This window comes from Elgaria multicarinata, chromosome 4 (assembly GCF_023053635.1).
Source record: "Elgaria multicarinata webbii isolate HBS135686 ecotype San Diego chromosome 4, rElgMul1.1.pri, whole genome shotgun sequence".
Classification (NCBI taxonomy): Eukaryota; Metazoa; Chordata; class Lepidosauria; order Squamata; family Anguidae; genus Elgaria; species Elgaria multicarinata.
Window position 1 is genome coordinate 134798651 of NC_086174.1, and position 72089 is coordinate 134870739.

The 72089-nt window shown below is 41.4% G+C and overlaps 1 protein-coding gene across 1 annotated transcript; it reads right to left on the reverse strand.

Moving 5' to 3' along the window:
• Positions 1-3856: 3856 nt before the first annotated feature.
• APOB (apolipoprotein B) lies at positions 3857-59522 on the reverse strand. Its single transcript, XM_063125219.1, is given in 30 exon segments — positions 3857-5178; positions 5180-6798; positions 8521-8704; positions 10585-10699; positions 12228-19781; positions 22793-23166; positions 25045-25184; positions 26666-26853; positions 27410-27585; positions 29556-29766; positions 30269-30390; positions 32060-32242; positions 34038-34249; positions 35354-35521; positions 36179-36370; positions 38262-38438; positions 38825-39059; positions 39979-40190; positions 41534-41680; positions 41782-41899; positions 42780-43007; positions 43921-44143; positions 47061-47143; positions 47282-47406; positions 48559-48720; positions 48897-49047; positions 50190-50335; positions 51778-51893; positions 56619-56657; positions 59405-59522. Coding segments are annotated over 30 exon segments (13755 nt in total). The 5' UTR covers positions 59460-59522; the 3' UTR covers positions 3857-5078.
• Positions 59523-72089: the final 12567 nt, after the last annotated feature.

Here is a 72089-nt window from a genome sequence, read left to right on the forward strand (position 1 = left end):
TTTCCTGCACCTTTACCAGGGTTTCAGCTTCTGGATTCTTTGAAGAATTAAAAGCGGCTCCTTTACATGTGCTTACATGTGCTTTCCTTCAGGGGTTTCCTTTCTCTGCAAGTTCTATATATTTCATTATACAGCCACTAGATGATGCTGTGTTATAGCTGTGATATAGCGGGATTCCAGAAATTTAGCGTTTCAAAATGCGATTAACATTTATTGCTGCATTTTCCCCGTTAAGAAAAAAGTTGGGATAAAGGTTATAAAGCACAGGAGAAGCCCTGGAGGTTGACAATGTCATATAAATGATCCACAAATCTCTGTGAGTGAGCAATCATGAGCAGATGATAAAAGCTTCATGAAGAAGAAAACTCTAGCTCTAATGTTTGTTTTTATTTTCATTGGCTATATGGGGACCAAGTGAAAAATGCACCTGGGACCACTAGTGAGTGGGATTTCCTTTCCTTCCAAAAGAACACTATGGATTGGAGCCAATGTCCCTTCCATTCATAGAAGAGGCTGAGATCCAGTGGAGGCTCCAACTGGAGTAATTGGGGGGGGGGAGGCAATTTTCTCTGACTCCCCCCTTCTCCTTGTAGCCCCTCACACCATCTCTCATGCTATTTTGGAGAATACCCAACCCACCTCCAGAGCAGCTTTTCAGGGCAAAATGGGGGAGAAAGAGTTGGCAAAAATCAGCTCCATCCCCATTTCCGTCAGTATGAGCATAGAATCATAGAATCATAGAATAGCAGAGTTGGAAGGGGCCTACAAGGCCATCGAGTCCAACCCCCTGCTCAATGCAGGAATCCACCCTAAAGCATTCCTGACAGATGGTTGTCCAGCTGCCTCTTGAAGGCCTCTAGTGTGGGAGAGGCCACAACCTCACCAGGCAACTGATTCCATTGTCGTACTGCTCTAACAGTCAGGAAGTTTTTCCTGATGTCCAGCTGGAATCTGGCTTCCTTTAACTTGAGCCCGTTATTCCGTGTCCTGCACTCTGGGAGGATCGAGAAGAGATCCTGGCCGTCCTCTGTGTGACAACCTTTTAAGTATTTGAAGAGTGCTATCATGTCTCCCCTCAATCTTCTCTTCTCCAGGCTAAACATGCCCAGTTCTTTCAGTCTCTCTTCATAGGGCTTTGTTTCCAGACCCCTGATCATCCTGGTTGCCCTCCTCTGAACACGCTCCAGCTTGTCTGCGTCTTTCTTGAATTGTGGAGCCCAGAACTGGACGCAATACTCAGGGCCGAATACAGAGGAACCAGTACCTCACGTGATTTGGAAGCTATACTTCTATTAATGAGCAGACTTCTGTTCATGGGCACTCTGGATCCAACCCTAGAAATGAGTCTCAGAAATGGCAATAGGATAGAGTTGAGAAGATGCCCGTTCCTGTAATTATTTGTCTGTTCCTGAAATTATTCAGGTTATTCTGCCAAAATGTTTGCGTCGAATAATAATATTTTCCAAAGATGGGAGTCAGCATAGATGGAACATTGTTGAATATATTTGCAAAACTGCTTTGTAAAGAACCTCACCTATATCCAAATGCCAAAACAAAAGTTCTGTTGAAAGGGGAATAAGAAAAATGTGATACAAAGCAACCTAACAGCTGGGTTTGCATGTAATACAAAGCAAGGATTTAGAATTACATGCATGACCAGAAATGTCTGTGCGCGAAGTCCAGGATTCACACAAACTCTTCTCCTTCATGTAGCTGGGAGGAGGAACAAACCAGAATTTAGTTTCAGTTTAGCAGTTTCTTGGTTTGTCATTATGTGCAAACTAGGACTTGTGGTTTAAATAAACCAACCTCAAACCCTCATTGTCAGATTTATTTAAGGTACTAGTTTCTTTGAAACCATAACCCAGAATCTGTGAAAGCAAAACGAAATTCTGATTTACTAGTAAAGATAGGGGGGAGCGCACAACCTTGCCACTTCTCATGGCATCATGCCTGCTTGTGTACATAATAACCAAATTACGATTTAGCTTTAATCACACACCAGCCCTAATAGAACAAACCTCTATTTCTTAAATCAGTGGTTCCCAAAGTGGGCGGTATTGCCCCCTTGGGGGCGGTGGGATTGCATAGGGGGGCGTTAAGAGGCAAAGGGCTGGCAGGGGGGCTGGCAGGGGGCGCTAACAGGCAAAGGGGCAGCAGGGGGGCGCTCGACGTGGTCTCTCCAGAAGGTCCTAAACCCAGGGACCGAGCAGGAAGGAGCGGCAAATTCAGCTGCTCTCCCCACACTGCTCCTGCTCAGGAAGGACTTCCTCACTCAAGCAGACACTCTCTCCTCCTATCTCAAGCCCACAGCGGCCCCACCAGAAGTAGAGGGTGGGGGAAGCGCCCACAAGAGGCAGCAGAGCAGGAAACAGTGGTGAATTCAGCTGCTCTACCCACTCTTCTCCTGCCTAGGAGGGCCCAGGGCTTCTTTCCTGCTGGAGCCACCGCCACCCGCTCGCTCCCTCGGCCAGAGCTGCTCCCTCCTACAAGCTGTCCCGGCAGACCTCTCGTGATAGTTGCTGCACAAGGCAGGAGCAGCAGCCCTGTGGCGGAGAGGAAGGAGCACGTGGAGGACAGCGGGCGGCAGAGCAGCTGCCAAAAACAGCAGTCAGCCGGCAGGCTGGGTGGGGAGCAGGACTGCTTGTGCTGCTGCAAGGTATCACCAGGCTCCCTTCCCCTGTCAGGAGTTGCAGATTGGGGCCATCTCCCCTCTGAGCTGCTGCCCTCCTGTCCTAATCAGCCCAGCAGCTATTGTGAGGCTTGGGGGGAGGGGGGGTTGGAGAGAGAGAGAGAGAGAGAGAGAGAGAGAGAGAGAGAGAGAGATATGCTGTGTGTGTGTTCCCACCCCCCCAAAAATCTGGACTACAACAGGATTGGGATTGAAAAGAAAAGGGGGAGGGAGAGAGAATTGCAATTCCCCAGGTCCTTCCTGGCTAAAGAAGATTCAGCAGCACCTTTTTCCAGAATGCGTGCTGAAACCATTCCTATCTGCCCTTGCTTATTTCAGGGTGTCCAGCCCCCTTTTTTCAAGCGTTCTTTTGGTAAACATGGTATGTGTGTATCTTGTGTCACCATGAAAACAGAGCTGCAACACAATCCTAAGTATGTCTACTCAGAAGTAAGCCCCACTGAGATCAATAGAACTTACTCTGAGGTAAATGTGCATAAGATTCAGCCTGAAGATGAAGAGAGGGTGAAGAAAAGACAGGAGAAAATGAATTGTAGAAATAGAATAGCAAGGTAACTGTGGGATATTTAACCATACTTAAAAACAATAAGTACAGTAAAATTAGTGCCCCTCTACTTCAGTCCCACCCAGATTTTCCATAGGAAAATTCTGTACCAGCTGGCAGATAATTATTTTAAAATTTTAATTAAAATACATTATCCTTTCCTATAACAAAATGGTGCTTACTACTAAGTAAGTGTATTCCATTGAAGAAGGAAATCCTATTTGATTCCTGTATTCATGCTAGTGTGACATGATAAGTTAAAGGCATAATTTTATGCATGTTTAGACAACTCCTAGAATCGCCTCTAAATGGGAAGCACCCGCCCCAGGCTTGCTGAGGGAGGGAGGGAAAAGAGAGTGAATGCCTCTATTTGCAGCCAGCATGGCAGGGCACACCAATTGGATTTTGAATAAAGTATTCAATTAATTGTTACTGTTTTGAATTTTATTGTTATTATCTTTCTTGGTGGGTTGTTGAAAACCACTATTCTGAATAATGATTTTTATATAGTGTAGGGTAGGGGGCACTGGGCATGAGTTTGTGGAACCAAGGGGGCGGTGACCTGAAAAGGTTTGGGAACCACTGTCTTAAATGGACAAAGTAACAAATCATACAGAAACTCCTAGAATGAACAGTTTAATTAAGACACATACATACAACATTTCTATTGGTATTGCAAAAAAATGAGTTTATTCTGATAGCAGCAAGACAGGAAGGGGAGAGGGATGGGAGCCCACCAGAAGAAACTCTAATATGTACATAGCATTCTAACAGCAAGTTATAAAACCAAATAAATTATTAAGCCCAGATATTTTGCTTTCCGAAATTTTAAATTTCAACCTTCTGAATAATTTTTGTATGAGGCCTCCCATGGGGTGGTCCAAAGAGAAATCCTGCCTTTCTCAAAGCTGAGCAGCAGCAGAGAGCTCACTCCTGAAATACTGCATCTGCTGAGGTTTTCCCAGCTGTGTACTCCCTGTACAGTAAAGGCAGACAGCAGTGCAGGAGCTTGCTTCAGAACATGGGGCAGGCAACCGTGGATTAATTGGAAGCTTGCCTAAAACGGCGGCTGACCTTGGATTGGATCAAAAATGAAATGTTTCACAATTAAAATAGAAATATAAAAATAATGGTTGCAAAGTGCAGAAAATACTAGCTTGGTTGACAAGGAAAATGAAACTATTTGTACATGTGTAGTGCTTGACCCGTGACTGAGGACAGAAAAAGAAGCATCCTATTTTACTTGTAGACTGATTATTTTGATGCCTAGATCTTTGTTCTTTTCTTTTTCTGTTTTGTGTAGAATGCACAGATTTCAGCCCAAAACTTAACTCTCCATTTACTTTGCTCCCGCTTTATTACAGATATTTGTTTCCTAACCAATTGAAAATTATTTATAAATTACATTCTTTAGCTTAGGGTGACCTTTACCTTAGAAGCTGCTTCTAACTCCATACGGGTCTGAACATTCATTGAGACGATTTACAAAATATATTGCACTACAATGGGGCTGGCCCTATAAAACTCTGAAGTCAGTGTAAAGACTTGCATTAACCAAATGTGGATCACAATCTAGATCTTACAAGAAAACTAGTTTTAAGAAAGGACACTGAAATGTCTTCAGATTTCATTTATTGGCTTTTGCAGAGCATTAAACTAACCTGCAGATTATTCAGCTTTCGTTTACAAATACCAAAATTCAATTGAATAGCTTGCTGACGCTCCAAAAACAATGATTGCTGCTGGCTTTAAATATGGTACAATAAAAAACCACACAAGCTTTACTCTTGTTTGTCCTCTTGTTCAAGATTGTAGCCGCTTTGGCATATTTTGACCGCTGTGTTACATGATCAGTTGACCGGCACAAATCCGCTGAACAATAAAACTCTGTAGCTCTTCCCACTTCTTGGAGGTCTGATCAATGCCTTGCTGAATCAGTTCATTTCTTTTGGAGTTCTTCCTCACTTGACTGGGGCATTTGATAAATGGAGTTAATAGATGGCAAGTCAAATGGTTTTGGTATGTCTATTCTGAGCTCTCCTTGGCGAACAACCACGTAGGGCCTCAGGGTATCTGCTGTTGCTTTCTCAAGCCCATCAAGAAGCTCTTGCAGATACTGGAGGAATGCAGTATAATTTTCTATTGTCAGGTCAATCAATTTTTTGGTCTCTGTGATGAGCCTTGCGTAGGAACTTAAAAGGTATTCATTTGCCTCCTGTAGCTTAGCGTTGACCTGCTTCTTTTGTTCAGCAGCACTCTTCTTAACAGCTTCAGACCATTGCTGGATCTTTTCATGAGCCATTTTAGAGTACTCTGTGACTTCTCCATGGTCCCCCACAAATCCAAGGATTTTTCCTGTCAGATGTACAGCCGCATCAGAAGCAGCATTAACATATTGGGTGTGCCATTCTATTACAGCATTGACAAAGCTCTTCAGCCACTCTAGCATCTTCTCTTCCACTTCATAATATTTGACGGACCACCCAACTATGCTTGGGTCAAAATATTCCTGCCGCAGATCTTTCACAGTTTGCTGAAATTCTTCTAGCTTCCTGGAACTACTCTGCACAACATTTTGAAAGAGGTTTTCAACACGGGGAGCCAAGTGTTTTGCATCGTCTGCTAAGCTCTTCAGTGCTTGTAAGAGCTTTGTAAGCAATTGTTTAGCCTGGTCTTTTACATATTCATAGTTTTGGGCTTGTAAATTTCTAATCAGCTCTTCCACTTTTTGGAAGACTTGTTGAACTACTACTTTTAGCTCTCTTAAGTGTTGTGCAAAGTCAATCTCTTGGAGGCCAACAAATATCTGACTGACTTTCTTTTGTACATGTGTTATAAAAATTTTAATTTCATCCAGTATAGCACTACCTCTGATGATCTCGCTGGAAGCTGGAATTTTAACTTCTAGCTCACTGACAAATACAATCAAAGCATCAAAATATTCCTGCACTCTTATAATGCAGAGCGCTGCAACATTTGCTAACTTTTCAGTGGCCATCATATAAAGTTCTTCACCAGTGTGTTTTTCAGCAATTCCTGGCACCTGGAATCTTGTTACCTTCAAGAATTTAATGGTAGAGTCAATAAGATGCTTCAGCCTTTCATGGTAACCTACTATTATATCCATAGTGGCATCGTAAAACGTAGCTCTGATTTGATCATAGTTAAACTGATTGGCTTGGTCTGCAGCTTCATTGTACAGCTTTTTGGCTTGTCCCCTCATAATTTCATATTTCCGAGTGGCGTCACTGGTAACTTCATGAAGTTGCTGTTCCAGATCATTGATATTGTCTAAAGTGTTTCTGTAAGTTTTGTCCACATTGTCTCTCAATTTGTCCTTCAGCTTTATGGTAGCAGTTCTGATCTCCATCCCTGTATGCTCATGGTGGTACTTGTTGACAGCATTATACAAAGTGTCGGCCATTTTAGGCACCTTTTCTTTTAAGCCTCTGAGTAAGTCCATGGCACCATCCTCTTTCCAGTTGGCTTTGACTTGGATCAGCTCAGGATTTTTGAATGATATCTCACTTTTAAAGACATCGACATCTTTCTGAGGGTTAGACTGTAAATGTAAAGTACATTTAGGAAGGGTTATTCTCTGCTTTGTTATAAAAACAAGACATTCACTATTAAATTAAATAATTTGCCCTGATTTTACAGTCTACCAAAGGACTGTGAAATAAAAATAATAATGTGCAATCACTCACCAATAACTGGGCATTATTATTACTGCTGCCATTTCATTATTTTACACAGCATACTTAAAATTTCCATGTAGCTTTTGGCTAATGTCTACAAATGCTTATATATCAACCTGCTTGAAGGTCTTAGACCCAAACTAGACTAAATTTGCTTTATGTATCTTTCTCTTGTGCTCAAATCAAAGCTGTTGAGCCCTGTTTTCACATTAATGTGTGGAATAAAAATAAATAAATCCACATGAGCATCTAGAATGCATGGCTGTTGCTGCACATGTTGAAAATATGACCAGGAACTCCCCTGCAAGTGTGATATGATGGTGTGCCATCCACCCCAGCGGCATTGTACAGAAAATGAGTGTGGCTGGCAGCACTGTTCATTTATTATATTCTGAGACATTCTAATTGAGCTTGGGATTCAGCCTCATATCTTGTTGCTTTTCTACATATGATTGAAGTATTCCCTCAGAACAACGGAGTGGTACATTAGTCGGACAGGTGGAGCAAAAGTTATACTGATGGCTGCCACAACACCAGCTGCCTGACTGCAAGGTAATCACTTCCTTGAGTTCTGCTTTGCACAAGTGCTGGAAACCTACTGCCTATTCATGTGTCAATATCCTGGTTCACGGGATTAAGCCAATAATTGGATATTCATTCAATTAGTGTGTGAATGCTTTGTTATATATCTATGTGTCTTTATCTCTATCCATCCATCCATCTGCATTTTCTTAAAACATTGCGGCCCAATTCAGACAGCACACTAAACCAGCCTTCCTCAACCTGGGGCGCTCCAGATGTGTTGGACTGTATCTCCCAGAATGCCCCAGCCAGCTGGGGCATTCTGGGAGTTGTAGTCCAACACATCTGGAGCGCCCCAGGTTGAGGAAGGCTGCACTAAACCGTGTTGCTTAACCACAAAATGGTTAACGGAATGCATTCCATTAACCATTTTGTGGTTAAGCAGCATGGTTTAGTGTGTTGTCTGAACAGAGCCATTATGTTAATTTCCTTTTATCCAGTCAAGCCTTTTGAATAAAGTAGACCAAGTATTTCAAACAAATGATTGAGCTGGCGGCACACACAGGGGTGTCCTCGTCATTGGTATGCACAGCCCCTACTGGTAGTGATGTAGCATTTCCAGGGGGAAGTGCTGCAACGAGCAGGAATGCTCATTTCTGGAAGGGGGGGCAACCTGACCTTTCTGGAAACTAGTATTTCTGCTTGTTGCAATGCTACCCCACAGAAACGGTACATTATTGCCACTGATGGTAGGGACCATGTGCACATCAGAACTGGCAGTTCTTGCCACTAGCGGTAGGTCGTCATTGGCAAATGTTGTGGCAAAGGGAAAGGCCAACTCCGTAAGTTGGGCTTCTCCACCACAATGCTAGTAATAAACTCATGGTGTTGGATCTAGAGTAAGTTTGTTGAACTTAAGTCCTGCTGAACTCAATCAGACAAGCTGACTTGATCATGACTTAACTCCCATTGATTTCAATGGGAAGTAAGTTCAACTAACTTACTCTGGATCAAACCCATGATGTTTAAGCAAAGGTACATAGTCTAATTTTGGACTTCCCTACCTGAGTTCGGTAGAAAATCTTGCCCTTGAGAATATCGGGGTCCAGTTTGATAAGAAAGCCAAGGGTGCCAGCAGCAGAAGAAGATATTGATGTCACAACTTTTGAGCCATCTCCATGGAAACGCACTTGTACATCAGTGAAAGTTGGGCTGGTGATGTCCAGAGATGCTATTTGCTCAAAGTTTCTAAAGCAGCCACAAACAGATCAGAGAAGAGATAAATGAATTACTAATGGTTGCAATTTTAAACGGTAACTGCATTTAAATAACTGCATAACATGGACTTTTTAATGAAACTCATTTTCTTTGGAATGCCCTCCCCAGGTAGACTTGCCTGGCACTAAATGTGATGTTGGTTCAGCACCAGGCAAAGACCATTTTATTTGCCCAGGCCTTTTATGAACCTTTTAAATATTTTAATAGTTGTTTCTGTTTTTTCTTGGTTTTTAACATTGGCTGTTCTGCTGTTTTAATGTTATTGGGTTGTATCTAGTAGAAAGCAGTTCAGCTCACAGAAAATGAAGTACCCAACTTTTGTCAATCCCCTCTACTTATTGAAATTCTCTGTGCCAAATCCAATCCTGTTCCAGAGGGTCCTCTAATCCGTAGGAGCAGTTTTTCAGGGGGACATGGAAACTTCATTGCCAACTTGTGCAGAAATGCCTTCGGCTATCTCAAAGCCACCATTAAGTCTGATTGAGTTTATCTGATTGCTTTTATTAGTCACTTTGGGAAGACTTCTGCATGAAGTGCAGATTATACATTTCTGCATAAATAAACAACTATATTAATACTTTCCGAAAATATTAGTTAGCGTGACTGAGCTAAATTGCATCATGTTGAAACCTGGCTTATTAAAGAAGGACAGAAGGAAACACTCCATGTTTAATTTAAAACATTTACTAATTAAAATAAACTAAGTACGTTTGGGTGGCTTCCATCCACCCATATCCCAGTATCCTCTTATTGCAGCAGAAGGCATAATTGGGTTCCCCCCACCTCATTTAATCTGCATACTTCATTCATGCAGGGGTCAGCTTTTGATACATTTATTTAACTTTGGGTGCAGTCCTAAACACGTTTAGACCCATGTCTGGGAAATGCTGGGAGTTGTAGGACTTTTTTCTGTCTAAATTTATAGCCTGGTTTTGAAACAAAGTCTCCATAGGGGTTCACAACATAAATAATATTGTATGATTTATTTATTAATTTATTTATTTATTACATTTCTATACCGCCCAATAGCCAGAGCTCTCTGGGCGGTTCACAAAAATTAAAAACATTCAAAGTATAAAACAACAATATAAAACCATAATATAAAATACAATATAAAAGCTCAATGAGATATAAACAGCAGCAATGCAAAATTACAAATTTAAAACACCAAGTTAAAATTTATTTATAGACTGTTACAATGCTGGGAGAATAAAAAGGTCTTCACCACATTAGCTATGGTTGTTAAAGCATTTAAAAATGATCAATATAAGAGAGAAAAAGCAGGAGGCAGTAGTTAAAGGACCCATACCTAAAGGTCTATAATCCCCAAAACTGTAAAAAAAAAAAAAGTTTTGGCAGTTCTCCTAGAAGAAATGGCTGAGGCCTAATCTACACCAAGCAGGATATAGCACTATGAAACCCCTTCTTATGGGTTCCTGGTCAACAGAGTGTTGGCCACTGTGTGAACAGAGTGCTGGACTAGATGGACTCTTGGTCTGATCCAACATGGCTGTTCTTATGGCTCTTATCTGGTATACCTTCTTTGGGAGGAAAGCCCATGGTGGAGGGGCCACTACTAAAAAAGCCTATGGTCTCACTTTGGATGGTGCTGGAACCTACAAAGGGCCTTGTTTCTGAATCTCAAAGCCCAAGAGGTCCATATGGGTGGAACCAGCTCCTTCAGACATGACTCCCCTTGTCCACATTCATTGTGTGGCAGTGCTCAGGAGCATAGCAGGTGATATGGTAAGCACCCATTTTACAGCCTCGTTCAATCAATTAGGATTCTCCATATATGGCATACAGTACATCATTTGATTTACTGATATGTTGACCAAGGGAGTCTTTACCTGTATCTTTGTAAAGTAAAATCGTCTTTGAACTTTGCACTCAGGTCGCGATGGGCAAAGGAGCCTTCTGTATTTACTGTGAAGTGGCCATCTTCATAGATGTAGGTAGACTTACCTAGAATGGAAAGTTTTCACATAGGTGAAGTTAGAACGTAAGGAAATATTGCCACCATTGAGAGTGTAGGTGTCCGATACCATATACTCAAACTCTCACAGTGGGTTAAATATCCTTTGCACTGGAGCTGTGAGCATTTTTTGCCACTGATTTCTTAAATTTCAAAATATCTGCTGTAACTATCTTAGAGAGTCAGGCCACAGCTAGACCTAAGGTTTATACAGGGATCATCCAGGGTTTGCCCCTGCCTGAGCACTGGATCCCCTGTGTGTCACCTAGATGAACAGGTTTGACCCCTGGACAATCCAGGGATAAACCTTAGGTCTAGCTATGGCCTCAGTGTGGTATAGAGACTAAACTTTGAACCAGAAGACCCCATGCAAATCTCCCTTCAACCATATACTACCTGGATGGGCTATTTTTTTATCCTTAGTCTGTGCTCCCATGTCTCTCCCACCATGCCTCCCAATCAGCACTGTGTGATTAATAATGCTGACTACCTGATAGATGTATTCAGGCTTTCCGAAGAATGTGTGAGGGCACGCTGTCCAGAGCATGTGGCACTGCTTGTTCTGGCCCCACCTCCCAAGTCTCAATGCATGCCAACACTGTCTACTCCGCCCCTAAGTGCTGAAAGCACTCAGAAGCCTCTCCACAATCAGGCACCATGATAGCCCAGGAGATCATGGAGAGGACCCTTAAGTGCATCCAACCGAATGGGTTTAGAATCCCGTCATACTTTCATGCTCAATGTGCAAAGGTCGGGTGTGGAAGAGGAGGTACCAATTGAATGTCAGGGCACCTCACATAGCCCCACACATCCCTACACCATTTGTGGACTCATGCATTCTTTTTGGATGGCTAAACTGGACTTATGAGGTAGTTGTAAGGATTACTGAGACAACACAGGACCTATATTATGAGAGAAGGTCTTTGAAAGAATCACTGCATTATCCTAACTAGATAAAACAATATATTTTCTATTGCTTTAGTATAGCAGGTTCATATTTTACTGAAATACAGCAGTTTGGATCCAAGGAAGAAAAATGCCTTGATCCCTCATTCCTTTGCAGCTGCCTGCATGTTCCTTGGGTGGGGCGGGCTCATGAATGATGCAGAGGCTATTGGGGGAGAGGTAATAAGAGCTAGTGTGGAGAAGTGGCTAAAGTGTCCAACTGGGAGTCAGGAGATCCAGATTCTAGTCCCCACTCGGCCATGGAAACCCACTGGGTCACAGACTCTCAGCCCAACCCACCTCACAGGGTCATTGTTATGAGGATAAACATGGAGCGTTGAAGGATAAAGTATGCCACCTTGGGTTCCTTGGAGGAAGAAAGGTGGGATATAAATGTAAACATAAATAAATAAATATAAATAAATAATAACCACAAATTGGGCAGAAAATATTTCTGCTCAAGGCACTTTCCTTCCATGGACTTCCTTCCACTCATTTATTTTAGGATCCAGTGCACTATGTTCAACCCAAAACTGAAAGAACAACATGGGAGCGGAAAAATAATAATCTTACCATCTAGATCATACTCCAGAAATTGCAGGGGTGAATTTGCAGTAAAATCAATGGAATGTTCAAAAGAGTCCTCGTTGTTCTTCAGATCTGTTTTCCAAGTGGTGCTGTACAACGGGGAAGCGACCTTGAAAGAACCAGCCAAAGCTCCAAATTTCGGGAAGTAAATTCCAGCAGGCAAAGAGATGTTAAAAGCTGGGATTTCAATCTGCTGCTCAGGAATCGTTATTGTAGGCAGATCAAAGTCAGCTATCTTATTGGCCACAGCATTGAGATCCACAGTGATTTCACCGAAAGAAAGGGTCTTTGGAAGAGTAAATTGGGATACAGTTAACAGAAACTCAGGTACAGTCAGCTCAAGGTAGGGAATTTTATATTCTTCCACGTTAACGTAGCTGGTTACTATATTTAGTTGAGGAAACTGTATGTTTGGCAGTGAAGGCAGTCTGATGTCAAATGGCATTGTGGCCAATGTTTCGGGGACTTTGATCTCACGTGTGTCAAAGGTGTAAGATGGAACTTGCAAAGTTGTAAAAGGGACCCTAAACTCTGGAGTTGTAACAGGATTTTGTACTTTCAGTTCGATTTCAGGAATTGTGAATATAAATCCATCTTCCAGTTGGTTCACATTTAAGGGGATAAAGTACCCGTCCTTATTTTTCATGTATACTATGGATGTTGATGCATTTAGGAATTGTCTCTCTTCAGCATTAGTGGTGATATCCAACTTCAAGATATCCCATAGGCTCTTGTCATAAACTGGCAGCACAAGGTCATTGAGGAAAGACAAATGCCCTCCCAAAGATCCTGATAAGTCAAACTGAATTTTTGTTTTGTCATTTGCTAACTCCAAGTCATTTCCAATGAATAGAGAAAGGATTTGGCCTTCACTCTTCCAAACCATTTTCTGATTTCCATTATTGGAGGAAAGCAAAAGGGCATGGTTTACTGAAGTCTCACCAAGGAAATTATTTGGTTGGGCAGCTTGTATCTGAAGAACAACTGACTGACTACCTGGAGCAAGCTCCAAAGTTACTTTGCAGTTTTGATTTCCTTTACTTGCAACAATTGGATGATAATGTAAATTATTTTCTCCGCTGTGTTCCCAGACTGCATAAAGGCGACGGGTAGAAGCTTCAATGGCAACATTTTCTGCCACGCCAAAATTCCCAATTCTATCTATGTTAGAACTAGCTTCAAATTTCACTGAAGACCGAGCACCTTTAGCGTTTAGGTAGGCATTGGCTTCATGGTTCAGCTTTCCAGAAAATGGGTTTCTTCTGTGAAATACGCCATTGATGAAACCTTTGGTTGAAGTATCTACAGATATGTAAGAGACAATGCTTTCTAGAGATACCTTGTTAACAATTGCTCCGTTAGCACTGGCACCATAAGTATCCAAATCATAATTTAAATTAATATCTGAAGAGATGATTGGTTTTGATTTAGAATTTCCTTTAAGTTCCTGCCCAAAATTCACTTTTAAGCCTGGCACATTGATTTTTGCTGTGGTTGTCACTGAAGCGTCCATGTTTCTCTTTGTGAGACTGATAGTACTGTCATGTTTTCCTTCTATAAATTTATTGTTCAGGGATAATGCAGTTGCTAGCTTCAAACCCCTCTTCCTTGTGAGACTGGATGTTCCATCTAATTTATACTGCAGGGCATCAATCACAGAAGCGGAGGATGAACTCAACCGAGCAATGATATCAGATTGGTTAAAAAATCCAGCATTTGTGTTCAGGGTAATCACACTAGATTTAAATGAAAAGTCATAGGTCATATTTCCCAGTGCCGGAATATAGATTCTGTTTGATGGCATATGTGCTCGATAGGTGGGAAGCTTCAGTGTCCGCAGACCTCGAGGAACTTGAAGGACTGGTAGCTCCAACGATGGAAGGACTAATGTATATGATGGCACTGAAAATCCAACAAGTGGGACTGTGAAAGTTGGGGTGCTCATTTCTTTGGGGATCACATAGCCAAAAGCTGGGAGTTCCGCTGTAAAGGGAGAAACCTCAATGTTGACAACTGGGATGGTGTATCCTGGAATTCTGAAGATCTGTGGGGCTTGTTTGACAGAAGCATCTACTTTGTATTTGTCAAACTCAATTTTGGCTTGGTTATATGACTCTGTAAGGAAAGCTAAGGTGGCATCCCTCCCTCTTTCAAAACGCCTGTTGAAGATCACAATGTAGTTGTTGAGTGCTCTATGCACTCCATCTAAAGGAATTTCAAAAGAGTGTCTATCTTTGTTCTTCTTGTACTGAGCTTTTAGATTTAAATCAAATGATTGCCTTGTTGTCTTCAGTAAATTCTTCAGCCCTGTTTCCTCCCACAGAGAGTATTCTTGCAGCTGGGGTGTCTTGATGCCAATGTAGGGGACCGATTGTTGAGGAAATGAGAGAGGAATGTTCAGGAAGTCCAAGTTAGCATCACCATTCATGGATACAGAAGCTTCAATGCTGTTTACATTGTTACTAGCAGACATATTATGGGCATATTTGTATTGGTTAAATCTTCCCTCAGCTATCCAGCTAACTTCCTGAGTGAAAGGATTCAGCACCAGGCCATAGCTATTCATCATCTCAATTTTGCCAACAATTTTCAGTGGGAAGCTAACTTTTACATTCACATCATTATTTGTCGATGTTTTAATTTCAAAGGGCTGTACCAAGAAGGCCACATCATTGTTTATTGTGCCCGAGATACGTCCATTCAACTTAGCATTATGTGTGCCCTGTAGTATTATTTTCACCTCTGCAAGGTTCATTGTCCCTTGTAGATTTAAGGTACTACGTCCCACTAGTGGAGATTCAATTGCAGATTCAACCTGAAGCCTTGCGGAACTTGGCAAATTATATTCATATTCCAGTCTTTGGTTGACCTTCAAGTATTTATCGTTTATCCTGTTTTCTGCCATAAGAGAAGCTACGGAGCCCCCTACATTGAAACTGACAGTTGATGCGTGGGTCCCTTCATCAGAGTAATCACGAGTAGCCCATTTCCAGTCTCCTTTGCCAATGGAAGTAACTGCTATATGTCCTGCTTCCAGTGCTGTTTTTATTTCATTGCTTAATTCAGCTTGACTGGTGAACTGGGCCTTTGGAACATTTAGCTTGTGCGTGTATGTTGTCTTGCTCTCCATGGAAATCTTCTTCTGCACATTGACCATTAACCTATTGTGCAGGACCACAGCGTTCCGTGTAGTACGGAAGCTTGCAGTTGTTTCGACATTACCTTGAACAGAAGCCCTCAAAAATATGATTTCACCTGTATGATCAGCTTTGAGGTATAAATGGGAGAACTTCAGGGTCTCTCTTAGGACTAACCGCTGCATCTCAGGAGCCAAGAGGTGTGTATCAGCAGTCACAGTAAAAGCTAAGACGTTTATTTTTGATGTCGCTACAGCTGAAACAGAGGCCACAAATTCTGGGCTGAGGGCAGAAGCTGTTTCATTCTTAAAATCAACATTAGTAGTCAGCGTGAAGAGGGGAGAGGCAATTCTGAAAGCCCCAGACAGTTTTCCAAATGTAGGAACAGTCACAGAGTCTGGAATACGTGGCAGCTGGAATTCTGGCATATTGATACCTTCGAATTGGAATTCATTCAAATTGAGCTTTGGGATCAATAATTCAGGTATTTGTAGCTCTGGCAAATTCATTTCTGGGAAGGAAAAGTCAGACCAAGCCATATCTTGCATCCTTAGGTCTTGGAAATACACACCAGCTGCTGGCAGTTGAAAGTCACTTGTCATTATTTGATCTATTGTCTTCAAAATCCTCAATTTGATCTCATTAAAATCAATTGTAAAGGAGGGAACCTTAAAGGTGTTTACAATGGTAAACTCAGGAGTAGTAAAGCTGTGTGGAATTCTGATTTCATTTAATTTCTTGAGATTTACCTGAGAAGAAGGGACACGCAGGTCGGTAAATGGAATAATAAAAGATGGAGTTTGAAATGTTGCTTCCCGTAGGGCCCGCAGGCTGACTTCAAAAGCAGGTGTGTTGATTATGCCTGTGTTGATTTCAGGAACTTGAAAACCAGTTTCAACAAACTGGTTCAAACTGTCGGCCATGTTTTTTACATTGTATTCTTCAGCTAAAAGAGATATCTTCTTTGAGGCAATGTTCCACTGATCAACTAGATAGGTGATTATGGTATTGTACAACTGGCTTGCCCTCTCCAGATGTCTCTGGCATTCTCTTGGGATGTCCATTCGATAAATTATTTCACGTGCATCTCCTAGATAATCACGCATCTTAATTCTCAGTTCAGTCATTGCTGTGGAGTGTAGGAGATTGTTCAACCAGTCAATTATTACAGCAAGTCTAGTATCTTTTAATTTCTTGATGGATTGAGAAACCACAGCATTTACCTCTTTGATGTATTGCTTTGCCGCTTCCATTTTCTCGGGTAGTCCTAAGGCTCTGATTTCATCATTGATTTTCTGTGTTGCTTCCCGAATTTTATTGTTTGTTTCATCTACAAACTTGTTGTAATCAAAGGTCTTCAGCTTCTTTATAACAGTATCAAGAAAATTGTTGATTTCTTCTACCAGATTTTTGAAATCAAATGTTTGGAGCTGCTTAACAGCATCATCAATGAATTCCACAACTTGACTAAAGAATGATTTTATGTCAATTTTTCTCAGTGAGATGGTTAAATTCTGGAACGTTTCTCCAATTTTCTGTTGATTAGACAGCTCTATCATCTTGTCCATTAGAACTTTGGCATGCTGATCAAGGTTGGAGTATACAATAATTTCATGCATTTTGGCTCGGATGACATTGATCTTCTCAGACACTTCATAGTCCTCCATGAAATTTAGAAGAATATCTTTAATTTGTTCAAGGATTTGATTAATTTTTTGAAGTGGAAAGGATGCTTCCAGCTTTTTCATAAGTGTTCTGAAGTCAATTGCTTCCACCTGCTGCTTCAAACTCTCTGCAATATGTTGGACATCTATACTCTGAATCTGGGTTTTCAATTTTTCTAATTTTTCTTGCACCTGAGCTTTAATTTTATACTTAGCTTCTATATTTTGTGCCCAAGCTGCAGCACTACTTCTTATCTGGCCAGAATCATACTGAGAGATAACAGATTGTAGTTGTTGAATAGTGTCAATCATTTGTGCACTGATTTTGTATTGCCTGTCTATCACTTTCATTTTTTCAACAATTTGCTCAATAAGTTGTACAATAGCTGCCCTCAAGTCATAGCTCTCTGTGATATACTTTTCAACTTCTAGCAGGAACATTTGCAGCTTGGAGAAAGCTTCTTGAAGGTTTGTTTTGGCATTTTCCAAAGCAATTTGAAGGTCATCCACTGTTATGCTATAGTCCTTTATAAAAACATCAATTTTCTCTTTTAGGTTGTTCACTTTACTTTCCAAATTGAAAGTGTTCACATAGTCATTCACCTGTTGGGGGAGCTTATCTAATGTTGCTCTGTATTTTCTCACAAACTGATCTATATTTACACTCCTCAGGTTCCTCTGAATAGACTTCAGTGCTGCTAAAACGGACTGCCGGATTTGCTCATAGTAAGCTGGTAGCTTCTCCAAGATGGGTAGACTGATGACATGCACATCCTCGTTCTTATCATAGGTCACAGAAAGCGAGAGACTAAACTCTTGAGGCTGGGCTATATTTTCCCTTAAATCAAATGTATCTATTAGATTGATTCGTTTGGTGTCTGTGAATGGTAGATTTATCGGGAAGTCCAGTACGGAAAGGTCTGCTAAAGTTTGTCCACTCAGCTTCACACCAATTGTTTTAGCATCATTAAAAGCACTAAGTTCTTGATTGTACACATTATTGTTCAGTTCAGCCTTCATTATCCAGCTAGATTTTTGTTCAGACGGAGTAAAAAGGATAGTGGCTTTGTTATTAAGTGATGACTTGTGTGTTTTCCCAGAGTTTAGTTTGTGGGCAGTGGATCCCTGATAATCATGGGAAAACGTGAAAGCAACGGGCTCCATGTGTAGCAGGAATTTGTTGTACAGCCGCCCTGACTGCTCTCCCAAGACCAAGAGTCTGCCATCAGCATTTGTACGCATCTCAGCAGTCACACTAAAAGGGGCTGCAACAGATCGCAGTTCATTAGAAAAAGTTAAGAATCTTGAGTCACCATTTGTGTTGACGGTGACTGTAGAGGAGAGTCCAGCAATGTTCAGATTAACTCTGTGGGTTAGGGATGCACCTTGAATATTTGCAACTGTGTCTGTCTTCAAATGCGTCTGCAGATCTGCATAGGTGAAGGTGTAGGTATGCTTCACCTCATCGCCGTTATAAGCCCCTTTCATGTTGCCATCCAGATTTACCTTCAGAGGCTCAAGTTGCAACCGGGCTTTGTTGTTTACATTGGCAGTGCTGTATTTGAAGTCATTGTTCATGTTGGCTGTGAGAGAATAGGGCTGCAGCTGGAAGTCCAGATGGTGTTTGTGGGACTTGTCCAGGCTGATGGTGTGATCTAAATTTGAAGCGTAAGTCAGGGACAAGCCGACAATGTTCAGGTCATGAGTTTGTTCCAGCTTCATTTCTCTGTATGACCCTATCAAGCTATTTGAAAACTTGAGCCCTCCTTTATTCACTCTGAAGTTTAAGGTGTTTGTGCTGTCTGCGTCAGAAATGCTGCCTTGATATACGCTTACAAGCATTATTTCTGTGAGAGCCACTTTTCCATCCAAGTCAAATTTTGCATTGTGTTTCCCGTAACGTCCATTAGTATTAATCTTGGCTGAGGCTCCGGAGATGCCAATGTGGCCATTCATTTCATTCTCCAGTGTCAGTAGATGGAACTGCAGTTTTGTTGTTGCACTGCTGGCCAGACCATCCTGGTTAATACTTAAGGTGGACTTGTGTTCTGCTTTGTTTCTTTTACCGCTCACCGACACATGGCTAATCAATTCCGCGCCTCGGTTGTTAGCAGAGCCCGAAACCAGAGCATAGTATTGGTTTTCTAGGTAACTAGCCTGATAGTCGGAACGAAGTGCAGCCCCTTGCTGGTCCACAGTTAAGTCAAACTTATTGAGAAAGTTCATGTGCCTTCCAACGGTCTCAGATGACAACTTCAGCTGGCTTTTTTGGTAGTTCAAGGAAGCGGTGTTCGTCAGAAAGCCATTCTGTACATTTGAGATGGATGTGATTATCCATGCATCTTCAGTATATCTGCCAGTAATCTTGTTAGTAGCCTGAAGGAAGGAAGAGTCAAACTCCAGATCTGATGTCCCCGTCGACACGAGCTTGCTTGCATCATAGGTGACTGACCGCCTATATGTGGTTTTAGCAAAGTCTGAAGCGACATTTAGTTGTCCAACCAGGTCTAGATTTGCAACCAACACATTGTTGCTGTCTTCGGAATTTTCCTGGACAGACAGAGAAAACTGAGCACCCAGGAGGCTGGAAGCCTTAAATGTAAGAGCACTTCTACTAGTGGGACTGCCGCCAAATTTTTCCTTGCTGAACTGAAAATACGAGTCGAAGAGCCCATGTTGCAGTGTGTTTTCGTAATCACAGGTGAAGTCATTTTGATCAAAACTTGCTCCTCCCTGACCTGAAATAAAAAAGGAATAGAGAAGATAAAATTAGAACTGGCATCATGAAAATGTTAAACAACATAGGCAACTGTAACTTTCGAATTACTACTCACGCATTTCTTCTGTCAGACATCCTGTAAGACAAAGGGCTTGGATTTCAAGAAACAAACAGCTTGAACTTGTACACGTTTACTTAGAAGACGTCACAGTTTGTTTGATGGGACTTATACCCAAGTGAGTGGGCATAGTAGGGTTTACTTGAATTGGCTTTAAAACCCAGTACGTTTAGATTGTTGGCTTTAGTCTTGTAAGGTTGTAATACTACACACTTATTTCCATGTAAGTCTCACTGAGCTCAATGGGGCTTGCTTCTGAGTAGATATGTAAGGATTACATTGACGGTCCCATTGAAGTCTAAAATGGGCAGGCAGAAAATAGATCTCCAGAACTACTCAAAGCATTCCTGACCCATTGGCCATGCTGGCAGGGGTTTCTGGGAGTTGAAGTCTAACACAGCTGAAGATCTAACTTCTGCCCACCCCTGCTCTAAAACACACAGTTCATATATTGTCTTATCCGATTTATGAACTAGACTGTCATTCGACTTACATTCAGGTCAGTTGGCTTAACTGGGTTATGGCTGTAGCAAACACTGAAGGAAGGAAAGTTTTGAAATCTGTAGCATTTACTTCCTCACAAGATTAGCTTTGTTTTGGTTTGTCTTTTAGATAATGGGTATGTATGAAATAGATGTGCTAATGCCTTTTCCATGAAGTCTCTATTAAAAGATTTTACGGTAAAGGAGTAAGAAAGTTATCATAACATATAGCTGGGACTGTAAGGAGATAGTGATACTACTCCCTACTAGAGAGCTGAACCAGTGTGGTACAGTGGATAATAGCTGGACTTGAATCCTGGATACCTGAATCCAACACTTATTTATTTATATTTATTTATTAAATTTATATACCACCCCATAGCCGAAGCTCTCTGGACGGTTTACAAAAGTTAAGAACAGTGAACATTAAAAAGTATACAAAATTTAAAACCATCGAAAATATAAAAAACAACAGTATAAAACAACAGTATCCTTTTAAACAACAACAGTTCTGGGGTCCATTTAAAAAAAAAACTTAGCATATGTTGTTAAATGCTGTTAAATGCTTGACCTGGTGCCGAAAATATAACAATGTTGGCGCCAGGCGAGCCTCATCGGGGAGATCATTCCATAATTGGGGGCCCACCACTGAAAAGGCCCTCTCCCTTGTTGCCATCCTCAGAGCTTCCCTCGGAGTAGGTACTCGGAGGAGGACCTTAGATGTTGAGCGCAGTGTATGGGTAGGTTCATGTCGGGAGAGGCATTCCATCAGGTATTGTGGTCCCAAGCCATGTAAGGCTTTATAGGTTAAAACCAGCACCTTGAATTGGGCTCAGAAAGGTATAGGCAGCCAATACAAGCAGGCCAGAATCTGTGTTATATGTTCGAACTACTTCCCTCCACCACTGAGGGTGTCCGGACATAACTAAACTGTAGTTTAGCTTTTCATGAACAAGCTCCCCACTCTCCTCTCCTCCAGTGTAGCTGCAAAGAAGAGATAAGAAACTTTTGCTTCCATTTTCAACTACACAGTTTGCCGTTATATGCAAATCTGGACAAACTGCAGTTAGTTTTAACTATGGTTTAGACAACAAGCCAACTTCAATCAATGGTTTCTGATCCTGTTTCTTTAAACAAGGGGTGCAAACTTCTTTGGTCCTGAGGGGGCCACACACATCCGTACACAGACACACTCTTCCCTACATACATATTCCCTCCCTGCCCACTGGGTGGGGGTGGGATAAAAGCCTTTACCATCAAGATTGCTGTTTCTATGTTGCTACTAGCAGCTGTAAAATTTTGATCTCAGAAGCCAGGAAACAGAATTTTCTACACAGCTGAGATGATCAAGGGAAAAGTAGATGGGGTTCTGTCACACAGGGAGTGGCCAAGGACCATATGCAGCCCCAGGGCCGCAGGTTGTACACCCCTGCCTTAAACCATAGAAAAGACTAACTACATTTCCGTGTTCATGCATAACCCACAAAATGGTATGTTAAAAATGGAAGCAAATGGTTCCAATCTCCTTCTTAGAGCATGATGGAGGAGGAGAGGGGAAGGGGGAATGCATGTGCCAAACGATTATGCATGGTGTTACATCCAAACCCAGCCATTGGCTGGCCTTGTGCTGGTCTTTCAGCCTCCATTCTGGACCTGAATATTATTGACCTCAGCGCTGTTCCAAGAGCAGCCTGAAGACTTCTGTAAAAAAAGTTGCAAAATGAAGCTGCTATGTAAATATTACATTGGGTTTTTTTTTTTCAGTGTTGCATGGATGTGTCCAGGTTGTCATAGTTTCCTGCATGAATAGTCATAAGTATGCAAGTATTTTGAACATTTCCCTGGAATCATACATTCACAAGGAGCCCTGTGAGTACTACAATTTTTATCAAATTCATGGGGAGATGTACAAGATTAGCTTTTGGGCAAACATGAAATAATGTTACAGTGTCATATCAATGGCTACTAGTCCCAATAGCTATATGGCACTTCCAGTAGCAGAGGCAGTATGCCTATCTATACCAGTTGTTGGGGAACATGGGCGTGAGGGGGCGGGTTGCACCTGTGTCCTACTTGTGGGTTTCCTGTGGACAGCTGGTTGGCCACTGTGTAAAAAGAATGTTAGACTAGATGGACCCTTGGTCTGATTCAATATGGCTGTTCTATTATTATTATTATTATTATTATTATTATTATTATTATTATTATTTGCATTTTTATACTGCCCAACAGCCGAAGCTTTTTGGTGCTCAGAGAAAAGGGTTTGTGATGTATTTCTAAAACAAAGCACTAAATTTACAGGAAAATATAGCACATGGCTAATTAATATGCTCTTACACAATTGTTTTCCCCATTTTTCCTCTTAAAGGCAGCCTAAAACTAATTTTAAATGAAACAAATACCTTTTAAATAAACAGAACAGTTTATTACCTCGTACGGTATATGACAGTAGGTCCAAAACAGAATCAGCTTTCATGAAGTAGTTTGTCCTCAGGCTGTAGGCATCCTTTGAAGTATTAGCCAAGGAGTAGGATCCCGACCAATTGTAGTAATTGCTGTACACGTTGGAAGAGATCTCAAAAGTGCCCAGCAATGGGAACTGAAGCGTGTAGGACTCTGGGATGGTGAACGGTGGAAGCCTGTACTCTTGTGAGGGCATGTTTACTCCCAAGGATTGCATTACCAATGGAGGTGTTCTTACAGTGTTGGGAACTCTTATGTCATAGGATGATCTACCACCAAAGGGTAATGGGATGGTAAAAACAGTTCTCTCCTTGTTCCAAATGTACTTAATCTGGCCATCGCTGCAATACAAAGATACCCAGAGTGAAGATTGTATGACGATCACAAAATAGCAAATAGTGCACTTTGCTTTAGAAGCTGCCATATTTATTTTATGTATTAAAATATTTGTATCCTGCCCTATATCACTGAGATCTCAGAGCAGCGGACAGATAAAATTGATCCAAACAGTATAAAACAATAAATATTTTATTTTATTTATTTATTTATTTATTTATTATTGCATTTTTATACCGCCCAACAGCTGAAGCTCCCTGGGTGGTTCACAAAAACTAAAACCATTCAACGTATAAAACACAGTATAAAAACATGATATAAAATACACATTAAAAACTGATTTAAAAGATACCATACATGATTAAAACATCTTTAAAACATCCTGAAAACATTCTGAAATTTCACTGGCTAGGCCTGCCGGAAGAGATCAGTCTTTATTGCTTTTTTTAAATTCTAAAAGACTGTCAAGTTGACGAATCTCCTCCGGCAGGCCATTCCACAGTCTGGGAGCAGCAGAAGAAAAGGTCCTCCGGGTAACAGTTGTTAATCTAGTTTTTGCTAGCTGAAGTAGACTCTTCCCAGACGACCTGAGTGTGTGGGGCGATCCCACAGGTAGCCTGGGGGGGATCTACACTACTGCTTTTAAAGTGCTTTAAAGCGCTTTGAAAACGTTTTGAAAATGTTTTGAAACCTTTATATGCAGTGTGTCCTGGGACCCAACAGTTGTCAAAACTGTTATAAAGCGCTTTAAAGCAGTAGTGTAGATCCCCCCTGGACCCAAACCATGTAGGGCTTTAAAGGTAATAACCAACACTCTGTACTTTGCCTGGAATTTACACAGCGAAAACATATTAAGACATTAACAAACTAATACCAGTAAAATATATTTTAAAAAGTCATAAAAACAAATAAAACTATGTGCAGCTTTAAGCAAATTTAGCCCTCAAATTTAGCCTTTTGATAAAAAGTCATGTTTGAACTTGGTGCCAAAACGAAGCCAGCATCTGTGCCAGTCAGAGCTTCAAGGGGGAGCATTCCACAATTGGGGTGCCACAATGGAGAAGGCCCTCTTCCATGTCCCAAACTCATACCTGAGTTTGCTCAGGTATCGAGGTCCCAAACCATTTATACCAATGTCCCAAGCCTGATACCTTGTCAGATGTTTTTGTTCATCTGCTTTGTGCATCTGCTTTGCCTACCATGGGGGCCTCTCTAGCACCTCTGACAGACAAGGGTCTTTCCCATCACTGGCTACCTGAGATCCCTTTAACTGGAGATCTCACAGAATGAACCCAGGACCTTCTGTATGCAAAGAGATAGTCCCTTCCTATATACAAAGTTGTGTTTCCCTTGCAGAAGACAATTATACAAAATAAGTTCATTTCAGTAGACAACAAACAAAAGTGATAATTGTATGGCAATGAATATGAACGGTGCTGTGATCTTACTTCGGGGTGGGGGGGGTGGGGGGAAGTCCCACTGAAATTAACACAATTCTCTTCCCCTAGAAACATGGTGTGCTTCCAGATAAGACTTCTATGGAGCAATCCCCCCTGCCTCATTCACAGAATTTTACATCATCTTCCATTCATAACTCTCCCATGTTTTCCTAGAGCTTCTCCTGCCTTTTCTTCTTACCACACCAAAAAAAATTAAGGAGAAAAAGACAGAATAGCTCAGCAATGCCTTTAAATTGATACTGTTAGGTGCGGTCAGCCTGGAAGCACCCAGATCTAGTTGTTTGGCATATATTAGTTTCTTCTTGTATCAAATTAAAGGTTTCACTAATGTAGTTAGTCATGTTGTTTAGCTTCAAGGCCACGAAGGGCCTCTGCTCACATTGATGAAGACCCATTATAAGGACTTCTCATCTTTTGCTTTACCTTCGTAAGAAAAACTCCTCGGGAATGCCGATAAGATCCATGCTCTCAAAATTTAGCTCCTGAAGTCCACTTAATTTATTCTGTAGAGTTTGGGCATAAGGAATATCCTTGGATGTCTGCTGTAGCCAGGTATTGGTCGCCTGCAAGATCAGAGGAAAGTGTCACCTTACAAGAGGCTAATGATCAGAAGCAATTCAGTTCGTTGTCTCAACCCGTCTGACTCAGGTAAAGTGCTAACGCCCATGGGAAGTCTCCTTAGTGAGTGCCACATTCAGCCACCTTAGGCGCAGAACTCAAGCTACCCTGGTGTTATGGGAGCTGCAGCAGCACCATCGCTTCTTCCTGCACTGTGCCAGGTTATGTGAGAGGCCTTGAACTATTTGGAAGGAGATTACAGTGCAGCTCTCACTTGAAAAAAGCGAGTTACCATTGTGCCTCAGTCCCTGACTTCCTGCTACCCTATCCTTCAGCCAGACAAAATTAGGCTGACAGGTATTACCCAGAAGACAAAATTAGGCTGACAGGTATTACCCATTCCCAGACTGTGGAATGGCCTGCTGGAGGAGACTCGTCAACAGTCTATCAGCAATTAAGAAAGCTATAAAGATCTCTTCCAGCAGGCCTACCCAGTGGAATTTTAGGATGCTTTTAGGATGTTTTAACAATGTATACTATGTTTTTAATTAGTATTTTATGTATCTTATACTTACTGTTGTTCCCTGCCTCGATCAGGATGGAGAGGCGGGTAAGAAATACTATTATTATTATTATTATTATTATTATTATTATTATTATTATTATTATTACTGAGACACACTGCTGTGGCTCCAACTGTGGCATTACTAGGCCTCCGCCTCCTTCTCCAACTCAATGACTCATGGAACTCATTTCCCCCACATAGGGACAACAATCTAAGTCCTTTCCCACAGATACCTATCTGATATATGATGGTTAAAAGCCATGTTACCCTCTCACACACCCACTCACATGCACAGTGCATTTTTGAGGGTACATATTCAGTGTTTTACAACTACACCTTAAAAACCTAGCTGTAGTTAAGAAAAATGTCCACATTATTGGTTATTCTTTTTTCGATTAGGTTATGTTTCTCTGTGTTTGTCTTCTTCTTCTTCTTCTTCTTCTTCTTCTTCTTCTTCTTCTTCTTCTTCTTCAACATAATTTTAAAAGTGTTGCAATATAAATAACCAAAGTCTCGTACAAGTACCACACACTAATAGCTGATGCAATCATCAGCTGTGCTAAGGATTCTGGCCACTTACTACTATCAGTGAACTCACATGATACTCCATTGCCCCTCCCCTCTACTGCATCTTAGTGATGGCCACAAGTAAAGAACTCCATTGCCCCCACCTCTACTACCTCTTAGTGATGGCCATAAGTATAGAAGTCCCTCCCCTCCAAGCACCCCCTGATTTACTGCCTTCTGGCCCACTTCACTGGCTCCTGTTGGGTTTAATAGATATTCTGCTCATACTCACTAATTGTTCATATGTAATAGTGCTCACTGGAATTAGCTACCTCTAAACTCATGAGTGTCTCTCTTCAGCATGATAACAGAGGGCTGACAGAAGTCTTTTATACGGCTGATGCATTCACTTACGGCTATGAAATGTGAAACAATATGCCGGAGCGTCATATCTGTGTTGGCTACTTTGTGGTCCAGCAGCTCGTCGGCGCTTTTCTGCAAACCTTTTGAATAACCCACAATGTCTATGGGCATGGTGGATGCCATTTTCTTCAGGGCGGCGCTAGTGCCTGAATTCCACTGCACTTCAACTTTCTCATCATCTAAAAACCATAAAAAATGACACCCTGTTATCCCCCATAGAGTCCAATTTGCACATAAACCCTATGCAAATTTTCAGTCCAACATGTGGTGAAGAGAGTGGGATAGGCCTGGGGCATGTAGGCCAAAAATGCATAGGGACCTATGCATAGGGACCTGACTTATACCAAGTCAGAACACTGTCCCATCTAACTCAGTATGGAACTGAGTGACAGCGGCTGTCCTGGGGTTTAGGATTTCAGGCAGGAGTCTTTTAATGCCATATCTGGAGATGTAGGAGATTAAACCTGGGACCTTTTGCATACAAATCATGTACTCATGTATGTTTGATGTATATGTCGTGCAGCTCAGGTTGGCATTCTTTGAGTTCTGTAGGTGTAATGCCATGCAATGAAAACATCCAGAGGGTTGATTTTGAAGGGGCCCAGAGTTGGTGATTAGTACTATCCTGAACCTTGATTGCACATTGGATCAGATGTCCATACAGGTTTGTTGTTTTTATAGGGCTATTGATTTTGGTTGTTGGTGACAATCTCTCATGTTGAGAAAGGAACTTACCATATCTCAAGACAATCCTTTCTGAAATCGAGGAACCATGACTTGTGCCTGAGGAGTCAATCTGAAATTCTATTCCATTACCCGTCCGTAGTAGTGAAAAATCTGTTTTTGCTTGACTCTGCAAGCGAGGAATAGAGATTGAAGTTTCCATAGACGTCTCCCTCCCAGCAATGTATCTGGAAGAATACAAACATGAGGATAATTTTTTGGTTGGTTTTTACTACTGGTGTTATTGCTAGTGCTGATTTTTACTACTAGGGGGAAAGTAGATGAGGAAAAAGTTAATTTTAACCTAGAGAACTTCATAGTCTCTAATAATTAACGTTTAAATAATTAATGTTTAAATAATTGTTATCTGTTTATTTATTAAGCAGCTTAAAAATAAGCTAGGCTTCAAACAGTAGGTTAAGATACAACAGTTTGTACAAGAACTGTTTAAGCAAGCCTTCCCCAATTCAGTTGGCTCCAGGTGTGTTAGACTACAACTCCCAGGTTCCTGGAAGATGCCACCAATAGGTGGCCACCAATTTGGGGATGCCTGGCTTATGCTATCTTCTCCCTATTGAAAACAACTTACTTACTTTTCCTTAGTTAAGGATAAAGTCGAAAGTAGAGACACTGAAGCCACTTATTCCAAAGTAATCAATTAAAAGTTAAAAATAAACACATTTAAAACTGTTCTCTTAAAGAAGTGAGCCATTCTCTCATTTCTCTCTATGAATATTACAATTATAAACAACAGAGAGCTGAAAGGGAGGGCACTTTTCACAAACATTTTCATCTGGAATGAAAAGTATCTCCCCCGTTGGAACTTTTTCAGGGGCTTCTTTGAAATTGGATAAAAAATCTTCCATTCAGAGTGAGGGCAATGGTCATCCAGGAGACACTGCCCTCTCTCTGGGTTCACTTTGTTTGCTTAACTGACAATGTTACATAGCCAACTCTGATTCACTATGTAACATGATGAGATCTTCCCATTCACTAAGTGATTGGCCCCCATTCACTGAGAATCACTCATGTGATTGATCAAGGAAAGAGGCATAGGACTCTATCCAATGTTAGTCTTCCTTAAGTCCCATTCATTTCAAGTAGGACTAAGACTGGATGCAACCTATAGTAATAAGAAGCTAAAAGGTAATGCCAGAAAAAGAAACTGAAGAAAGGGTGAAGGGTTTGTGATCTGGGGGTTTCAGGAATTATTGTGCCACTCCCCAAAACAGTAATAGGCAAATATTTGGTGTATTCATTCTACATTACCAACAACATTCAGACACTACTGCAAACTGCCTAATAATAATAATAATAATAATAATAATAATAATAATAATAATAATAATTTATTTATTTATTACCCGCCTATCCCTCTGGATCGAGGCAGGGTACAACACAAATACAAAACACCATAGAATACATATAATTAATTAAAAACATTTAAAACTAATACATTATTAAAAGGCAGCATATTATTAAAAGGTATCTTAAAATTCAACCGGGTAGGCCTGCCGGAAGAGATCAGTCTTTATGGCTTTCTTAAATTTTAGAAGACTGTTAAGTTGACTAATCTCTCCCGGCAGGCCATTCCATAGTCTGGGAGTAGCAGAAGAGACGGTCCTCTGGGTAACAGTTGTCAGCCTAGTTTTTGCTGACTGGAGTAAATTCTTCCCAGAGGACCTGAGTGTGAGGGGCGGACTGTATGGAAAAAAGCGATCCCACAGGTAACCTGGACCCAAACCATGTAGGGTTTTAAAGGTAAAAAACAACACTTTATACGTTGCCCAGAAACTAATTGGTAGCCAGTGTAGTGATTTTAAAGCTGGTGACTTATTTCCATCATTGCCATAATGTACAGTGCCAACCACCATGTCATTGTTGCATTTGGCACAAAGTCTCCTATACTAGCATTACCAGCAATGATGAGGGATCATTCCACACCAAATGCAAAGATCTCTAAGATGCTGGGCCTGGGCCCTTCAGTGGCTAATGGATTTCAATAAGCCACCCGACTCTCCCATTTGGACAGAAAGCAATCCCCAGAAATTCCAAACGGGCAGAGTATTCCATCAAATCTGGCCAATGCCTGTGGTTTTGACCATCTCTAATTAATATTGCTATATCTGCAGTCATTAGGGAAAGGTTGTGGCATTACCCGAGGCGTCCTGTAAGAGTCACTTCAGGAATTTTCTTGTTGTTGATGTCTAAAATAAAGCCGTACGCTCTTCTTTCCTGAGTAGAGTAATCAGTCATTCTGAGGTTGGTACCCAAATCAATGTTGAAATGGGGAATCTGGAAGTCGCTGGTAAAAATCTTTTTGCCTCGATTGTACGTGAAAGTCAGTGTGCCTTCACATTGTCTTACACCTGAAACACGCAGTGACAATGGACAGTTTACAAACAGCCATAGTGCCGATTGCCATGAATGCAGTACAACTGAAAATATCTGTCCTAGGAACAAAATAGATTCTTTGGATCCTGGTTCTAAATTCTTAAAAAACTTACCTTGCAACCTGTCTCTGGGCCATTTCATGCATCTCTCTATACCTGATGACTGGCAGCTGAATATGTAAATTGACCCATCTATTGTTAACTCTGTGGTTGATGGTACAATCATCAAATGACAAGCACATATGTATGAACCAGCTCTCTGGCTCCAGTACATCTGGTTTACTATGTGTCCATTTGATCAAAATAGCTGAAATGTCTGGTAATTTATGTCCTGATCCTTCAAAAATACTTTTTGGCAGGAGAGCTAGGTACTTGCATATGGCTGTTATAAAGATTTTGGCAGAAAAGAGACTTCTATTATTTTGCAGGTCTTGCCTTTGCAACATTTACATACATAAATAACTGCATAGCCACTTACCTTCAGCTTGAGCAGTGAACTTCAAGGTGTCTACCAAATCTGCTTCCTCTTTCTTTAGTTCATAATTAGCACTTGCAGTATATTCCTTTACTTCCCCCGTTGGCTGTAGTTCAATGTCATACCTAATGTTGCCCAAATGGAAAAATCATCTGTCATTGTAAATAATAAATTATTATCATAATCCCCTTGGAAAAATAACAACACTTCACTAATCAGAGATGATAGTGTGCTTGTTTATTGTTGTTATTTAAAAAAAAATGATCAAGAGGCATTTGGAAATGGCTCCAATTTAAGATAAAGATTATATATATGAAATTGTATTAAGGATTATTGTTCATAGGGCTGGTGATGATATGTAGGGTGTATAATGACCTCCAATGTTAATTTCTATGGAGTTTCATAAGCCTTAGGTACCATACTAATGCTCTTTTCCTAGGCATGGGCAAATTGGTCCATTTCCTGCCCATATCACTTTCACATGTGTTCATAAATCTGTTCTGTTGTGCTTCTGCATTAATCTGCAAAATCTGCAAGAAGACCTGCATTTAAATGCACACAAATATATTTTAAGTTTATTCTCTCTCTCTCTCTCTCTCTCTCTCCCTGTATTTCAATAGATTTATTGAGCCAATACATGTTGAAATAATTGTTGAAATTTGGGGGAGGTGCAAAGTGCAAGTGCTGGTGGATAACTACATCCCATTCTCCTTATTAATCTGGGAGTTCTGGATCTGGTCAGTTTGTACTGAAGTACATAAAGACTGAATTCTTTAAACATTCCTAGCTTTTTCATTCCATTACCTACCCTATTTCTTCAATTCTAAGACACACTTTTCCCCCCATATAAACATCTCTAAAAATGGGGTGCGTCTTAGAATCACGGGTGTGTCTAAGGTTTTTTTTCTTCTGTTGGTGGTACTGAAATTAGTGTGCGTCTTACAATCGATGGCATCTTACAATCGAAGAAATACGGTAGTTCACATGTAACAGTAACAAATTGTGTCTTAATTAACACACATTATTTGCTGCAGCACATGCCAGGTGCATGCCACTGCCATTTCGAATATGCAGACTCCAATCGAAGTTATCGGGGTTGCTCCATGATGTCCAAACCCAGACAACATGAGTTGATCGTGAGCTAAACAACCCACAGTTAATCTACAGTTAGTTGTTAGTTTAACTGTGGGTTTTTTAACCTATGATTTGGACATCACAAAGCAGTCAGAGGTTGCATATTCAAAATGGCTCCAGGCATGCACCATGGTGCATTAACCCATAATTTGCTGCTATTACATGAGAATGAAACCTAGATCTCCTGGCGGTATTTTTTTTTTAAAAAAAATACTGAATAGTTAACACTACTTTTATCTTAATTGCCGCATCAATATAAAGCAGTTGCTGTGTTATGAAATGGAAACATTAACCACAATGAAGTCACTTAGATCTGTTGATGCTTTTGGTGTGCAATGTCTTCATCCTCTCTCCCTTTCACTTGTATTGATACCTGACTAATGTCATTTTAATTAAAGCTTCACATTCACACAACCGGTACCACTAAACAAACCAGCACTGGAGGCTTCCTGGTTCGTTTGGTCGTTCCTGCTGGCAGGAGAAGCCAAGCAGAAGCAACTGGGCTTACTGTTATGTGCAAACCTGGCCCACATACATAAATCAACATGAGTATGGGGTTCAAACACAGAACAATCCAGTATACAGTAGCACAGATTAGGCAGCAGAGAAGCCATAAGAGGAAGGGTGGACTACTAGAGAAAGCCACATGGGTTGACTCACCTGGTTTCCCCAGTGAGTGGATAATAAGGTGCTTCCTGTGTGGCACTGGCATTTGAGTATTCCAGTTTGGAACATAAGTTCAGACCAGCAAAAACAGATGTGCAAGATATCTGGGACTCTCGGTTCTCAATCAGAGGGGGGATCACTTCAGTGCGGGTTGGGGTGACCAAGTACAAAAGGTTGCTACAAAAGTAAAGAGAAAGGTTACCTTTCTATTTCTATTCACGTTAACTAATCAGTCATCCTAAAGTATCCATTTGTAAAAATGGATGTGATTTGAACAGAAATCTGTAGCTTGCACCTGGCAAGCAAATGAGTTAAAAACAAACATACTAACAAAAAGAAATGTTGAATAGCTTTCACCCTAGGACCTCAGTGTTGAACCTCTTTCAGCCCAAGGGCCGAGTTCAATGACGCAGAAGCTCTTGAGGTTCAAGGCAGAAGGGGTGGGGGCAAAATCTCCAAACACACCAGCCTATTGTAGCTTACAGTTCTTGGTGCCAGTAACTAAGCTTTGGGAGAGCTTTTTTAATTGTTTCAAATGAGGAGGGGGGAATGTACAAAACCATTGGTAGTTAGAGGAAAGGGGTGTGGCCAGGGAAAGGGTGTGTGGTCATCTTTAGAACCTCGGAGAGCCAGAACTGGACCCCGGGAGATTGGGGTCAAGGCCCTGACCTTCATCGCTGCCCAAGGATCTCAAAGCACTTTGAAACCTGGCTTGTATGTCATTCTACCAGTAATGGTTGGATGGAAAATTAAAACAATAAAATACAACCCCCAGATTACGCCCCAAAGACTTGGTTCTACTGCCAAAACATTCAGATTAATAGAAATATCGATCACATGGTGGAAAACTGCAACTTTAGGCTATTTCACTTTGAAAATAACCTTATGTGGAGAAAGAGAATGCATGAACTAGATATGTAAAATTTCTGGAAATTTTGAGGCCATGGAAAAATAGTGTTTTCTCTTCTGGAAAAAAAAATGAAATTTTGGGAGAATATGGAAAAAATAAACTTTTTATTTTTTAAAAAAGCATGCTTTAAAGATCTAAAGTCATCTCGTTGCTTTAAGTCAGTCTTCCCCAACCTGATGCCCTCTAGATATTTTGGATTTCGGTCAGGAATGCTGAGCATTGTAGTCTAAAACATCCAGAAGGCACGAGGTTGGGAAGGGCTACTTTAGGGACATAAAGCAGGCTTTCTTTTCCTAAAGTTAGTTTGTGTATAACTTAGTTTTCTCATAAATTATCATTATATTTTAAAACTTTTAGAGTTAAACTCAGTACATTTGTAAGTATTGTCTGTTTAAATTAGAACTACGTTAAATGACTGCTACAGCATCAGAAACATAGGACACTACAGAACAAAACCCAAATGGTTAAGAATGCACATTTACTGTCAAGAATGCACAATGTTGACCCTACTCACATGTTGGGAGACTGGGCGTAAATGTCTATCGGTAGAATATATTTTAGATCAATAATTTTAATATGGAATGAAAGAAATAACATGCTGAGAATCTTACAGAAAGGATTAAAAAAAAATCCCCAATGGCTTCATTATTTCCAGACATTTACATCTATAGTATTTCTATGAAAGTATTCTTATTACATAGGTTTTAGAAATCATTTTGGGGGGAGCAAAAGCTGGGTAAAAATATATAAATACTTTGTCTTAAATTCTAAAAGAAATCCAGAACTGTTCAATTTTTCCAACTTCTTTGGAAAAAAACAAAAATGGTGCTGGCGGGGGGGACTCCCCTCCCCCAATTTTCCCTATTTTTTCCTCAGGCCTTCACATCTCTAACATGAATCAGTTGGTTGTCATTATTTTTGTGAATGCAGTGGCTGAAGAAAGGTCACATCAACCATAGAAATTTTTGCTGAACAGTATGGAAAATGCAGCACAGTTTTTACAAGTCAAGAACCCCCAGGAGGGAAGAAATTGATTACACATCTCATATTCCCAAACAGTACCTGATGCTCAAAAGCTTGGTTTGGGTCTTTGGTGCAGGAATGATGAGCTTCAGCTTTCCAGCTCCTACTGTAATTTGGGCTTCAATTCCAGACTCATGGTATATATTGGTGTGCATCTGTACAGCAGTTCTAGAAAACTCAGGGATGTTCACTCCTACGTGTGTTACAAATTCAACTGCAACCGAGGGTTTAGCAACCAATTCTGCTTGCATCTACGGAATAGACATGAAATGCTAACACTTATTTCTCTTTCATGGAAACTCTTCCCCACCACCTCTTCTGTAAAATCTCAGAACAATCCCCTCTCGGCTCCTGGTGCTGTACATATTGACAGTGCATTTCCCTAACTGGTTTGTTAGGAGACAAAGTTTGCCTCCTAAGGCACAAGGCAGAAGCCATGCTTAGATGGATAAGTAGAAGACTTCACGGTCATAGAAATTCACCTACATTTGTACAGTCTCGTGCTACTTTTATATACAGACTAAAGAGTGGCGTCTCCAGAGACAGATGGATAGATTAGGGACAAAGTACAAATTGGCCTAGACGTAAGAACATGATCTTTCAAAGTTCATAGAAGTACTCAGAACAAAACAAGAATGATGGCTCATTATACAAACCAGAGCCAACATAAGAGTTCAGACCGAGATAGTGAGGTTGATTGCTATATTCGTGCACCACACACAGATTTGTGTGCACGTGTGTGTGTGTGTGTGTGTGTGTATGTGAAAGAGAGAGAGAGAGAGAGAGGAAAAGTGGGGGACTGATGTTGATTACACTACAAAGAGCAGCTTTCCGTACACATGTTGAACTCCATATGGCAACTGGGGAATTCCAACATCTGTAGCACATGGCAGGATCAAGTTTTGGATTTGACTAACCAGTGTGGACTAATCCTTATGCCACATAAGTTCCTGTAAGGGCAGCACATAGACTTCCAAATCAAAGTGGCTGTGTGGCCATTAACACTGTACAGTCACAGACTTATTACTAAGTATGTAACAAAAGTTACCGAAAGTTACCAGCTGCCCAAAACTTACCAGCCATCCCACTAAAAAGAAAATTACACACTGCTCTTTACCCATAGGAAATTCACGAACCCCACCTCCTGACTCCTCTGAAATGTTAGTCAAATTGCACACCCTATAGCTTCTAAAAACTGATACTAAGCAGGCAATTGCAAAGACTATGGAGACTGGACTATTTCTGTCATTTGAGCACTGCCTTGCATTAACTCAGCAGTTATTGTACTCCACACCTATCACTTCTTTGCTTGTACAATAAGTTTGAAGATGAGGCTGAAGGCAGCTAAGACTCACAGTCCTCTTTGAAAATTTCATTCCAGCCTTTGCTCCGGGAGTGGCTACTCCAGATAAAGCAACTTGTAGCTGCAGTCCTGCACCTGTTGGCAGCTCAAATTCATTGTCCATAAAGATGTAGTGAAGAAAGAAGTCATTCCCAGTCCCTGTTGAGATGGCCTGGACAATCTGTGGGCAAACAGGAAGAAAAGGAAACAATCTGTTACATCTCTGGCGCAAACTTCACCCACTCTTAGCCTTTCCACACTCTGCAATATTTATGCAAGTTATACCTTTTAAAAATTGACTTAAAGACATAAGGGAAATTCTTTCAAATGTCTAATTTAACTGTCATAGAAATAAGGAAACAGCCACAAATGTTTTCGGGGGCATTTAATTATTCCAGACTACATTCAAATGTATGCTGGGGAAGTAAAATGTCCCAAAACCAAAACTAAGGGATGGTATCAGAAGACATCTGCTTCCCTCTGGTGGTTTTGTTTGAAAAATGTCACAGGACATTTTTTTATCTTGATACGTTAACACTGGCTGGGACAAAAAAAGGAAAATCCATAGATTTGGAGGGTGATTCTTTTGTCCGATGCCCAAAGAGAGCCTGGGACAGCTCTGTATGGACCTGAAAATCAACTTCCTTGGATCAGTTTTAGTTGGAAAGATTGACTCCAAAAATATTACATTGCAGGTAGGACTGGAACCACTGTAACACAGTGCCTCCAATGCCCAATGCCCATCCCATGGGGTCGATCAAGGAGGATACTGAGGTCAATGGTATCAACCCAGTCCCTCTCTGGGTAAATTGTGCTCATCAACACTTTGAAAAACTACCTTCTCAGGCACCATCTGCATGGTCTTAAGGCTCTTCACAATCAGGCTTCCCATTAGCTTAACATCACTGAGTTTCAAGTAGCCCAGCTCCTGCTCGAAGATTTTGATGTAGGCGCTGGCCTCAGGGGTTTCTTTGCTGTTGATTTCTTTAACCACTTTCTCTAAATTAAGCATGATCCCATTCAGAAAATCCTGAGAATGCAAGGGAAAAAGGCAATCGTTTTTTAAAAAATATCTTTATAACAAACCTTTGAGTTCAGTCAAGGTGAGCAAGCCCATGCTTGCATGTATGAAATCTGATTTTACCTAGAGAAGGCATCTCTGCCACCAATGGTCTAAAATGGCTTACACCAACTTTGATCGAGAAATGCATTTTATCAACTTCTTATGTTATCTACATGCTTTTAGGTTATTCCCAGCATCCACAAATCCTTAGACCCAGGTGACTGGGGTTTCTGTAATTCCCATTGCCTGACTGCAGCTCCATAGGCTCCAACAGCTACCTATCAAGGAAGATGCTTCTGACTCTTGAAAAATGGCTTTTTAGATTATGTAGGAGTCTCGCTAGAAAGAAGGTCAACAACTTGGAAACCTTTGTCTGTGGGTGTGTATGCTCCTTCCTGCCCCTTGATGTTTCCCTCTTCTTATTTATTTATTATTAATTTATTTTATTAAAACATTTTTATAGCGCCGTTTCACCGTTTCTGGCAACATGGCGCTTTACAGCAGCACATAAAAACAGTTACCATGAAAAGCAGTCAACCCTCATTAAAATTCAAACCGCCCCTCCCCCAAACTCTTGTGTAAATAAAAACACCTTACACAGATGTTCAAAACGATGAACAGCGGGAGCCTGTCTAACTTCTATTGGCATGGTCTTGAGGAAAGCCCTGGCCAACGAATTGCAGGCATTGTCCACAGGCATACTGAAGTCACCCAGGACCAACTGGGTGACTCCAAGAGCAGGTCAGACAACTTTTGTAAACCTCCCAGAGAGCTTCGGCTGTGGGGTGGTATATAAATTTAATAAATAAATAAATAAATAACTCGGCCAGCTCAGGGGCAAACTCTGTCGAGTGCACAGGTGGTCAATACACTATCAGGAGTTTACAAGCAATGTTCTCGCGAGAGAGACACAACACCAGGAGGTACTCAAAGGATCTTGTGTCTGGGCTAGGGACCTCCCTACAGTATAAGCTAGAGGAATATACCAAGGCAACCCCTCCTCCCCAACGGCCCTGTCTTTCCTGATGATGCACCGAGTACCCAGCTGGAACGAATTGGGCCAACACAGGGCCAGCCACCTCATCCAGCCAGGTCTGGGGACTCACCAATGAACTTATGGGCTATAATCCCTAACTAGGGTTGCCAACTGACTAGAAAAGGGTCGTAGTCCTCTGTGCCTTCAACAACTAATTGATCTGCAGAATTTAGCAAGTAAACCTTTTCAAAACCTCAGAATAAACACTGCCACTTTCCAATATCTGCAGATGAACACTGCTGTTAAAGGGCATCGAAGTTTCCTCCTGCATTGAGCAGGGGGTTGGACTCGATGGCCTTGTAGGCCCCTTCCAACTCTGCTATTCTATGATTCTATGATTCTATGAAGTATGCAGGAGTCCAAAAGTTGGCAACCTTACTCAATGTTACAGAGCCTATGCTGCCATAATTTATGCTTTTGACTCTCCAGTTCTTCTTTATTTCCTTATGTTCTCTTCTAAGACATTGCATAAAAAAATGAAATGAGAATATGAGAACACAAGAACTGCCTGTGCAGCTAAGAGGTCATCTAGCTCAGCATTCTTTCTCTAACAGGGCTTTAATCAAATGACATTTACAAAGGAAGTCCAATTTGCTTTAAAAAGTGTAGCCTCATAATAATATACTGTGCACTTAGAGCACTGTGCAAACATTGTTCAGGGCCACTAGTGGTTACAAGATTTTATTGTTTTAAATGGTTGTTTACCACCTTGACGGCTTTTTAGCAGATAAGGCAGTATATAAATGTTAATATTAAATTAAAGAAATAATGTCCGTTGCTAAAACCAAGCCATGCAATAGCATCTGGAAAGCAATAGTATACCTCTTCCTGCCTTCCATTGTTGGTGTATCCGAAGTGGTCGCCGAGCGCTTGGGAAACCTGCCGTGGTACCTTGCCGTCAACCCAGTACAAAGCTCTGGTGGCGCTGTCAGGGAAAAATCCGTTGGGTCCAAACAAGGCTTCCAGTGTGGGCTCGAAGCTTTTCCCGTCCAAGCCGATCTAGGTGGGAGGAGGAAACGTGAGGAGAGTCGCTTTTCGACAGGAGCATCCAGATTAACTGAAGTGGGCAATCACGTACTCAGGCTGCAAATTCAGGAAACGAGCACAGAGGTTTATCTGTGCAAGCAAGGGAGCCCTGCTACTAGGAAAATCCGCTTCCCCTGGCTCCTGGGAGGATTGCAGCTAAGCCCGGACGGAAGAGGGAATTCTGAGAGGGGTGGCAGATCACGTCAGCATCCCTGCTAACAACAACGAAAAGTGCCGCAGCTGCATCCCCGCATGCCCTGGCTCTGTTACACCACTGGACTGCAATCAATATTAGGAAGCAGAAAGAGAAGGAAGTAAACAGTAAGGAAGCAGCAGAAAGCCTTTGAAAGCGGTGGTACCTCAAACACATCCACAGGCTTCACTCCAAACAACTGCAGTGTGGTTTTTAGCATGGATTCCTTAGGCACATAGCTATTTGGATCAAAGAGTAGATTTCCTTCCAATTTTCCTGAAAGAGGATCTCCGGACCACGGCATCGTCAGGGAAACCTGATAATTTCGTGAAAATCTTCGGAAGTCTTTGACTGTTGGGACCTGTTCTCCTTTAAGAGCCTCTTGGATCTTGTTTTTAAGCCTGACGACATGGAGAGGGAGCATCAAAGTTATTAACAAAAAATCTTGGACAATATTTAGGTAGATATTTGATATATAACAATATGCAGTTGTTCTTAATTTTTGCTATATATGTTCTATATATTTGCTAATTTAATTTTTGCTATATATGTTCTATTTAATGCTCTTCACATTTTTTTGTTTGGAGCTGGGATCATCTTAGAAAAACATTATTTAACAAACCAAGCCGTATTTCAAAAATGTGTTCTGTGAGGGATCAAAATGGCTAGCTGCCAGATCTGGTTTCTACCTGAGATTTTGTGTGATCCTTCCTTCTGCTTCCAACCTAATTCAGCAGCCTCACAGACCACTGAAATTGTGTAGAGGCCTTCAGGAAATCCTCTCTTTTGGTGTAGGAAAGGCACCTGCCAGGTGTGCTTTTAATTTGTGCGTCTCACTAGCCCTTTGGTTATGTCATAGCTGGTGAGGATACCACTGCAGCTCACATGCTGAGGGGTATGTCGGTCACCCAGGGTGAAGCCGACTGTTACTCGTCTTAGGTGAATGTCCACCCTACGAACTCTTCCTTTTTATTCTCCCAGTATTTTAACACTTAATTTTAACTTAAATTTAAATTTTACTGTTTTAACTCTGTATTTTAATTTTATATCAATTTTGCTGCGTGGTTTTTATTCTGGTTGTGCTTTTTATATTGTATTGTGTATTTGTGCTTTTAACCTGTTGGTTGTTTTACTATGATTTTAATTTTTGTGAACCGCCCAGAGAGCTTCGGCTATTGGGCGGTACAGAAATGTAATAAATAAATAAATAAATAAATACATTTAATAAGTTTCAGATATTCATCAACATAGTGACTGGGATTTCAATTGAAGGTGAAGCTTTACAGCTACATTAGCAGATTTTCCAAGGGTTTTACTTACAGTTCAGTCGAAGGGTCTTCAGAGTCTAAGATGTTGGCAATGTGTGAGGCTACATAGCTTTTTACTTGTTCATTCTTGTCCCTCGTAAGACCTTTAACTACCTTGGAAACGTCAGATGGGGAAGGATTTCTCATCAGCATGAGATAAGCAGCCAGACGTTTTTCAACTGGAGAGGAGGTCTCCTGGAAAACCCTGACAAGGATCCCCTGGTCCTGTAACAATAGCAAGGATGGAATATTGACATATCAAAAATGTCAGCTATGGGTTTATTATTACTTTGGGAAACATTTGAGGTTCATTTCTTCAGTTTACATGGCCAAAGTCTATTTTAAGAGTAAGTGACCCTCTTTGAGCTAGATCCTCGTTGTAAATCAAAGTGCTGTGGGTCTATCTATAGCAGGGCCAGCAAAGTGAGGTGGTTGCCTCAGGCCGCAACAAGGTGTTGAAGGATAGAACTGTATGTCATATGGCCTGGCTTCACTCCCTAAGCGAGCCTGCTGCCTTCAGCTGTGGTGGAGGATGCTGTCCTGCCCTCCACTTCAAGGAAAGATTCAACTACCATTCCAGTTGGCTTTTTGTACATGGCATGGGAGTGGTTGCTGCCTTGTTTTTTTTGCCTCAGGTATTTATTTATTTATTTATTTATTTATTTTATTACATTTCTATACCGCCCAATAGCCGGAGCTCTCTGGGCGGTTCACTTTGATATTATCAAAATATCAAAATATAGGTAGCAAAATATCATGGATTAGCCCTGACCTCCAGTATCAATATGATTGATTCACTTCCTATTTTTAATATAAATCAGAGTCAATTGATGCGAGTTTAGACAAGGTCGTTGTACTTCCTAGAAATAAAATGGGATTTGTTGGATTAGGAGTCTATAGGCCTTCTAAGAGAAGGCCTTCATAGTGGTGCCCCACAACCCATGAGTGAATTAGTTCCCCACTAAGGCCCGCCTGACACCAACACTGTTATCTTTTCAGCGCCAGGTAAAGACCACCCTCAACTCCCAGGCATTTAATGGCATATGATGAAGCATCTATGTCTGCTGTTTTAGAACAGGTCTATTAGAGAGAGAGAGAGAGAGAGAGAGAGAGAGAGAGAGCAGTTTATTTAAATTGTTTTTAGCTGTTTACATTGTTCTTTCTGCGTTAACATTTTTTTAGACTATTTTATTATGTTGCATTTTGTATGTTTAGGCATTATTGCAAACCGCCCAGAGAGCTTTGGCTATGGGGTGGTATAGAAATGAAATAAATAGATAATAATGCATAACATATGAAAATAATAATAATAAATATAATTTATTTCTTACCCGCCTCTCCGATTGGATTGAGGTGGGGAACAACAGCAAGCAAAAAATACATAAAATACTGATTAAAAACATAGTATACACTGTTAAAAAAACATCCTAAAAACATCCTAAAAGAATACTAAAAGCATCCTAAATAGGCTAGGCCTGCTGGAAGAGATCAGAAAAGAAAAGAAAAGAAAAGAAAAGAAAAGAAAAGAAAAGAAAAAGCCCGTAAATCCACAAGACATTCTGTTTTACCTCATCAGTAATAGTCATTTTTCTCAGTGCCTGAATAGCTGTTTTCTGGACTTCAGGTGAGGCTGCGTTGCTTCTAATACAGGTTTTTAGAGACTGTTTCACTTGGGGATTGGCATCTTCCATCACTTTCCCCATATTGCCAATGGTCTGTGGGTCACATAAGAAACAGAAAAATCAGTTTTCACCAACTGGGGGAATCTTAACATGTAACCAAGGGCAAATAACCCACATTTTAAAACATAAAATACCCTCAGGGTCAGGTAAGTGAGTTCGTCACGCCCAGAGCAATCGTCGTTGATCAGTGATGTCATAAAATTTGCAACATCTTTTATTTCTGCAGTCATGGTTCCTTTGTCTTGGTAGAATCTGGAAATAAGGAAGGAAAAATGTGTCAAATATTTTTGAAAGCTGCAAGGATAACTTAGAGCAAAGAATGGACCACTGGTAGTTTGAGGGCTGCAACCAGCTTGCAAAACTGTCTCATCTGCCTCCGGAGAGCCCTCTCAAACCAAGGTTTGGTACAAGCTGCCCACAGATTCATCCGTAAGGAGAACCGTTTCTAAGAGTTGTGTGTGAGATAGAAAAAAAATTGTCCAGATTTTAATGTTAACATCTCCTTGGGGCTTTTGTATGTAATGCCACAGTCACGCTCAAGTGCACATTTCTGAGGGATCTGGAGAAAATATGGACTAATACGGCTGACAATCAACTGAAGACAAGTAAATTTCAATTGATTGATTAATCAGTTCGGACTGCAAAAAATTGCATATGACTAACACAATAATTTCGACAGGAAAAGCATATTTCCTTTTGTTTGGTGGTGTATGTATGTATATGTTGCAGCAATTCCCAGAAGAGGTATTCCCTCCAGTGTAAGGATAAGGGGGAATGCCTCTTCAAAGAAGGTACAGTTTCCATACATTATTGTAGTTGTTGTTATTTTAAAAACGTTAAAATGTGTTGCTCAAAGAATCAGAGATTGACCTTTTCGTCAAAGAAAATGTTTATAATAGCTTTAATTCAACCCATTAGTTGGTTAAGGCATGTTTTAGTCAACGCTGCATCTTCATCCACCTTCTAGTTGTGTTGAACCACAACTCCTATCATCCCCAGCCAGCAGGCTGACTGGAGATGATGGGAGTTGTGGTCCACCCCATAAACAGAGTGCCAGGATGGGGAAGGCTGATTTTTGTTGTTTCCCTAAGAAAATCCTTTTCCTGTCAAAAACACTTCACTGGCCACATACCTATTGACTGCATGGCTCAAGGCATAAAAAGAAGCACGGCTTTGGTAATACTGGGCCATATTAAGGATTTCCCGTATCCTTTTGGTACAAGGAGAAGGCAGCAGTCCCAAGCTGTAGGTAACGGCATCGGCCACAATTGGATCCACATTTCCAGTCCTCAGGATTTGCAGGATAGCCCCAAAGCACTCTGGGGTACCACACTGAGTCAGAGCCTGCACTGTGATGGAACTAAAAAGAAAAACAAACAAACCAACAGGCTGATTTGAAGACATGTTCACAACAGCACTTTCATTGTATCATCAACACACATTGTGTCAACTGAAGACCCTAGGAGTCCATAGAAGTTTATTCCATTTTATACTCCACAAAAATAAAGAGCTGTGTAATGGCTCATACAGTTGATGGCTCATGCAGTTATGCATGGCTTATACCAAGGCAGAGATCCTGCATTGGTTTGGGGACCAGATTGTCCCCTCCCCAGACCAAGCGAGCAGGCTGGATGACATAAAGGGGGACCAAGCCCCTCCCCTCCCCTTATGTCACCTGCCCTGCCCATTTTCCTTTCTCTGTGACTCTCGCTGAATGGAGAAAGACCCTGTCTCCTTCGTGTGCTACTTGCATTTGAAACCCCCACAGATAATGTAAGATTCTACACCATGAGGTGGCGTTGTCCCATTAAAACACAATGGGGCCTTTCTGGGAAGGAAACAAATCACATGTAAAGGGGCACATCATGATGGTGGGATTACTGCAAGGAGGAAAGCCATGATAAGGCATGATTTTTTTCCCCGTTTGAGGAGAAGCTCCCATCCTTCGGAGGGAAATCTCATAAAAGCCAGGAAACCAGCAAAAAATGGGTGGTGAGGGAAAAGTGGGTTGGCCATCTGGTGGACCCTGGAGGGCTGAATTGGGACACGAGGTTCTCAACACCTGGTCACAAGTCTCTCCGACGAAAATATCTGCCAACATTCTTTCCCTCACTTATCTCTCCGACCCACACAATAGCTGTCTTCCCTTGCAACACCTAAGTGGCTGGCTTCGGCTGCATGCTACAGGACTTATGGCTGCACTTCCAAGGTCCATTCTATTTGCTTTCGCTGTGGCTGCTTCCCTATTTGCGCAACTCCTTTTGATAAAGTACCTGGAAGTTTCTATCATCTTTGGCACCAGAGTGCTCAGAGTGGCGTTGTGCAAGCCTCTCAGGCCAGTGACGAATCTGTGGAAGAGACTAGCTCTTTTCTGGTTCTGCTCGGAGGTTGACAGTTTCTGCAATTCCTGAAGGAGTTTCAGAACAGCGTTGCCGTGCCTGGAAGACTTGCTCTCAACACCTTCTAAGGACAGTCCTCTCTTGACCAGGCCGTTGACTACAAAGAAAGGCATCATTGCAGAAGAATACATTTGCTAGGACTGCTTTTCCCCTCCCGCAAGCCGCGCACACAAATCCCTTATGAAAGACAACTGAATAACAAGCAGTCATTGGGGTTGTACCCGATGGTGGCTTTGCACTAGTGAAAAGCAGTTCTGCTTGCCCTGGGGGAGAGGGGGCACCCAATTGTCTCCAATCTCTCCTATCTATTGTGTTATCCACAAAGCTTTTCCTGATTGTTGGGTCCACTATGGACCAGTGCAGGAGATGTGGGGATACTCTAGGTAGTGGGGATTGACAAAAAACAGATGCCTCTTATTGACCCTGTTCAGACAACACACTAAACCATGCTGCTTAACCACAAAATGGTTAATGCATTAAGCAGCATGGTTTAGTGTGTTGGGGCCATTGTGTAAGTGGAACTACTTTTGGCTGTTAGCACAAAGCCACCATTACATACAAACTACTACTTCCTCTTCCTCTTCTTCTTCTTCTTCTTCTTCTTCTTCTTCTTCTTCTTCTTCTTCTTCTTCTTCATCATCATCATCATCATCATCATCAAAACCATTCATTTGTTCTTATGTTCCCACATTGTGATCAAATGTACTCCTATTAATCCTGATGGTCAGCTTTGCCTTACTACCACCTCTTTTCAAAACGCTCAGAATCTCATCTTGGGAACCAGCCAACCTGTCAGTGCAACACACGTGTCACCTAGCAAATCCAAGCCCTATAATAAATCCCCCAGTTTAAAAACTAATCACCCTCGTGGCAAGGTTAGGAAGCATCAGATCGAAATTCTGTCCTTACTGGTTATTTCACTCAATCTTACAGGAAATGGAAACCTTATATGAGTATAAGACCCTTGATGGGCCTCAGTTGGTCTCTGTCTGATTTGTATGGTATCAGTTTGCTCATGTTTTCGGTGGCAGATTGATGCTCTTGGTCCATCTTAATGCAATTAAGTATTTTAAAAACAAGATATGTCCAAGAACCTGTATTAATTTATTTTATTTATTTATTTTATTACATTTATATACCACCCCACAGCCGAAGCTCTCTGGGCGGTTTACAACCGCCCAGAGAGTTGTATCATGCTGTAGAGGATATATGAGGCTCTGCAGTACCAATCTAGAGAGCATGAATTACTCATACTCCCTCTGTATACAAAGATATCCTGTATCTCCAGTGGAACAAGCTTTACTCATCAGCAAATAAATAAATAATCAGTGATAACTGTGCCCTATATAATACAGTTGTCCCTCATCCTTTCCTTGCAGTGAAACAGTGGTCGAATCTCCAATGCAGGCCTCACTAAGGCCATGGCTAGATGAGGGGTCAGAGGGCAACGATCTCGCATTTTTATGATTGCGAGATCGTCGCCCTTGTTTACACGCAGTACGCAATATCGCAGCCACCATTTTGGATTTCGGGTTTTAAAGGGAAAGGAGTGAGTGCACAAGTGCTCATGGGCAAGCGGTGAGTGTTTTTTAAAAAAAACCTCCCCCCCACCCCCACTCCTGAGGAGCTCTGTGCTCCGTGCCTGGCTCCCGGCTCCTTGCAGTTACTTGAGAGGAGCCAGGACAACCCGCGGTGCCCGCCCACACATTCCACAGTCTTGGGATCATCCTGAGACCGCGGAAAAAGCGGGATTAAAGTGTAGGGCCATATCCTGGGCCAAGGCAGGGATCATCCCTCCCTGCTCCCGGGATCCCCTGAGCCTCGTGTGGATGCACAGGGATGATCCTGGGATATAGGCCTGGTCTAGTCATGCCTAGAGCCTCGTGTGGCGCAGAGCGGTAAAGCAGCAGCTTCTGCAGCCAAAACTCTACCCATGGCCTTTCGATCCCAGCGGAAGCTGGTTTCAGGCAGCAGGCTCGGGTCGACTCAGCCTTCCATCCTCCCGAGGTCAGTAAAATTAGTAGGGGTGTGCACGGACCCTCCGCTCCACCTATACTTCGCTCCTCTTCGCAGCGGAGCTCCAGCTCCAAATCGGAGCTCCGCAGTAGAGGGGAGTGGCGCCAGGTAAGGCCGGGAGAGGAGGGCGGGGGGTTTACTGGGCCCTGCCGCCATCGCCACCCATGCGGCGACGGCGGCAGAGCCCGGTAAGGGACCAAGGGAGAGAGGGGCCTTACATGCCTCCGTCCGTGGTCTGTCGCTGTCTTCAATTGAACCCGTGGTTCAAACAGGGCAAGCGGCCCAGACTTCCTGTTTGAACCGCGGGCTCAATTGAAGATGCTGATGGACCGCGGACGGAGGCAGGTAAGGGAGAGGAGGGCGGGGGGGTTACCGGGCCCTGCCGCTGTCGCCGCATGGGCGACAGCGGCAGGGCCCGGTAAACCCCACTTAACTTTCCGGCGGAGCTCCGAATCGAGGCGAAGGATCCGCCTTCACCTCGATCCTCTTCGCCACGCTCCGCCGGCCCCCCAATCCTCTTCGCCTCCGCCTTAAAGGCAGGCGAAGCCCCCCGCTCCGCTCCTGCTTCTCCAGTCCGATTAGAAGCGGAGCACATCCCTAAAAATTAGTACACAGTTAGCTGGGGGAAAGGTAATAATGGCTGGGGAAGGCAACGGCAAACCACCCCACTATAAGGCCTGCCAAGAAAACGTCAGCGAAAGCTGGCATCCCTCCAAGAGTCAGTAACGACTCAGTGCTTGCGCGAGGGGTTCCTTTCCTTTCCTAGTCATGACCTAAGAGTTGTACCCCTGCTTCAAGCTGCTTTCCAGCCAGAAACTTGTTTATTTATTCGTTTGTTCATTCATTCATTACATTTTTATACTATCCAAAAGCCAAATTCTTTGGGAAGTTCAGAACAATTAGGTGCAAGATCAGATTTTCTTCCCTTTCTATAAAATATGCTTAAAATGATCCACAGGAAACAGACCAAACTGAGAATAATATCATTAAAGCCTTACCATCAATATTTCTGTTGTTGATTTTGAGTGTTTCTTCAAGTTTCAGAGTTTGAGTGACTTTGGACATCATGCCATACTCATTTCTAATTAGTGTCAGAGGAAAAAGCACATCAGCATTATCAGCATCACCGCATTGTCTAAATATGCAATGTTAATTTCAACCATAGCTATAACCCCTAATAAGGAAGAAGTAGCACAGAGATATGTGGCATGTAACCTACTTGTATGAGAAAGGCAGGAATAAATGTTTCTCAGTGCAGATGGCTCCAGATACATGCTTTCTCTTTGTGTCGATGGTGTACTGACAATCCTGGTTGCTGCTTATCAGGCTGGATAATGGCAAGTTCTGGAAACCACAAGATTGTGGTTGAGTTAGTTCACAGCAGTAGCGAAACAAAACACACTCTAGCCCAAACTTGTAAAAAAGCCCACAAAAGTTACTATCCCAAGATTTTTGCTAGCCTACTGGTGGCTAAGGATGTATGAGAAACCCATTTCAGTTTGCTTTTGATCAGGTTTTACCCAGTTTGCACCTCTTGGACTGAACACAGACTCAAACGCCAATGGGATTTGTGTTCTGTTGTGATGCAGAGGGACTTTCACCAGGTGCTGCACGCATGCAAATGAACACCTGCTGAAATTCCCTTTTCTATACAACAGTTAAAGATACAGGAGCCCTGTCCTCCTTTCCATAGAGTCACCCTACTCTATTCCTTCTTTTCCCCATCATGCCTCAGTTTAACCTGAGATCTTTTGCACAAGGCACAGCTCTTGCCAAACAATTTTCATAGAATCATAGAATAGCAGAGTTGGAAGGGGCCTACAAGGCCATCGAGTCCAACCCCCTGCTCAATGCAGGAATCCACCCTAAAGCATCCCTGACAGATGGTTGTCCAGCTGCCTCTTGAAGGCCTCTAGTGTGGGAGAGCCCACAACCTCCCTAGGTAGCTGATTCCACCGTCGCACTGCTCTATTTTGCCAACGGCCTTCATCATTACCATCCTAGGAATGAAGCAAGCTACAGCTTGGACTTAACATCTTGCCTGCTGCGCTGCCAGAAACATGGTTTTTCTCTTCCTCTTTTTATTTTTGTTTCTAAATTCAACATTCAGCCTGAGAAAGAGTTCTGTGCAGTTTATAAACTCGCATATCACATGAATCTTAGTTGGTCATAAAAAGGGTTATTGTTTTACCATTCTGGAAAGGGATTTTATTGAGTATGTTGAAAAGTCCATAGACAAGCTTACTTTGTGAAGATGATGATCATAAAGAGTTTAATTGGACAAACTCCTGGAGAAAGGCTATCAATAGGTACTAGCCTTGATGGCTATAGGCTACTTTCAGTATCAGAGGCAGTACATCTATGTACACCAGTTGGTGGGGAACATGGGTGGGAGGCTGCTTTTGCACTCATGCCCTAGACTTGATGGGCCCTTGGTCTGATCCAGCAGGGCTCTTCTTATGTTCTAATTCTCAGGTCATGTTCCCATCTACTTACCAAGCCTTTAATGAGGGCAATTGGGCTGACATAATCTCTGATGGGGTTGAAGTTTTCACAGTTTTCCAGGTTCCTGCTGATTACAATGTCTGCTGCAGTGGCAGGGTTGCTTTTCCGGTTGTTTACTTCAATGTTGCTGTCACATTTTCCATACACAGTATCCTAGAAGGAGGAAAATAATATCAACTGCAATTTGAATCTCCAAAATCAGTCAAAGTCTAGCTGATGATCCAAGGCTAACTTTCTCATTGGGTACAGGCACTTGGTCTTGGTCATTCAACTAGATTTCACAGCATAAATTAATGGAAAATAGAAAGTTTGATGACCACACCACTTACCATAGAGAGCGTTTGGGCACTGCCTGTCTCCATTGGCACCAAAAGAGCAGAGATAATGCCCCTCTTGATGTTGAGAATGTGCGTAGGCTCATTGTCCTCAGGATACAGCTGGACATTGTTCCCATCCTGAATATTGAATTTTAGTTCAAACCTGCCCCAGGCAAACAAATATGGCATTTATGGAATGAAAAGCAATGTTTAATATTCATAGGCAACATGTGGAACTTGCAACAAAATGTTGCAGTTTCGAGTGCTCCAGGACACTGTGTTCCACTCAATCAGTCATGCCCTCTCCATGATATTCGATTCCCCTTCCAACCTTTTCTTCTGTTTGTTAGTCAGCATTTTGTGGCCACTGAGCATGCTCAGCTGTTGCTGGGCTGCATTTTTGCCCTCTTGGGGATTTTTCCTAAATATTTTATTCTACTCCTGCAAACCTTAGGGTTCCTCCAAGCATGCTGGTACCTCCCTCAGTGGCCCAGTTTTGGTTACGTAGCTGTCAGAACTCAGCACCTGAGTTTGCTATTAGTATAGATGATGATGATGATGATGATGATGATGATGATGATGATGATGATGATGATGGATTTAAGTTTCTCCTTAATCTAAGCCTTCCCCTACCTCACACTCCTCTACCCATAACCCCACTCCTGTTGGCTCCCGGCTGGCCACTTTGCTACAGTGTCAAGGGGGCATCCAGCCATCTTCAGCTACAGGAGCCCTTTCACCACACCTCACATACAGTTCTCCACCACTCATTCCTTTCTGTTTCCCAGGCACGCAGATAGCTTCCACAAAGAGCTTGAATATGCGTACCAGGGACCTGTGAAACACCTACACCAAGCAGGATATAACACTATGAAAGAGATATGAAAGTGGTATATGGCATTGTCATGGGCCCCAACAGTTGTCAGTGCTCTTCAATACCACCATAAAGCAGTAGTGTAGATCCTGCCCTGGAAAGGATCAAGTTATTGGGTGAATAATGGCTGTTTGCATTGCAACTCACTAAACATCGCAACATGCTCAGCCTCGAACTAGCATATGTCCAATGGATGAGTATAAAGCATCCTAAGGAGAATACTATTTATTTATGTAACTATTGTTAAAATCTTATATGCTATTTCCCCAAAAGGTGGACATTTCGATCTGCTCCATGATCTAGTTATGTCTTTGGGCACCACTCCTCAGTTAAATGCTATCATTCACGGCCCGGTAGATGGCAAGAATTACAAGGTCATCCAACTAAGAACAAAGGTCTCATGGAAAGTAATTTAAGTTAGTCTTCCTTACTGGGACATGGCAGCAGCAAACTCATCAGAGTTCTTTGATTCCTTTAACAAAGGTTTTCGCTGAGGGTCAATACCGACCACGTCTCGGAGGGTACACTCGCTTGTCTTTAGGTTGAAATGGCAGATTTGTGGGACTTCCAGCTCAACCTGAAACAAAAGAAGGTAATATAAGTTAAATCTTAATGGCACAATCTTAGACTTTTCTGTAACAAATTAAATGAAAGAATTGCTGAGTTGGAGAAATCCGCAATGGATTCAAATGAGCTCAGATTTCCTGTGGATTCTGCAGCGGACAGTTTTTTTCAAAGTTGTGCGGATTCTGTGGACTTGCGAACCAGTTGTTTGATTTTTGAGGGAGGTTTTGCGCAAATTCACACTTGCGCTGACATGTATTAATAATAAAACCCAGGCCACTGTTGTAAGGTAAGAACTGGCCCAGAGACTGGCATTTAGAGGTTTTGTTCACAATAAACTGGGGAGTTCTTGGATACAAACCAGATTATTCTCATTTTCTTCAAGAAATTAACCTTGAATTAAGATGCCTGAGGATCATGAAGTGAATGTCTTAGATTCCTGTTGAACACATATTTGAATTCACAGCATTTTGAAGAACCTTAATATAAATCTTTGCAAGAGAAAGGTCGCTTACATGGGTCTAAGCAACCTATGGAATTTGGATTTTATTCCTGTGTCGTTTTTCTGCAGATCTGAACTTTCATACAACACAGCAACTGAGGACGTCACATATCTTATATGTGCTGGGTGAGATTTGAAGAGGAAGGCTATGCTTTGTTGGCACAAATTACAGAGGAGGCCCAGGGCAAATCAACTGGCAAATTAACAGGTATGGATTTGATTCCAAATCAACTAGGCAATTGCGATTCCCAAATGGATATGGATTTGCATAATTTTTTGCATATGCTAATTTATACGTATAAATTTAAATTTAGAAACTATTTCTGTTATTAAACAGAAATACAGTACATCAGTCCACAGTGAGGAAGACCGTGACAAGTTGACCTGTGTGCCTGCTCGGTCTGTTGTCCAGGTGCTAACTCTACAAGACCTCTGCTCTCCTTTCTTTTTATGGCTCTTTTTCTTTAAACAGAACTTGGAATGGTCAGCCCTTCAAACAGAGGGCTGTCCTACATAAAGTAGGGTACATGGCCACCCTGCTAGGCTGTATGTGTGTGAGAGGCTGTTGTGTAGAGATGATTGGGCTAATGCAGAAAACAGCTGGGGTCAAGGAAACAAATTACGTGAGGCAATTTATTTGAGATGGTTGTAAAAGAGATTCAGCACTGCCAGCTTGGGTCCATCAAGAACAGACACAGCTTCTTAAAGCATTTATTTTAGGAGGAAAACATAATTGGGGCCCAGAGCCTCTAACTGCAGTCAGCCATCTTAAAACAGAAATAGCAACAACCAGAGTTCTTCCCACACGGCTATCCGCTCCCCACAGTACTGTTTGTACATACTTTACCACAAAGATGAAGTTCTAGAACAGCAGAACCATGGCAGTATAATAAGTCATTGCTCTCACACTAGTCTGTTTTATTCAAATGGCCTTGTTCCTTCTCCTTTCTTACCTTGCATTTCAATTTGACGCCACTGTGTGAATCCGCTGTCCCTGTCACCCCACTGGCAGTTTCTACTTCATAGTTATAGACATATTTTCTGAGGTGCTTATATCTGGTGGCGTCTCCTACAAGACATAAACAAGAAAGTATGCTCACATGTATTAATTTTCACATACCCTTGTTTGGATTTAAAACACTTCCGAATCCGAAGGAAATGTTGCACAATATAAATAATTCTCAATAATGGCCAGAATCCAGAGGTTTTTTTCTGAGTAAAGAGTAGCTATTTCCTTTGCATAGGAAAATCTACACACACACACACACACACACACAAGTATCATACAAAGAACATGTTTTAATGTAGAATTCTGTTTCTAATTTTTTTTTACTGGCATTTGTACATACATATACATAGCTGCTCAGTGACCTGAGAGCAAAGATACCAGACGAATCCTACTGCATGATGCTTGCTCCAGTGGAATGACCATATCTCCTGCTTCCTATGCCTACAAGCAATGCTCCTTTCCCCCCTATGTACTTTTTATCATTGCTTTGGTCAGCATTAGTCTCTCCTGTACTTATTCCTATATTTGCTTAAATTTGGTTCTAATACCTGAGAAAATGATATTACACACACACACACACACACACACAAATATACACTAGGGTGGCCATATGAAAAGGAAAACAGGGCTCCTGTATCTTTAACAGTTGTATTGAAAAGGAAATTTCAGCAGGTGTCATTTGTATATATGGGGAACCTGGTGAAATTTCCTCTTCATCACAACAGTTAAAGCTGCAGGTGCCCTGCCCTCTTTTAAATCTGGTCACTCTAGTATAGCTCCTGCAGCTTTCACTGTTGTGATGAAGAGGAAATTTCACCAGGTTCTCCATATATACAAATGACACCTGCTGAAATTCCCTTTTCTATGAAACTGTTAAAGATACAGGACCCCTGTCCTCCTTTCCATATGGTCACCCTAATATACACACACATACAAAGACATGTGCATAAAATAAATAAGATAAAACTAAAATGTTCAGAAAAAATACATAACATTTGTCTGAGCTGGGCTGAAAAAGCAAGCTAGGTGTGTCTGTCTGTAGATGGTGCTAAAGCACTATATTAGAGAAAACAGAGCTTATCAGGGGACGGGAGCAAAATACCAACTCACTGGATACTTTGACCCTCAAGATGAACATCATGTATCCAGTTAAGGACAAACAAAGTACTTTACAAAAGTTGCTCATAAACATTGATCTTTCACTCTGTTGTTTTAATATGTCACTCTATCACTATTTTAGTTTCAAGCCAAGTGTGTTTGTGTGTATATGTTAATGTCTGTTACAGTGATACACATGGATATTCACATGTGAATACATGAAAACGGATATATTCCCCCCCCCACACACACACACTTTTTCTGTGCATACACAAGTGATGCTGACAATCAGTAGGTTGCGGTCAACATTCACGGAGCTTTTGGGCATTAAAAAAAAGTTGTCTAATATAATCAACTGATCAGACAGATGATCAAGGAATTTTCATTCTTAGAAACTTGGGGTGCATCTACACCAAGCAGGATATGACACTTTGAAAACAGTTTGAAAACTGTGTATGGGTTGTGTCATGGCCCCCAACAGTTGTCAATACTGTTATAAACTGTTTTAAAGCGTTAGTGTAGATCCTGCCTTGGTTTCCCTTGGGCAGATACCTTTCTACCTAGGGTGACTATATGAATAGGAAGACAGGGCTCCTGTATCTTTAACAATTGCATATAAAAGGGAATTTCAGCAGGTGTCATTTGTATATTAAATTTTGTATACTTTTTAATGTTTACCATTTTTAACTGTTGTAAACTGCCCAGAGAGTTTCGGCTGTGGGTCAGTATATAAATGTAATAAAATAAATAAATAAATTTTATGTATGGCGAACCTGGTGAAATTCACTCTTCATAACAACAGTTAAAGTGCAGGAGCTATACTAGAGTGACCAGATTTAAAAGAAGGCAGGACACCTGCTTTAACTGTCATGCTGAAGAGGAAAATTCACCAGGTTCTACATATATACAAATAACTCCTGCTGAAATTCCCTTTTCAATACAATTGTTAAAGATACAGGAGCCCTGTCCTCCTTTTCATATAGTCACCCTACTTCTACCCTTCCGATTCCTTTGCGCAAGTAGTGGGTCCCGCCAATTCCGTTGCAGAAGTGGGACCCAACACTTACGCAAGGGGGATTTAGCGCTTCCTAAGGGAATCCCTGAAACAAGCGGAAACACTTGTTTGTGGAAGGAGGCAGGTCAGCGGAGCGCCATTATCCTTTCAGAAATTAGCGCTTCTGCTCATTCCTGCTTGCCTTGGAAGAGCTAAATCAATGTTATGCAAGCTGCTTATGCGAATTGGTGGGTCATAAGCAAATTGGTGGGAGCATAAGCACCCTGTTGGATCCTGGTCCCTCAATGCATACATTAATGCAGGGTCTACAGAGCAGCATCCACTGTGTGCACATTATATGTTCAGAGACTACAATACTAAACGAAGCACAGAACTTTTGAAGAATCATCTATAAGAGGCGAAATCAGTTGAACATGGTTGAGGTTTTTATTTTTATATGGTTATCTTGTATTTCTATTTTTCTATTTTTTTAAAAAAAAAAATCTGGGTTTGACAACAGTTACATGGGGATGTGAAAAATGTATCAAGTTTCAGACATGATGTTGGATCCAGACAAGGGCCACAGCTAGACCTAAGGTTTATCCTGGGATCATCCGGGGTTCGCCCCTGCCTGAGCACTGGATCCCCTGTGTGTCACCTAGATGAACAGGTTTGACCTCTGGACGATCCAGGGATAAACCTTAGGTCTAGCTATGGCCTTAGTCATGCTTAGATTAGACCCACTGAACTCAATGAGATTTAAGTTAGCCATGACTAACCTGTCCCAGTGATTTCAATGAGTCTATGCTAAGCGTGATTAAACCTGGATCTAATCCAATCTCTAGTCATATTCAGATGTTCAAAACAACAACTCCTATTAGTACAAGAGTAGCAAGAAGGATTTTGCCATGCCACAGAGCCACACCCAAACATTGTGTAAGTTACATAGCCGCCCCTAAGAGTTTGGGTATTCAACACAAATATCTGCAGGGAAGGGGCCTATGTGGCGCTCATCTACACCAAGCAGATATTCCACTATGAAAGTGGCATGAAAGTGGTATATAAAAGGCAGGAACCACACTACTGCTTTATAGTGGTATTGAAGTGCACTGACAACTGTTGGGGCCCATGACACATACCATATACTGCTTTCATACCACTTTCATAGTGTTATATCCTGCTTGGTGTTGATGTGTCATGGGCCCCAACAGTTGTCAGTGCACTTCATTACCACTATAAAGCAGTAGTGTAGATCCTGCAGTGCACTTCAATATCACTATGAAGCAGTAGTGTGGCTCTTGCCTTTTCTATACTGCTTTTCTATACTGCCTTTTCTATAGTGGAATATCCTGCTTGGTATAAATGAGCCCCTTGATACAGCTGTATGTGGGTAGACCTCCTACAAATGTTTGTGCTTCATGCACATTTGCCAGAGGACTACATAATGTGCACAACATCTGGAAATGGGTTACAAGCACAGTCCACCTTGCTTGTGTGTTAAGCTGATTTTTGAATGCCCCAAATGGGTTAGTATAATACACACACATAGGTATAAGCAAATACTAGAGGTATGGTTCTGTTATTCTTTATAACACTAGCTAAGACAAAGATAAGCAGTTCCATCAACTGCATCTTCTGGATGAAATTTATATAATTTCTCTGATTCTGCTCCCCCACCGCAAGAAATAACTTTGAAAAGCCAACTACCAAAGAGCAATGCTAGACAAAGTGAACTCATCTTTGAATAACAGGACCACAGTCACTGCTTTTTTACAATAATGTATAAAGTAGGATGACCATATGGAAAGGAGGATGGGGCTCCTGTATCTTTAGAATTGTATAGAAAAGGGAATTTCCGCAGGTGTCATTTGTATGCTATATTAGAGTGACCAGAAACAGAAGAGGGCAGAGCTCCTGCAGCTTTAACTGTTGTGATGAAGAGGAAATTTCACCAGGTGCTGCACACATACAAATGACACCTGCTGAAACTCCCTTTTCTAGGCAACTGTTAAAGATACAGGAGCCCGGTCCTCCTTTCCATATGGTCACCCTAGTATAAAGCTATTTTTTTCTTTGCAGTTTGTAAAGTCAATATTCTTTGCTTGACTTAGGATTCAAGAATTTACACAAACATTTTGTCATCTTTTAGACAAAGTGTTCAGAAGTGCATACAGATGCATGCAGTGTTTCCCATTATCTTCTGTCTACCAATGTCATAATGTATTTGGCAGATATAAGCCAGCAAATTAAAATTCAGAAGTCTCTCTTGGTTGCCTTCCATGCTTCAATGGGCTGTCCAGTTCCTCTTTTTTTAAAAAAACAACTAAAAACCTTGGCATGTACCTTTATTCAGTTAAATATTTGTTGTGGTCATCCACCACCACCCTCTCTCAGATTCCACTTTTAAACTCTGAAATACTGTTTCAGAGAGGAAGGGAGATATGGGATTCTGCTATTATCAGTTTCCAACCAGCTTGCACTGTACTTAGAGAGCTTTTGCTGTTAACATGAACTCCCTGAGTTTGATCCAATGGAGAAAATTGTACATCTAACTAAATGCATTGAGTACCATGCCGTTATGTGTATCTATATGCACCCTATGAAATTCAAAACTATCACTAAACAGGTGTTTTAAGTAATCAGCAGGGAGAGAAATCACAAAAGACCAGGTTGGTTTTTTTTTAAAGGCTTACTTGTACAAATTGGATTTGCATTTCCAGGCCCATCATTTTCTGTAAAATAAAATTAAAATGGAATTAGTTTTTCACTTTCTAGAAAGCCTAGAAACATTTAGTTATCCAACAACAGTCAGAGAATATGTTTAGAACCAACATAGCAATACAGAAAGACAGATCACATAGGACTACACAGTTTTGTACTCAGGGCATGTTTTGTAAAACCACTTCAGTAATCAGCAAACCTTTTTAGCTCCTGCATTTTGCTACTGGTAGACTACAGAACATTTGGTCCTAAAGAATATCTCTCTTCAAAAATGGGGCTCCGCTGAAAAAAAAAATCCACACAGGTTGGTATTGTATGTAGTCAAGCATCAGATGAATGGGTCTTTTGATGTGCGCAGACTACAAATGAAATATGGAAGAACAACTACAGTTCCAATTATATGCTGTACTAGCAAAATACAGTAGAGTCTTTTTGTAAACACACTGTTTATTAGACGTTACGTTCCTAAGGCAGTGTTCCATTTGAGCGGAAACATTAGCTCAACTAGTTTGTGGATTGAACTCTAAGGCCGCCTTGGCTCTTGTTTTTGCCTTTGCTAACAAATGGCAAAGAGTCAGAAGAACAAAGACATTCCAGAAGTGCAACTTTGTCCAAGATTGGTAAATACATGTATTGCAAATCGTCTTAGCCAATTTCTGTGCTCTTTCAAAAACTTATGTTTTACCTCACGCTAATTAGAAAAAAGTATTTACCTCACGCTAAAGTATTCTTCCTCTTCAAGGAGAGCTTTGCTATAACAAGGAGTTATATGGGATTCTCCATATGCTTTTCTGCCTAAATTCTTCATAGGATCCATTTGTACAGTGTGTGTGTGTGTACACACATACACACCAACAAGTTGATAAATCTGCATCATTATTCTAGCAAAGCCAGTAAGTTACCCTGAACATGAGTTTTAACATTTTAAAAACCAGTGGAGGATCTGGTCCTGCTAAACTGTTATTCTCTTCACCTGGTAAAGAATGCAAAGGGCTTTATTGGTTGCAGTCCTACTGTGTGAAGTATGCAGGTCCATCAATAACAAAAGGAAACAACCCAGAGGCATCTACCGCTGAGCTCATTTTGTTCCAAACAATATGACTCTCGAGGCCAAATTACATCTCAATCCTACGCATGCTAACAGCACAATCCTATACATAGGGTGACCATATGAAAAGGAGGACAGGGCTCCTGTATCTTTAACGGTTGTATTGAAAAGGGAATTTCAGCAGGTGTCATTTGTATATATGGAGAACCTGGTGAAATTCCCTCTTCATCACAACAGTTAAAGCTGCAGGTGCCCTGCCCTCTTTTAAATCTGGTCACTCTAGTATAGCTCCTGCAGCTTTAACTGTTGTGATAAAGAGGAAATTTCACCAGGTTCTCCATATATATAAATGACACCTGCTGAAATTCCCTTTTCTATGCAGCTGTTAAAGATACAGGAGCCCTGTCCTCCTTTTCATATGGTCACCCTACTATATATGTCTGCTCAGACATAAGCACCAGCTAGAGTGTCGTAGGAGTGTTGCCTTACTTAGAAAAACAAGGTCTAGTGAAATCCATGGGGGTTTCAGCCAGAAGAAATGTGCTTGGGAGTAGGGTGTCAGGCTGCTATCCTGAACCAAGTGACATTTGCTTGAAACCACTAACTGAAACTGATACTCAATATGTCTCCTTTGAATCTAGTGGAGCCTTCCCCAACCTCATGCCCTCCAGATGTTTGGGGCTATAACTCCCAACATCCCTGACCATTAGCCGTGCTGGCTAGGGTCAATGGGTGTTTAAGTCCAAAACATCTGGAAGGCACCCGTTGGGGAAGGCTGGTCTACTGGAACATGCATTTTGATAACTATGTTTAAAACTTCAGCAGCCTCACATCCCAATTCTATGCCGGTTTAACTCTGAAATAAATCCTATAATATCTAAAAGGACATACGTAAATGTTCTAGTCAAGAAGTTACACTGAAGGGACCTCTCTCTCTCTCTCTCTCTCTCTCTCTCTCTCTCTCTGTGTGTGTGTGTGTGTGTGTGTGTGTGTGTGTGTGTGTGTGTGTGTGTGTGAGAGAGAGAGAGAGAGAGAGAGAGAGAGAGAGAGAGAGAGAGAGAGAGAATTAAAAGGAATGTCACAAACTATGACGGAGCCTCTGGTTAAAAATAACAACCTGGGCAGGATCTACACTCCTGCTTTAAAATGGTTTATAACAGTAATGGCAATTGTTGGGGCCCAGGACACGCTCCATATACCGTTTTCAAACCGTTTTCAAACCGTCATATCCTGTTTGGTGTAGATCTGGCCCTGGATACAAATCTTTTTTCAAAAAGGCATAAACAAGCTGATCAACACACACTGTTTCCTATCGCCAAACTCCATCCTGTCATCCATTCCATCCTGTCACATCACAGCTGAACAAACCAGCCTTCTGCCTCAAGGTAAAAGGTAGCCACACTAACACATACTGCTCAACAAAAGTCAGATCAGGCAAACGGTCCATAGGATGTGCAATAAAACAACCCGGTACCTTATGAACAAAGCAGATTTCCATAGATCCGTTCTCAATTTAATAGGTAACAATTCCTTATGGCTACATTCAATGCTCATAATCCACTGGAAGACCTCTTATCATTAGCTGCACTGCCTTTCTTGTCTAACCCACCTAGATTTAACATTGTAATATTTGGGTATTTTCTCAATTAAAGAGGAAAAGAAAGAAAAGAAAGGAGACTATTCCCCACATCCAGATGAGATGCTACTTACGTGTCAAAGCACCACTGCTCAGCAGCAGGAGCAGCCAGAGCTGTGGGGGTCCCATGTTGAGGGACCCTTGCTCTGCTCTCCGCTCTTCTTCTCCTAGCCCAGTACCAAAGACAGACTGAGCGTCCCTACTTGGACCGGCCTTTAAATAGTCCCTGGGAAAGCAGCTGAGCCAAACGGTTTAGAAAGTTCAGAGCAAATTTCAAAAGGTCCAAAGGTTAGAGTCCTGGATCCTCTTTGCAATTGCCACAGAAGGCTCACTTGGGACTTGTTCAGGCGGCAGAAGGCATGAGAGGGCAAAACAGTCCTCTGAAGTTCCTTATTCAGTCGTGTATTCTATATGTTCCATACAATGTTTTACATGGATACCTTTCACATACAAGTATCTTTTAAGTATCATATGATGGTATTATCAGTACCAAAAAACTTCTAATTTAGTGAGAAAATAAATTGTATATGTTAGGAACTTCACTGGCTAAACCTCTGAATCAGGATTAATACTAGAAACCTAGGCAGTTAGACACACACTCGTTACTTGCACTCCTCTGACCTGTGAACAATCACAGGTGTAGGTAACCTTGAGCCAATTCAGCTTGCTCAGAGTAAGATTTGAACCAACCCAGGGTCTACACTTGCAGTCCAGATCAGTGCTCCATGGTACGCAGGACAGTTGCTATCCCAGGCAACTGCAATAGATTCTGGCCTCTAATTATCCTCCTTTTGACTTCCCAAGTGTGTTTCAAAGCTGTGGTCCCAGCTATAATTCTGTTTCCTGGCCCCTCCCCCTGCTCCACCTCCCACCACCTTCCCTGTGACAGCTTTCCACTGGACTTACATGCTGGCGCACTGCAATAGATCTGGGATAAGCCACCCAGTGCTCTCCAGATGTTTTGGACCACATTTCCCGTAACCCACAGTCAGCATGGCCAATGGTCAAGAATGTTGAGAGTTGTTCAAAACTTCTAGAAGGCACCAGGTTGCCCACCTCTGCAATAGATCACAATGGGCCTGTTCAGAAGACACCTGTGGTTTAAGGTGTCTTCTGAACAGGCCCACCAGGATCCCTATAGGACATTTATGTGGCTTGTAGTTGGGTGTATCAGACATAAAATGCTAGTCATAATTTCATGCTGCTTTTTAGGGTTCAAAAATTGGTTAGAAACTATGGTGCTATATGACTTGTTTACAGCAACAAGGAACAGGCCAAAGCATTCTCCCAGCAAATTTCTCAGATTCTTTTCTTTGTTGCCTAACAATAATGGTTGCAATCCTGCATGCAAGCCTATATCCTACTTTTAAGGCTACTTAGAGGCTTTAAACATTTAAAGGTGACTTGAACAAAAAGCACAGCACCGATTTGTCTGAAAGTTGGCAGGCTTTATAATCCAGGAGTGGCTACTATGCCTGCAAATTCTGTCCAATTCAGTCAATTAGCAAACATGTTATAGCCATTGGTTAATGTCCCCAGTGGGGAGACCAATGAATCTTCAGACTTTCTGAAGCGGATTTCAGATTCAGAGGTTCATCAGATGAGCGTTTTTCGCACCCTCGCTACTGTCCCACTTACAGATGTGTGCACATCCTTTAGATGTTGTTTTCTGCTTCCTGCATGGCTCCCACTCCTTCTGCTTGTTTTTCCTTTGCAAAATGGACCCCTTTTAATCTGACTTTTTTAAAAAACACACAACAACAACCCAGAATGTGCCACAATCTCCTGCTGTGTGCAGGAAAAGCTGCATGATAACAACAGCCCCTGAATGAGCCATGTGGTCTTTGTTTACTTTGTCTTTCCCCTCCGGGCAGAAAGAGGAAGTAATGAGGGACAAAAGTGGGGGCAGAGAAGCAACGGTAAGGAAATGCGATTTCCCCCCATGTGATGATGCTCTCAGACCCGAGTCGAAGTGGATGGCCCCCAAAGCAGTCTGTGCCAAATCAGGGTCATTCCTGAGGCAGGGTCTGAACTGCATCTTGTCTTTGGGACACATCCCTAATAAAATGTCCTTCCCCCTTTCCTGAACCTACTGTCAATCCATTGGGAGATTCCACTGGGAGATTTCATTGGGAGATTCCAAATTTCAGTATTATAAGAGAGAAATCTTGACTACATGTATAATATCTTATCATGCTCCCTATGTGGGGCTGCCCTCCAGAGTGGTTTGGAAGATGCCACTAGTACAGAATGTCATATCATATGATATTGTTCCTGCCTGTTTTATTGTTGGTTTTATTGTTTTAATTGCTGTTTTATTGCAATCATGTTTTTATTGATTTTAATATTTTAATATTTTATTGCAGTGAATTTTTTATGTATTTTATTGTTCCAAGCTGCCTTGGGAGAGGGCCTCTGCCCTGAAAGGTGGCCAAGAAATGTTCTAAACTAACAAACAAATAAATAAATAATAAGAATTGTGGCAATTATGCTGCGGGGTGCAACAAGGTACCATTTTGTCTCCAATGTTGTTTAACATACATATGAAGCTGTTGGATGTGGTCATTAAGCATTTGGGGGCAAGGTGTCACAGCATGCTGACGACACTCAGCTCTATTTCTTATTGAGGAGAAACTGGACCAGTCCTTAGACGTAGTAGTGGGCTTGATGAGGGCCAATAAGCTGAGCTGAATCCTGATAAGACAGAAGCACTGTGGGTAAGTGGGTCCTGGATCCAGGAATTAGGGAGTTTACCTGTTCTAGGTAGGGTTACACTTACCATGAAATAACAGGTATGTAGTTTGGGGGTGATCCTGGAGTCATCATTGGAGTCATCCTGGAGTCAGCACAAGGGTATTCTGTGGGACAGAGCAGCTTTTACCAATCTTGGCTGGTATGTCAACAGTGCCTGTTCCTGGACAGGAATAGCTTACCCACTATGAACTCACATTGGTAACCTCAGGACTGGACTACTGTAATGCACTCTATTTGGGTCTGCCCTCAAGGTATTATTATAAACATATAAAGCCCTAAACAACTTAGGATCAGGTTACCGGAAAGATCATCTCGCCTATATAGACCCGTTAGAACACTATGATGTTCAGGGGAGGATTTGCTCTCTGTGCTACACTCTGCAGAATTCCATCTGGCAGCAACCCAGCAATGGGCCTTCTTCGTGGTGGCACCATCTTTCTGGAATGCCACCCCTCTGCAATACATCAGGCATATACTTCCAATGATTTTGAAAAACTTGTCTACTCTGGCTTTTCCCAACCATTAACTTATCTAAATGTTGCTCTGCTATTAATGATGTCTTGCTTTGTAATATGTTGTGAACCTCTTCACGATTTTTTAAATAGCAAATGGTATATAAATGTCCTCATAATCTTCAAATATGTTGTTGTTGTTTTTGCTAGTCTCAACCAGTTTAGGAGGGAGCAATGTTATGGACCCTAGACAGAGTCCGTAGGATAATTCAGATTCCTGGATCGGAGTTAGGAGATATTGCTTCAACCATTGATCCAGGAATCCACCCTCCCACTCATAGCCCGCATGGGGAGAACCACACCAGCAAAGGCGACCGCAAAGAGGGGGTAAAGTGTGCACACAGTGGGCAGGGAGGGGACTGAGGAAGCCAGGATTCAACACAACACTTCCCCAGCCTCCTTCCCTCCCACTCTGTAGAGTCACAGGTAAACAGGTAAAAAGCCTGTCTAGGGAAAATGCAGAGCAAGGAGGTGAAGGTCACCTCTGCTGTTCATCTCGCTCTGTATAAGATGCTGGCAAGCCTCCATGTTTGGAGGGTTATGGGCATCACCCTAGGATTGCACCCTTGGAGTCATTTTCTAGCTCCATTATATCCTTTTTTTGAGATGAGCAAACTAGAAACGTACACAGTATTCAAAACCTTGATTCATGATATATTGAAAGAAATGTGCAACTTATAACAGTATGTAACTATATGGTTCTGTAATACAGGAATATCATTTTTGACTACTTCCTGTCTTTCCATTCCTCACCCAAATGAAATCCTTTTCCAGTCCAATACCAAGTTAAGTCCATTTTGAGACTTGTCTCAAGTCCTTATAATTTATTATTGTGTTTTCTGATTGAGGCTTCCCCCCATCTTTCAAATTAAAAATATGAGTTCTTAATGTGAAGAATCCATGAGGTGTCTTGTGTTTGCGTGGCATTTCATCAGTCTGTGTTTCTGACTTCTGACCTTGCCAAAGAAAACAAAAAAACTGGCAATAACATTTGTATTGCCTTTCACCTGCTTCAGATATTTCACTGAGCTAAAGATCTGGGTCTTATTAGAAGAAAAGAGGGGAGATAATCTAATTTGACACACACACACCCCAGTATCGTCTCATGTCTATATCATCTATACAGTATATGCCTACAGTACATGTCATAGTATAAACATGGTGGATAGAACAGGATCTTCAGCACAAACTGGTAGAAGGATTAAGAACAGTTGGAAAATTTTGCAGAGGAAAGGCAAGTAAAATGGATGCTAAGTTCCAAAAGTGTTTCAGATATATCTTTATAAAGGCAAAATTCCCAAATTTGCATTATGTTGAAGTGGTAAGAGTGGTTGAATAAACCTGGGAGATCCAGGTTCAAATCTCTACTCAGTTTTCAGCTCAATGCATGAGGTTGGGCAGGTCACTATCTCTCAGCCTAATCCAGCTAACAGGATTGTTGTGAGGATAAATGGGAAAGAATCATATATGCTACGTTTAGCTGGGAGTAAACATAATGAAAACATTCATAGAATCATAGAATCATGGAGTCATAGAATAGTAGAGTTGGAAGGGGCCTCTAAGGCATCGAGTCCAACCCCCTGCTCAATGCAGGGATCCACCTTAAAGCATCCCTGACAGATGGTTGTCCAGCTGCCTCTTTGAAGGCCTCTAGTGTGGGAGAACCCACAACCTCCCTAGGTAATTAGTTCCATTCTCATACTGCTCTAATAGTCAAGAAGTTTTTCCAGATGTCTAGCCGGAATCTGGCTTCCTGTAACTTTAGCCCATTATCCCATGTCCTGTACTCTGGGAGGATCAAGAAGAGATCCTGGCCCTCCTCATGGGAAACTGATTTTAAAATACCCACCATTATAGGCTATTTAACTCCTTACATAAATCGTACTGTTGTTTTTATGTTTCTGATGGTTTTTTAAATTTTGTATACTTTTTAATGTTTACTATTTAAAACTGTTCTAAACTGCCCAGAGAGCTTCGGTTATGGGGTGGTATATAAATGTAATAAATAAAAAATAAATATAATAAATAATAATAATACTATGTTGCACTTAAAAAAAAAACTTTATTATTATTAGAAAAGCAACCACCAAGAATTACATTTGATGTATTTAAAATAATCCAAAACAATGATAACAACACATTTTCTTAGCTGCAGCTTTAGCAAAAGTCAAAACAATGCAAAAGATTTCTTCCAAAGGACAAGTATTTTATTGTAACTTTGTAATAATAATTTACACATATTTACCTTGCACCTAGTTTAAGCGATCAATTAATCAACCAACCAAAAAAGCAACAAGAAAATATCCAAATTAATCAGTAGCTTAGGCGTTTTTGAGGAGTTTTCATGAGATAATTTCCCCTTGAATTCCCATGATTGGGGCTAACTTTTTCCACCCGTCAATATCCCAAGGGGCCCTGGGGACTAGAGCTGTGCACAAATGGCCTCTTGAAATTCTCCACCGTATTTGTGGGTACAGAAATGGGGCGTAGGGGACAATTTCACTGATTTTTTTTTCCAGGGGGAGCACAAATTCACCACACTTTCTCACAGGTAGGGCTTACCTGTGGTTTTAGCCCAGCTTCTTTTTCTTAAGGGTTTTGGGTTTTGTGTGTGCTGGCATTGCAAGTGGCAGCAGCATCAACTGTGTTGGTAGACTGGTCCCCAGTTTGCATCCACCACAATGCAGGTTTGAGGGGGCCAGGCTTGTTTTGAGCGCCAGGGAAAAGGTGGTAGCTACTGCTGTGCCAAAATCTGTCCTCCTGTAACTTTTTGTTCCCTGTGAAAGAGGCTTCCACTATTCTGCCTCATTTTCAGGGAGTTTATATAATGTATTGTTGTGGAGGGTTTGAACTTTCCTAATCACTATAAGGCAGCCGAGGCTGCTGTGTGTGTGTGTTTTCTTTCTGATACACATCTGTCCATTGCTTTGCATCCTCCCAGGCTGCCTGGGCTTTCTGAGGCAGGATCTACACTAATGCTTTAAAACAGTTTATAACAGTAGTGACAACTGTTGGGGGCCAGGACACATTCCATAGACAGTTTTTGAACCATTTTCAAAGTGTTATATCACCAAGATCTGCTTGGTGTAGATCTGGCCTGATTTGAAAAAGCCCTATGAAAGGAATCACCTCACAATGCCTTTTCCTAGGCTTTAACTGAAATGCAGTCCATGGACACTCCTGCACACGCTTTGGCCACCTCAGTAAGGTAAGCACAAGAAACCTGAACCTTTGATTTTCTTTTTGAAAGCAATTTCTTTTATATCGTTGAATGAGAATAGTTGGGGGGAGGGGGAATTGGGAGAAATTTTTGGCACAACTCTAGTTTTTTCTTCTTCTCAAGAGCATCTTCAGCCCTTGTAAGCTTGCACTTGGGATTTCTTACAATTAATGTGTACAATGAGATAGAGACGAGGAGCTGAACATTGAGACACCTGAATTTTGGAGAAAGACCTTTGCTCTCCCCCAACCACCACCAATTGAGAAGTGAAAGCAGAACATATTATTTTGGGGTGTTTTTTTTTTAAAAAATGCCACACTTCCATTTTGTGACTCACTATGACACACATGTTGCTAAATAAAGACCATTCTTTTTGCACCTTCAATGTTTTTGTAAAAATATGATTAACGCTGGGTAACCGGTACTGGAGAGGGGGAAAGAAGTCATAGACCAGAATGTTTATGAGCATGGACCATACTTTCATAGAAGCTCTCACTCTGAGACTGCCTACCACTTCTGGGTTTTCAGTACCTAATAAAAACAAACGTAGTAGCCACAGGGAGAAAAACCTACAGGCACCTCTTGTATTTAACTTCACATTCACTCCACTTCATGACCCTGGTTTTAATTTTTTTTTTTTAAATGCTTTTATTACATGAGTTCTTTTCAGTGTATTTTGAATTATTTTTATTCTCTTTCATCATTTATTGTTGTTGCTATTATTGTTGTTGTTATTATTATTATTATTACTACTACTATTATTATTTACATTTATATACCACCCCATAGCCGAAGCTCTCTGGGTGGTTTATAAAGATTAAAAACAGTGAACATCAAAAACAAATATGCAAAATTTAAAAGCGTAAAAAGCATAAAATACATTGGGGGGAAATCACATTACCTCTGCTTCTCTTTACCTCCTCATTCTTCCTGGAGGGGAAAGAGGAAGTAAACAAAGACCACGTGACCCATTCAGAGGCTGTTTTTATAGTGCCACTTTTCCTGCACATAGCAGGAGATTGCACCACATTCTGCTTTTTATTTTTTAAAGTTGGATTAAAAGGGGTCTATTTTGCAATGGAAAAATGAGCGGAAGGAGCAGGTGTGCAGGAAGTGGATATCATTGTCTAAAGGATGCGCACACATTCGTAAGTGGGCTATAGCGAGTGTGCAATGAAACACTCATCTGATGAACCTTTTATTTAGGAGGCTCACATGGATAGCATTGAAGGAAAGCTGATTTAAATGATTCCTTTGGGCCAAATCCTTTGTTGTTGTAATCAAATCAATGCTAATTTAACTGTTCTGACTTGAGGATCCCAATTTCAACACTTCCAATATTTTCAGAGGCTTTATGTGATATGTTCTGTTATCAACAGTACCGTTGTAAAGTGCTTCCCAGGTTGTTCTCAGTCGTCTCAGGGGGAAAAGAACAAAAACAGCCTGGTGAAATGAACAGAAAATGTTTACTTTGTTATAATCAGTTTGACCAGAAGGCCCTGACTACTGCAAAACAGGTAGACTTCTTAGTAGAATGCCAATAGTTTTCATTTCCCAGCACCATTAGGAGTCAGCCGAGTGACTCATCTTCAAATTAACCTTCAAATAGCCAGGAAATTTTGCATATCCTGTGCAAACATGCATTTTGAAGTCCACTGGTGGAAAAGCTGGTGGGGGTGGGGAGGACATGAAGAGACAACAGACAGAGAAAAGGTTAAGCTCTGACCCTATCCCAAATCTTAAATTACTCTCTCCCAAAGCATTTTTGCTTTTAATTAATGATGTTTGGGAAAGCTACACAAGTTAATAGGTAATGTAATGCATAGCTCAGTCCTGAGCAGAGCTGGCCTTGCAATGCAGCGCAGCAGGGTGAAGCAACCTGCTTCAGGTGGCACCATGAATGAGGAGATAGATGAAAGTGGGAACTAGTTGTCTGAATGAAATATGTTGCTTTGACAGCAGAACCTTAATCTTGTGTCTCTGAAGAAAGTTGTTATCAACCAAAACAGATTGGGATTTTTTTTTATTGTTTTACAGTTTATTTATTATTATTCCATACAGATTCAAGTTCCAGCATTGTTTTGAGGCCTTTCCTCTTCGTTTGCATCCTCTGCTTCAGGCAGCAAAGTCTGTCTCTGAGCTCCAGTGACATTTTTATCTGCTGTGGGTGAAGCATCAGTTTCTCTGTCTTACTTGTCTGAACCTGTCTCTGTTGCTGTAGCCTGCTCACTGACCTGGTGTTCATTTACACCAAGCAGGATACCCCACTATGAAAGCGGTATGAAAGTGGTATATAAAAGGCAGGAGCCACACTATTATGTATTTTATCATTTATTGCTATTCCCCGCCTCAATCAAAATGGAGAGGCGGGCAAGAAATAAATTATTATTATTATTATTATTATTATTATTATTATTATTATTATTATTATTATTATTATTGCTTTATAGTGGTATTGAAGTAGGGTGACCATATGAAAAGGAGGACAGGGCTCCTGTATCTTTAACAGTTGCATAGAAAAGGAAATTTCAGCAGGTGTTATTTGTCTGCATGTCACACCTGGTGAAATTTCCTCTTCATCACAACAGTTAAAGCTGCAGGAGCTATACTGCAGCTATACTGTGACCAGATTTAAAAGAGGGCAGGGCACCTCCAGCTTTAACTGTTTTGATGAAGAGGAAATTTTGCCAGGTTCTCCATATATACAAATGACACTTGCTGAAATTCCCTTTTCAATACAACTGTTAAAGATACAGGAGCCCTGTCCTCCTTTCCATATGGTCAGCCTAATTGAAGTGCACTGCAGGATCTACACTACTGCTTTATAGTAGTACTGAAGTGCACTGAAAACTGTTGGGGCCCATGACACATTTACACCAAGCAGGATATAACATTATGCAAGCAATATGAAAGCGGTACATGGTATGGGTCAATGGGCCCCAACAGTTGTCAGTGCACTTCAATACCTCTATAAAGCAGTAGTGTGGCTCCTGCCTTTTATATACCACTTTCATAGTGGAATATCCTGTTTGGTGTAGATGAGCCCCTGGTCACATTGGGGCAAACACTTCCTCTCTATGTGGGTTTCTCCATTCACTTCAGTGTGGGAGGCATGATAACTGTGTGCACAAATAAGTCTGTGTTTTGTCTGTGCGGGAGTCCTTGGGTATATGTAATGTGGATATGACTGAAGAACATCATTGAACTGGTCCATGTATTTCATAATAAAAACATAAAAACATAAGAGTGGCATTGGACCAAATCAACAGCATATCTAGTCCAGCTTTCTGTTCGTAGACTGGCCAACCAGATACCTATGGCAGCCTTATAGTTAATCCCAATTGGAGATACACATTTTACCACTCAGGCAGGATCTATATTACTGCTTTATAAGAGTTTATAATGGTTTTTGACAACTGTTCAGGCCCAGGACACATTCCATATACCATTTTCAAAGTGTTATATCCTGCTTGGTGTAGAACTGGCCTCAGTTTCTAGTTGATATTACTATTTACATATAAACTCTTTCAGTTCTATCCCCACACACCCAGTGTCGGCTCTAAATATCCAGCCAAATCCAATGAAGTCCCAGTTTGCACAGAGGTATTAGATATCTTTGTGGGAAGAAGTCCTGCTTTTCATTTTTATACAAGTTCACAGAAGCAAATGCAATCAATAACCAAGGTTGCAATCCTGTTAATATTAACCTGGGAGCAATTCCAACAGAACCCAATGGGATTTGCTTCAGAACAGACTTTTATAGGACTGCATTATGAGCTCTTTACTATAAGAAAGTGCTTATTGACTTGGACATTGTGGCCAAGTAATGTCCCCTGGATTCATTCTGCATATCTTCCCTTGACAAGGGAGTTTCTCATTATGTAAAAATAAACGTACTTTGAAATTCTGTTATCACTTTCGTTTCAGATAATGGACCACTGCAGGTAATAAAACACTGAAATGAATAATATGAAGATGCCTTCTATTGAACTGAATAATGGGTCCATCTAACCCAGAGTTGTCTACCCTGATCAGCAACAGCTCTTCAAACTCTCGGGCTAAGAGAAATTCCTGACCCTCCCTCCAAATCTGAGAACTTTGAACCAGAGGTGCTGGGGGAGCAGCAAACAAGAAAGACACAACATACTGCTCAAATGCACTACTTCAGTCTGCCGGTGAGAGTTCATGTGACTTAACGCACGTCTATATTAAAACTCCCGCCCCACTTTTTGAGATCTTTGAAGCAGAGTTTCTGGGGACTGAACCTGGAATCTTCTGCTTGCAAAGCATGTAACTCAACCTCTAGAGTGGCAAGATGCCAAAGATGGTCAGAGCTCCTGCAACTTTGATAGTTGCCAGGCAAGCTATACTTGCCAAAATCCCTTCTTCTACACAACTATTAAAGTTGCAGTAGAAGTAGGGTGACCACATGGAAATGAGGACAGGGCTCCTGTATCTTTAACAGTTGTGTAGAAAAGGGAATTTCAGCAGGTGTCATTTGTATGCATGCAGCACCTGATGAAATTCCCTCTTCATCACAACAGTTAGAGCTTTAGGAGCCCTGCCTTCTTTTGTATCTGGTCACCCTAGTATAGCTAGAGCAGCTTTAACTGTTGCAACGAAGAGGGAATTTCACCAGGTGCTGCAGGCATACAAATGACACCTGTTGAAATTCCCTTTTCTAAACAACTGTTAAAGATACAGAAGCCCTGCCATCCTTTTCATATGGGTCACCCTACTCCATATCAGCCTTCCCCAACCTGGTGCCTTCTAGATGTGCTGGACTGCAACTCCCATCATTCTCTGCCAGCATGGCCTATGGTCATGAATGATGGGAGTTGCAGTCCAACACACCTGGAGGGAACCAGGCTGGGGAACACTGACATATATTCCATCTTAACCATCTGGTATTTACCTGAAAGAATGAAATGTAGATATCCAGTTACCACCCATTTATTTATCCTCTTTATTAAAGATCTCATAAAATAGATTTCTCTAGGCTTTGTACACTGCAATTTAAAATTTAATAACATAAAACACAATAACAGTAAAATCCAGCACAACATAAAAACAAGTAGGTTTTCTTTAAAAATAAATAAATCCTGTGCATAGGAAACTAGAGTGTCAGTGAGAAAATTAAAGGATAGAATCTTGCTCCCTGGTTATTTTCTCTGTGCAGGAATTTATTTTTATTTTTAATATAGATTTGTGTTAAGTCACACAAACTCTCACATACAGCTTGAAGTATTATAGTTGAGAAGCAGGCTGTCCTCCTTGTTTGCTGCTTGTGAGACCATGGCCAGAGGTATCTTTGTTTCCCCTTTTCCTTTAGCTAACTATATTAGATTGCATGGGGCTTGTCTGCACCTAAGGGTGTAGAAGGAGTGGGGGGGGGGGAGGATCACAGACTTACCTCCGCGATTCTCCCCAGTGTCCAAATGGCAGCGCGATGTCCCAGAAGGAAAGAGGGACGTTGCAGCTGTCATGTTTTTTTAAAAAAACTAGGGGAGACGGAGCGCAATTGCACTCCACCGAAAAGTAAGTGAAAACAACAACACCAAACTCACTTCCCCCCCACTCTTCTCTTTGGCACGGAGCCTCCCTGTTCAGCTCTGTGCCCATTTTCAGAGCCATGCTACTCGTGGGGAGGAAAGGAAGAGGCGGAAGCAGCAGCTACACTGCCTGTGGTCCACGGGATGCTCTCGGGACTGTGGGAAACATTGGGTGGTCCTTCAAAGAACTTGGTCCCAAACCATCAGTCTGATCATCTTTTTCCAAACCATATTTCCCTTTTCCCAAACAAAACAAATGTGTTAAATTTACTGGTGAGGGAACATCCCAAATCAGATCAAAAGGAAGAATAGTCCAGTAACTGGAGACATACCAGGAGTATACACAAAACATTCTCAGGATGTTGTTTTCCCCTCTTCATTGTTTGGACCTTTGCTCCTCCATTGGCCCATTACAAAAAAAAAAAGGATGAAAGAAGACTGATTTGCATAATATTTGCATATGTTAATTTACAGATATAGATTCACATTTAGAGATAATTACTATAACTTTAATAGTATAGTACACTTCATCTCACTGTACCGGAGAGAACTGTGATCAGGTAACCTATGTGCCTTCTCAATCAGTTATCCAGGTTCTGAGTTATTAGTGGACGCCTCCCAGGCTCTTGTTCTCACTTCTGATGGTTCTTTATTTTTAAGCAGAACTTAGACTCAACCTGCATTTAAATAAAGGATGCCTTCAAACAGAAGATTGTCTTCT